The following is a 63,700-nucleotide window of genomic DNA, read 5'->3' as shown; positions in this document are numbered from 1 at the left end:
AAGAATAGATTGGACAGCCAATGAGATGGCATAAGGCTCCTGCCTTGAGCAGGGGGTTGGACTAGAAGACCTCTGAGGTCCCTCCCAAGTCTGTCATTCTATGATTTGTGATATTTCATGGTGGTGGGTGCTGTGTTGTAGCATTTTGGTGGCAGCTGGAAAGACAGTTGCAGGGACCCTGCAACGTGACTCACATTTTTGTGGAACTTGGTATGTGGAGACGTTTGGCAATTTTCAGGAGAAGGGAGGGTGCTTGGCTGGACAGAGGGAGACAAACTGACTATTTAAAAAAAAACTTGTGAGGAAAAACTAGGAAAAAACAAGGTAAGAAGCTTGTGGCTACCCTCGTTGTTCTCTCCACTCTGCTCCACTGGAGTCATGCCGAGCCGTTGAAGTTCCACATCCATCTTTTCACCTGGAAGGATGGTCTCTGCCACCTTTGGAGAATTGTGGCCATACTGTGAAGGAAACAATGCCAGCTGGCTGAAGGCAATTTAGCCCCTATGCGATGTGTCCTTTTCACCTGGGTAAAAATGGATTCCCTCTTGCTATCAGCCCCAAACAGGATTGATTCCACAAACAGTCACTAGTTTGCTGTTTACAGTTTGTGTTCTCTTGCACACTTTTCGCTGGTGGATCCTTTTTCAGGCAAAGTTGGGTTTAGGGTTCCTCTGTTGGCTGCTGCTGTTGCCTGTTGTGACTCTGACTCCCGAGCCTGTCCTCATGGAGGAAGAGGACTCAGAAGGTGAGGGGGAAGAACTGACAGGGCCTCCCTCTCCAGGACCCTCCTCTCTGGCAATGCCTCAGGTTCCATCCGAAGGCCAGGAGGAAGGCATTTCGGAGCACCCATTGATAGAGAGTGATAATAATGAATCCTGGCTTGATCCCAGGCAGCATTGGAGGGAGAAGCGTGCACAGCAAAGGAAGAGGCGTGGGAGGGCCAGGGATTGAGCTGAGTCACTGAGCCATGCCCCACAAGGGATAAAAGGGGGCGTGATTGCTCGGCAGGCTTTGTGACGGACAAAAGTTTAAACTCTAAAGAGTCACATCATGAATCCTGCACTTCGGCTCAGATATATTTTGGACTAAACTCTTGTGGATAATTTGTCACTCTGGAAACGGACTGCAGATAAGGCCTCTCCTGCTTTTTGGGAGTACTAATTGGACTGGGCAGGCATTTTACAGTTAGCTGCCAGAACTCTCGTCTGCCAGGAATTCTGGTCTGTTTATACAATAAATTATTGGCAGGCGTGTTTGATACTGCATTTGTCTGTGTGAGGAAGGGGGACAGAACAGTTGCTCTTCCAGGAGTCCTCAAATGGTAGCAGCAGGCAGGCCATGCAGAAGTCAGTAACAGTAACAGATTTGGAAGGGACCTTGGAGGTCATCTAGCCCAACTTCTCACGCAGGAGGTCTAAACTATTTCTGACAAATGTGGGTGCCCCATCACCGGAGGCTTTTAAAAAGAGATTGGACAACCATTTGTCAGAAATAGTATTTAAATTGCCTTCAACTTCTGAAGGCAATTTGTTCCACTGGTTGATTGTTCTCACTGTTAGGAAGTTTCTACTTAGTTTTAGGTTGCTTCTCTCCTTGATTAGTTTCCATCCATTGTTTCTTGTCCTGCCTTCAGGTGCCTTGGAAAATAAGTTAACCCCCCTCTTTCTTGTGGCAGCCCTTCAAATATTGGAAGACTACTATCATGTCATCTCTGGTCCTTCTTTTCACTAGACAAGGTATATCCAATTCCTTCAATTGTTCTTTGTTCTTTGCTTCTAGGCCCCTAATCATCTTTGTTGCTCTTCTCTGAACTCTTACCAAAATCTCGACATCTTCATTATATTTGGGTGACCAAAACTGGATGCCTGATGTTGGGCTGTCCTGAAGAAGATCACCCAAGAGCTTCTCCATTGCCAACTTCTACTCTGTCTGTTGCAATGGCAACACAGAACTGGCTCCTGTGGGCTGCTCCATGGGAATTTCAGAGCAAGCTAGCAAAGAAGGAAGGAAAGTGGGTGTCTAACCAATTCATGCATGGAGGTCTTGGGAACCTGGAGAGGACTGTGCTACAAAGAATGGTCATGAGTCCCTTTCCCTGATGCTGGAAATGGAGCATCATTCTCTTCTTCTGTGGAAAAAGTTCAGCCTCTCCTTTTCAAAAAGCTGAATCTAAGAGATCATCCGAGGGAGGGAGGGAGGGAGGGAGGGAGGGAGGGAAGTCTCTTAATTGTTGATGCTCCACACATATTGGCATGTGGTACCTGGTTGTCTTTGGAGACAGTAAAAGTCTCCACTGACTCTCCAGATTTCTCTTGGGCTGGCATCATCTTGTACTTGTACCAGAAGTCCAGTTCCGTTGTGCTGTCCATTCATCCCAAGATTCTTTGCATCATGGGTGTTGAAGTGTTGTAGGTTGCATAAACAGTCTTACAGAATACAAAATAGCAGAGTTGAAGTCTTCTAGTCTAACTCTCTGGTCAAGCAGGAGATCCTATAGCATTCTGGACAAATGGGTGTCCAGTCTCTTCTTAAAAACCTCCAGTGTTGGAGCATTCACAACTTCTGAAGGCAAGCTCTTCCACTGGTTAATTGTTCTCCTTAGTTCAGGACATTTCTCCTTAGTTTTGGTTGGATCTCTCTTTGTTAAGCTTCTATTCGTCCTGCCCTCAGGTGCTTTGGAGAATAGATCGACCTCCTCCTCTCTATTATAGCCCCTCAAATCTTGTTTCTAAAACATGTTTGTAAACTGTCCAGTAGCCTTGAAGCAATGGGCAGCAAATGAATATAATGAATAAAAAATAAATAAATATTGGAAGACTGCTATCATGCCACTCCTAGTCCTTCTCTTCATTAGACTAGACATACTTCAGCCCTATTGTGTTCATAGGAATAAAAATAATTTGGAATGAAAGCTACATAATATTAATGTATCCTAAAATTGCAGATGATTTGGACAGGAACATGTTGATATCATCAATGTTAATAAGCCCATTTGTGTAAATCTATGATGGAAACAGGAGGGATTCCACAAGGCTGCCAGGAAGTCATAGGAGAATTCTGGAGTGCCAGAATTAAACTATTATCCTGAATGCTCTATTTTCTTTTTAAATATTGGAGCTTGTGGAACTTAAAAGTCTTCCTTTGTTTTGCTCAGTTGGAATAAACTTTTGTTCTGCTTGAGCAGTGGGGAGCAGGAGAAACATTCTTGAATGCAGAGGATCAAATTTTCAAGAACGAGGCCTTGTGAGCTGGCTTAGGTTCACCTGTGTTCTTTCCAAATCTTCCGCTGGTGGTGGAGGCATCAGCTAGGCCATATTCAGAGCTCTCTCTCTCTGTGTGTGTTGAGAGCAGGAAAAGGCTCTCCTGAGACCACCAGGACTGAGTAAAGAGTTCTCCCATGCAACTTTCCCTTAACCCCAGAGCAGAACCCATCTATCCAATACACCAGTTTGAGCTGGGATGCACCCTCTGCTCTTGGGAAGGCAATCAACACCACAACCCTGGAGAGTGTTTCTCTTCTCTTCTCTTCTCTTCTCTTCTCTTCTCTTCTCTTCTCTTCTCTTCTCTTCTCTTCTCTTCTCTTCTCTCCTCTCCTCTCCTCTCCTCTCCTCTCCTCTCCTCTCCTCTCCTCTCCTCTTGTCACCGATGCCGATTCCATGAAAGAAGCTGTGGTGGGTCTTGGCTCTGCTAGACAAGGGAGAGGGCAAGAGGGTCTCTTTGGGACCCAGGAGGCTCTCTAGCACTCAAACCCTCTGAGATGTCCAGGCAGGGGGCATTTCTTTAATGTCTTGATGCTTCTATGAGAACCTGTCTTTTTTATCCCACTCTTCCCTGCCTGCTATGCCTGATGAAATTTCAGGCAATTCTCACATATTGCACATTAACAAATGGTAAAACCTGTAAACTCATCTTTTCTCAGCAGAAGTGTCGGAAATTGAGCAGAAAATGCGTGGAGTGACTTTGTGGTCTTCAAACTCCACATAGGTCTGTGGGTGGATGGGAGGGATGCAAACTCCGAGTAGGCCGTCCCACCTGACTTGGGTGAGAGCAGCCCCAGTTTTCTTCCCATGCAGCGTCTCTCTCTTGGACTGATAGGCCACCCTCCAATTCTCACACCAGCCGAGGGGCGTGTGGCACCAATGTACACCCCTCCCCAAGGAACTTTCATTTTCCTAGTTGTGAATTGGCTTCCCAGGGTGCCAGGCTGGACAAGAGGGCGAACAGGCAGTTGTGTATTTGAGAGATCTATGCTCCCAGAGTTTCAACTGCAGCTGTGCTTGTGCAGACAAGTCCGCTCTTTTCCACACTCCCAGTCTTGTTTGTTGTGTCATCCCTTGGTGCCACAGAGGGTCTTCTCGGAGAGGCTGCTCCCCTGGAAAGAGCCCTTGAGCCCTTGCCCTGCCCTTCTCCGACTGCCCCTCCGTGGGCCAAAGTTCAGAGTCCGAACTCATCGGCTGGCCTGCTGCGCCTCCTCCTTTACAGGCAAACAGCCAGCATTCCTTTCCCTCATGACACCCCATAAGGGCCGAGGGAGGGCTCGCAGCACCTCCTGAAGCTTCCCAGGGGTTAAGGGGAGGCTACTGTTTAGGCCTGTCAACTGTACTGAAAAAGCCCAGCAAAGAAACTCAGGCTGCATTTGTACATATGTCTTGGGATTGGTGTTGTGTTGGTAGGTCTTGGTGTTTTGTTTCTTCCATCTGGGCTGCCTGGTGGTTCTCCTCGAGAGAGTCTCCATTTTTTGATGTCCTTTACCAAATTGTGCTGTCTAAAATGGATACGTTGGTCTAGATATGACCTGACTAGTCCTGAACGTAGAGAAGGAATGACCCTGACACTGCTTTCCTCTTCATGCAGCCTAGGGAATCCTTTGTGTTTTTGACAGCTGAATCCCTCTGTTGGCAAATGTTCTGACTGTGATCCAATGAGACACCCAGATCCTTTCTGTATTTCAGTGCTGGTCCCATCGTTCTGTATTTGTGCCTTCGATTTTTTTCTACTCAAGTGCAGATTTTTGCATTTCTCTCTTCTCAACTTCATCTTGAGGGTTTCCGCCCATTGTTCCATCTTGCCAGGATTTTCTGAACTTTACTGTTCCCCCATCTTTGTGTCATCAGTTATGTTTTTAATCCTCTATGCAAATTATAAATAAATGAGAAACAAACTGGACAAGACAGCTAAGATCGGAATTCATCTCTGATTCTATGGTGTGTTGAGCAGCACCAGACATGATAGAGAAACTTTACAGGTCCAGCACTTCCTTCTAGACCAGTGTTTCTCAACCTTGGTAGCTTGAAGATGGGTGGACTTCAACTCCCAGAATCCCCCAGCCAGCAGTGCTGGCTGGGGGTTTCTGGAAGTTGAAGTCCACCCATCTTCAAGCTTCCAAGGTTGAGAAACACTGTTCTAGGCTGACATGGACTCATGTCTGTATATTAGGTAGACCAGTGGTTTTCAACCGGTGGTCTATAGATCCCTGGGGACCTGCAATGTCATCACAGGGGGCTTGAAGAAATGTTGCGATTTAAATCTTGAATTACATTTTGGGGGCCCGTGGCCACAAAAGGTATTTAAAGGGGGGTCCATGGTGAAGAAAGAACCACTATTTAGCTAGCTCCGTGTCCATCCAATAACAGCTTAGTCCAGCCCATTGTTTTGTGATTTTCTCTCCTAAAATGTCCTGATAAACTTTGTTGAATTCTTTGCTGAAATCCATTTCCATGATGCTCACTGCATTCCATGGACAACCAAAGTGATATGGAAAGTTTGGTTTGGCATGATAGACTCTTGACAGATCCATGCCAAACACATCATTCTTTCCTGAATGCTTTCAAACCAGCTGCTTAATTACCACTTGCAGAATTTTGTCCAGTATTGAGATCAAGCTGACTAGTGTGTAATTGTTTGAGTCACCTTTTTATTTCCTCTTTAACCCCCCCCCCCAAAAAAACCCAGAAGGCCCTTTGCCTTCTGTAAGCCTCTGAAATGATGCCTTCTTCTATGTCCTTCGAACATTACAGCAAATGGTTCCAAGACAGCATCTACCAGTTCTTTCCAAACTCTTGGATACAGTTGCCCTGTTTTGGAAGCTTCAACTCATTCGCAGCCTCCCATTTACATGAAGCGAGGGATTGCAAGAAGAAAAGGAAGGAGAAGGAGTTTTGCTTAAATGAGATAATGCAGCCCAGCCCAGCCCAGATGTGAAAAATGTTGGAAGAAAGCATTTCCAAGATGTAAATTTCCTGGACTTTAACTGGGGCTGGGAATGTCCACTTGTGGTTTTCAAGACTCTGTTTTTACCAAAACCAACATTCAAGAGACCTTCCTAACCCAGAGTCCTTCCTGCTTCCTTGGCTTTGCCAACCATGTGGGGCCTGACCTTGAGTTGCCCTCCTTTGTTCCTCCTTGGTCCATCCACTTGAAGAGCCCTCTCCTTTGGGTAAAGATACAAGGCGAGGAGGAGGTCAGGAGCTCTGCCTTTGCCCCATCCCCATGACTTCCCTGCCATCACTTCCTTGGTCTTCCTTTCACTACCTCGGGAACTTAAAAGGCCATTTTGTTCTCTGTCGAGCCTACGCTTAGGGCTTTCCCATCTTCTGATCTTCAACCTGATGGTGTGACTGTCCACACAGCCTTGTCTACTCCCATCTGCAACAGCAAGAAGGTGGCTCCAGGGTGGCTGGTCAGAGTCCAGAGAAGAAACTGAGGGACAAATGGGGATTGATTCTGGTCTGCAGACAATTGCCAGACAATTCCTTTGAAGCTTTTGACCAGGGTGCATTTTGGCAACGGAAGAACAGCCTAAAAACGGAGATACAAAGTTTTGTTTAAATTGGAATAATCCCCTACATCCCTATTATCTAAAAGTGTACCTATCTACAAGTTTTATTGGTCTCTTTCTATTTAGTCTAAGGCAAATTAATTGATTTAATTTATACTTATGCTGGGGTGTGATGCCACCCTAGTTCAATTCAATGGATCAACCAAGACTTTTTTGGACAATTGGCTTATCTATTACTCAAATATTTAAAAGCACTCAGAACAGAAGGATTCCTCCCCCCCCCTTTTATTATCTTTAACTTTGGAGAAGAGATTTTGCAGAACATACATAGCAATCGTATGGAATCTCTGCCACTCTCCAGTAGGGCTAAATGTCTTTATAGTCTTTATAGTACAGACTTCAAATAAAGCAGCAATTAAAGCTGTAATAGACTACAAACAGCTGTAAAATCAGCCCAAGAAACAGATTTTTTTTTTTTTTTTTACAAAAACTATAAAGGAATCTGACCCGCATACAAATCTGTTGAGGTTTATTTCCAAAGAACTGGCACTGGCCATGGTCTACGTGATTGTGTGCTGGTTCAGGCTTGGCTCAGTATGTGAACCCAGGAGCCACTAAGAGACTCTCACAACAATTGTGCTTCTGCCTTGTGCAATCGGAGTCATTCATTCAAGGTCCTTGCACATGGAGAGCTGGCTTCAGTTTCAGGCCTCCAAGACTTTGACATCTTCCCCAGGCTCAGCTCCATTAATGAACATAGAACACAGAATAATAGAGTTGGAGGTCTTCTACTCCCCCCTCTTGAGGAGACCCTATACCATTCGGGTCTCCTCAAGACAAATGGCTGCCCAGTCTCTTTTTTAAAGCCTCCAGTGATAGACAACCTACAACTTCTGAAGGCAGGCTGTTTCACTGGTTGATTGCTCTCACGGTTAAGAAATTTCTCTTAGTTCTAAGTTGGATCTCTCCTTGGTTAGTTTCCATCCATGACTAATGACTAATGCTGGTGTTATATTGTTATAATTGTTTATTATAAGGTATGCATTTTATTATTTAGTGATACATTTTATTATTTCAATATAGTGGTATTTATAAACTATTGAGTAGAGATTATAAGACAGTCCTCAATTACAAGGGAGCCTGCCCATTGCAGTTGCAAGTTGTGATGGTTGTTAGACTGTGTTAGGGAAGAGAGTGGACTGCTTTGTCCTTGGGCTGCACATCCCAAAAGTGACCACCATTTTGTCACAGCCACAAGAAAGTACGGCCATTCGGATAACGGTGGCCACTTCAGGGATGCAGCCATGTAGTCCAGGGATGCTGAGGGGTAGAGTGGCCTGGTCTCCTTCTCCAACATGAGGTCCAGAGCTCTAGAGATCTTCAAAAGGTAAGTGCATAATAGGTGATGAGGAGAGGAGAGTGTGGGACACAACAAGGCCTGTGGAGACGCAGTGGAGCAAGTTCAGATTACACTGGGCTGCCCTTGAAAAGCATCCAGAGGTTTAATTAGTTCAGAATGAGTGGCCCACATAGTTTTACACAGATTCAAATGTGCACATGTGTCACCTTTCCTGCGGGAGCTGCATTGGCTGCTGATTTGCTTCCAGGTACAATTCAAGGTTATGACTTTTAAAGCCCTTCATGCAGTGGTGGGTTGCCCCCGGTTTGGACCGGTTCGCAAGAACTGGTAGTAAAACCAGCAAGAGGCCCCGCCCTCCGCCCCAGATGTCATCATCGGTGATCTGTGCATGCAATCCCATTGCGAACTGGTAGTAAAGGTAAGTAGAACCCACCCCTGTCTTCATGGCTTGGGACCAGGTTAACTGAAGGACTCTCTTCTCTTGGTCACATCTACTGGACCTACCACAATATGGAGGCAGGGAGTGTCCCCTCCCCAAGGAGGTACGTCTGGCAGGACCCAGAAGAAGGGCCTTCTCTGTGGTGGTCCCCTCCCTTTGAAACATCATCCCTGCAGAGATTAGACTGGCCCCCACCTTGACATACTTTCACAAGGCCCTAGAGATTTGGTTTGCCAACGGGCTTGGGGAACCCAGAGTGGGATGGTGCCCATCAAAGGGGCTTGTTTGGTTGATTGTTGAAGGATAGGTGGTCATTGTTTTTACTGTTTGCATATTGGGTTTTTATTTTTTGTAAACTGCCCTGAGTCACCGAGAGCGAGTTTGAAAGTTTGAAAGTTTATTAGATTTCTATACCGCCCTTCTCCCAGGGGACTCAGGGCAGTGTACAGCCATATTAAAACACATACATTAATAAAATTTAAAACCAATTAAAATCAAATATGTAAAATTTGGCCCATTAAAACACACATACGCCCATTTAAAATTCATATTAGGCCAGTCTGGCTTGCTGAAACAAAAGAGTCTTAAGGGCATGGCGAAAGGTACGCGGGTCGGGGATCATACCAACCTCTAGGGGCAGCTCATTCCAGAGGGCAGGTGCCCCCACAGAGAAGGCTCTCCCCCTGGGTGTCACCAGTTGGCATTGTTTGGCCGACGGCACCCTGAGGAGCCCCTCTCTATGGGAGCGTATTGGCCGGTAGGAGGTTGTTGATGGCAGAAGTCGGTCTCATATATACCCCGGTCCTAAGCCATGGAGCGCTTTAAAGGTGGTGACCAACACCTTGTATCGCACCCGGAAGACCACTGGGAGCCAGTGCAGCTTGCACAGGAAGGGTGTTACGTGGGTGCGCCGAGTTGCACCCATAACCACCCATGCAGCCGCATTCTGGACCAGCTGGAGCCTCCGAGTGCTCTTCAAGGGGAGCCCCATGTAGAGAGCATTGCAGTAGTCCAGACGTGACGTGACGAGGGCATGAGTGACCATGCGCAGGGCATCCCAGTCCAGAAAGGGACGCAACTGGTGCATCAGGCGAATCTGATAGAAAGCTTCCCTGGCCAGGGCCATCACATGATCTTCTAGGGACAGCCGTGTATCCAGGAGGACACCTAAGTTGCGAGCCCTCTCTGAGGGGGCCAAGATCTCGCCCCCAATAGCCAGCGATGGAACCAGCTGACTATACCGGGACGCCGGGAGCCACAGCCACTCAGTCTTGGAGGGGTTGAGTTTGAGCCTGTTTCTCCCCATCCAGAGTGGGTGGCCATATAAATTCTCTAAATAATTAAGTAAATAAGTGAGCAGCATGGTGGCCTAGAGGTGAAGACTCTCACCTCCCACTCAAAAGGTTGAGAGTTCAATCCTAGGAAGCGGCAGATATTTCTCTATCAGAGCGCAAGGAGAAAATATCTGCCCCAAACTCCATGTAGGTGTCAGGAAGGGCATCCGGCCAGTGAATGCTCAGCTCCATTCAGTCATCTCGAATAAAAGGGTTGTAAAAAAAAAGAAAAAAAAGGAAATAAGTGAGTAAATGGACGGGAAGAGAAGCAGAGGGACTGCTGCAGCATCCAAGCAGTTGATCCTAAGGGTGAATGACCACAAGGACACTGCAGCAGCCTTAACTTCAAAATGAGGTCAGAGGTAGCTTGGGAGGGGGTCTGTCATAACTTCGAACAGTCTCTAAGTAACCGGTTGTAAGTTGGGGACTACTTATATTAACTCTCTAATTTTTGGATAGCTTTGAAGATAGAGAAAAAGAAGAAGTTTATATCAGTATTAACTTGGCCGTTCCAGTTTGTCTGAAGCCAGCTACGACCACCATGGAATGATGATCTTCTGATTCCTAGACAAAATATTCCTTTCAGCAGGCTGAGATCCAACTAGTCCAGCAACAGCCATTCCCTGGGTGTCCAAGGAAACGCTGCAGGAAACCCCTCGAAGGGGGCCGGATGAGGCTTACCTGGCATTTCCTGGATTCTCTTCCACAAGGTTCCAACTTTCTTTTGGGATCCAAATCTCCCCAGCTGTGGCTTCTTACTTTCTTTTGTTTAAACAGAACTCGAAGCCTTCCCAACTGACTTTGAACTGTGAAGAGAGGAAAGGTGGTTGCACACCCAAGGGCAGGATAGCAATCTGACGGCAGCCACTATGAAGTGAGACGCAATTCAACGCCAGCAGTTACACCAAAAGTTTATTTTTATAAATAACAAAACTTTGCTAAAGAAAAACAATTCTGGTTGCAGAAGCCTCCAAATGCAAGAAAGCCCCCAAGGCTATTCTGATGTAGACATGCTCAGACAACGGAATACCTTTAGGTGAATCATAAATGTATTAATGGTTTATTCTGGAACAACGTAGCAGGATGCTTAGGAAATGCAGCTGGGTCTCTTCTTAATGGTGCCAGTGAAATTGGGACTAGCCTGGTGAAACTGGAAAACAGTCCAATTTCCTAGGGGGAATATACATGTAATATGAGCCTTGGTAGTACAGTGGTCTAAGGCACCCTGTTATTAAGCTGGTTATTAAGACCAGCTGCCTGCAATTACTGCAGGTTTGAATCTCGCCAAGGCTCAAGGTTGACTCAGCCTTCCATCCTTTCTAAGGTAGGTAAATTGAGGACCCAGTTGTGGGGGCAATAAGCTGACTTTGTATAAATATACAAAAGGATGAAGGCTATTGCTTAACACATTGTAAGCCGCCCTGAGTCTCCGGAGAAGGGCGGCATATAAATCAAATTTAAAAAAAAATATGTATAAAATTAACGTAAACAATATAGTGGATGCTAAGGATCCTTTTGTGGTGCTTTAATTCTTTCTTGAAGCCCCTTTAGGTTTGTGTCTTCTGGCATCCAGCCGCTGTTGGAGAGGAAACAGAAAGAAGAAGAAGGTTTTCTCCTCTGATATTTTCCAAGGTAAAGTGCAGATGATCGTTTGGGAAAGCTAGTTTGGTGAATTAAATTCTGGCCAACTCAGGAGTGTGATGAACACTGATGGATTTTTTAGTAGCTGCGAAGTTATGAATGAACATCTGTTGGAAAGGGGCTCTAAGAGGAACCAAGACTTGGCTTGTTTCTGGGATTTGAATTGAGCGTTCCAGAGATCAGACTCACAGGCAGTAGCATCTTACAGGACTAGAACACAGAATGTGGAATAACAGGGTGGGAAAGGACCTTGGAGGTCTTCTAGCCCAACCCCCTGCCATGACCACACAGCATTGACATACAGCATTTCCTTTTCCTCCTGGTCTTAAAAATTAACCGGGGCTTGACTTTTCAAACCATAAGTTGAATTTTCCCACAGCATCTAGCAAGCTCTTTAGAATCAAGTTAACACAAGCAAGGAAAAATTCTTGAAAGTTATGTTTAAAACATAATTGTGTATGTGTCTTGTCTTTGTGTTTGTGCATGTGTCTTAAATCACAAATTAGTCTGAACGGTGAGTGGAGTGAGTGTATAAAAACACGCCTCCTGTGGAGCTAGCCTGCAGAATGCCATCCGGCCCCCTTTCTGGCCTGATGTGTTTTTGTAGGAAATGACCAGGCGGTGCCCGAGGGAGTGGTCAAGCACATCAGCAGTCTGTAGTCACTATGCACCCAAAAGAGACCCAAATCAGCCTCCCTTTGAAGTCCATTGACCAGGGGTGAAATTCAGCAGGTTCTGACAGGTTCTGGAGAACCGTTAGCGGAAATTTTGAGTAGTTCAGAGAACCAGCAAATACCACCTCTGGCTGGCCCCCGACTGGGGTGGGAATGGAGATTTTGCAGTATCTTTCCCCCAGGAGTGGGAAGGGAATGGGGATTTTGTAGTATCCTTCGCCTGGAGTGGGGTGGGAATGGAGATTTTGCAGTATCCTTCTCCTGCCACGCCCACCAAGCCACACCCACCAAGCCACACCACACCCACCAAGCCACGCCCACAGAACCAGTAGTAAAAAAATTTGGATTTCACCATTGCCATTGACTCTTACCTGGTGCCAGTTTGCCTTGACCATTACTTGATCAGATTCTCAGTTGCATGGGATAAACTCACAGTGCTTTTGACCTCTATCCTGGCTCCTGATTTCCTGCACCCGACAGTTTCTGCTGAGTCCCCGCCAAAGACGATCCGAGCCAAGCAGCCAGAGTCTTCAGAGTCAGGAAGAGGAAGATCATGTGGAAGCTTTCGGGACTTGGATCCTTCTTCATGCTTGACTGCCCCAACAACAGTTCTTGTGGCCAGAGTTCAGTTTGTCCTCACATCCTGAAGAGGCAGATTTCCCTGGTCATGGTGGCTTGACTGAACTCTCCACACCCTCACTGAGGACCCTGGGTAAACTCAAGGGGGTCAGCTGAGGCACTCTGCAGTTTGGAAGCATTGTGTTTTTTTCTTGTCAAGGTGAGGCAACAACTTTCTCCCTGTGAAAGAGACACCCCTGTGGCCCTTCCTTAGAAACAGGGAGCTTTTATTGCTTCATCAGGCAGCTTTGAAGGGGCTCTCCCCATGAAGCTTCACCAAAATGAAGAGCCCCTACCAAGTTTTGAATTTACATTTCTGCCTTTCCTTGAAATGTCTAAGCCACCAGTTTCCTTGAGGATTCCCCAAATTCACTTTGAATGCTGCTTTAGGCAAAATTTCTGAGTCAAAGAGTGTTTTGGCTAAACACCCATTTTCCCCTCTAGCATCCAGAGCAGGAGTCTCCAACCTTGGCAACTTTAAGCCTTGGTGGACTTCACCAAGCAAAGCTGGCTGGGGAATTCTGGGAGTTGAAGTCCTCCAAGGCTTAAAGTTGCCAAGGTTGGAGACCCCTGATCCAGAGCCAGGACCCCAGGCCAGGAAGGCCATGACAGCAGGAGAGAAGCAGATCTTTGGGGCAGAGGGTGCCCTTTTGCCAGAGGATGCTCATCCAGAGTCGAGGACAAAGCTTCCCTGCTGACTGAAAGGAAGCCTTGCTTTCACTTCTGGGAAAGTTGCCTTTCAGCAGCGTGTTGGTTAAATATTTGCACAGTTCGTAAAGTTCTTGTTCTTTCTTTCAGGAAGGAAATGAGGAGGCTGCAGAGAAGAGAAAAGAAAAGAGCCCCCCTCCACCCGCGTTTCTTGTGTAGTTGTGCTCCTCAAGAACCTGGGCTTGGACCTGCCTTTCTTCTCTCCTGACTTCACACTCCGAGGACCCCTGCTGGAAACTTCACAATGCTGTGATTGACAAGATGCAAAATTAGGCCCTCTCCTCCCACGCCAACCTCCTTGCTTGCATCTAGAGTTACTTGCCGCTCGGGGCTCAGTGTGAAATTCCCCTCGCCGGAGCTCATTAAATGGGTCAGTGGCCCTTCCAGCTTCACAAAGGGCTGGTTTTGGCCATCCCATCCGACTCAGTCCCAGGATGTTGTGGAGTAAATGCTTCCAGATGGCTCACCTCAGCATCTCCAGAAGAGAACAGAGGACTAATGGTTCGCAGATCCCACCAGTTCTCATTGTTCACTCGGTGTGTGTGTGTGTGTGTGTGTGTGTGTGTGTGTGTGTGTTCAGGCTGGGGGGATGTGGGGAGGCTGAGACTGCCTGCCTCTGAAACCAATGGAGACAGAGGGGCCCATGGCTGGCCAGATGCCAGCTTTCCTGCAGGCTGTGTCTGTGGGGCAGCAAAGTTGGTTTCCACTGAGAGGGGTCAAAAGCTGTGGCCTCCCCCAGTGGCCGGAGGAAGATGCCTCCTGGCTTTGCAGGCAATGGCTGCTCTCAAAGAGGGCTTTCCTTCTGACTCGGCTACTGCTGCGCTTCCTGCCGGCTCCCAGAAGCCCTGGGAAGGGAAGGCCTTCAGCAGGGACTGAAGTTGGAAACGGCTCCTCTTCCAACACAAGAGACAACTGCAGAGGCAGATCAGGAAAGTCCAGAGGTTACTTGGCCTTGCCAACTTTGTTGAGCCAGAGAGCCAAGGAGAGACGGAGCCCTTGGAAGCTCCACTTCGTGGCTAGAGGAGCCCAGTGCCCGTGAGAAGTCTCTTCTCTGTGTTTACAACACCTTCACATTATCCTTAATATTATTTGTTTGTGTGACACTTTCTCCCCCATAAAGCGTCTTCTCTGAACCCTGCAATATTTAAATACTGGGAGTCACACTTGGCTGGTGAGTAGCTTCAATCTGGGATCTCTGAATTAAATGCAACACATAATCCAGGGATTCCCAACCTTAGCAACTTTAAGATGGGTGGACTTTAATTCCTATGCTGGCTGGGGAATCTGGGAATTGAAGTCCACCCATCTTAGAGTTGCTAAGGTCGAGAAACACCTGTAGTCAATCTGAGGTCTCAGCTGGGGTCCTTTTTGGAGAAGAATGCTCTTGAGACAGTCCTTCATGCCTGCTATGAAACCACAGGCATCTTTGGGAGGAAAAAAAAATAAGGGTAACAAGAGGTGAAACAAAGGACTCAGTTTTCTGCCTCTCCAAGACCTCGGAAGTGAGCAACTGAATCTCCTTACAGGTTTGAGAGGAGGTCAGTCAGCAGCCATTGTATTGATATTTTCTTTTTTCCCCTCCGCAAAGGTGTTCTGTGATACTAAGAAGATGGTGTTGGGTCAGGGAGGGGCCTTGGCTTTGCCCACGCTTTGGTGGCAAGCACTGTGAGGACTATGACCTGGGGACAGGGCACAGGGAGTTTGTTGTGCCCACTGCCGGTCAGCTTTTCTGGGTGCCACTGCAGATGTAAAAAGGAGCCAGTAAGTCCTAGAAGGCTACGAGATTTCCTGGGCAAGAACTGAGCCGTGGCCACCGCCTTTTTCCTGGTCACACTTGAGGGTGAGGTTGGAATGATGCGAAGCAGCTCCCAACTGAACTCCAGATGAGCTGCTGGAGAGGCTGCTTTGGATTTGACCTTTGGGACCCCCTGCTAAGCTCCCAACCATCCCTTCTTCTGGAAAGCGAAATACCATCAGCTGGCCAGGACTTTGGCCACGGTGGAGGAATCAAAATAAATGAAATTACCTTTAATTGTGGCCATTAAGCTCCTGAGAATGTCAGCACGAAAAGCCACTTTTAAGCAGGCACCACAATGCTGCTTTATATTAGTTCTTGCTTCCTCCTCTCCTTTTCTTAGCCCTTAACCTCTTCCCTGCCCTGCTGCACACCTTTGTCGCTACAATGCTGTTCTCTTCCCCAAACGTGGGTAGGAAAGACATGATTTTTGTCATGAATTAAAATATAAATTTCCCCCCAAATGCTTTACTGTTAAATTTATAACTTACTAGGAGTTCATGGCAAGACAGGGCACTGCTTTTTATCATTTTCAACCCACGGAGAGGGCTCGCAACTTGGGTGTCCTCCTGGACGCACAGCTGTCTTTAGAAGAGCATATGACAGCTGTGGCCAGGAGGGCTTTTTATCAGGTTTGCCTGATACGCCAGTTGCGTCCCTTTCTGGATCGGGTCTCCTTACGCACGGTCACTCAAGCACTCGCCACTTCCCCCCTGGACTATTGCAATGCTCTCTACATGGGGCTCCCCTTGGGGTGCACCCGGAAGCTCCAACTGGTCCAGAATGCAGCCGTGCGGGGGATTATGGGAGCGACGGGGTGCTCCCATGTGACACCCCTCCTGCGTGAGCTGCACTGGCTTCTGGTGGTCTTCTGGGTGCGCTTCAAGGTGTTGGTGGCTACCTTTAAAGCGCTCCATGGCTTAGGGCCTGAGTATCTGCCACCAATAGCCACCTTCTGCCACCAATAGCCTCCCACCAGCCAGTATGCTCCCACAGAGAGGGACTCCTCAGGTTGCCGTCAACCAGACAAATGTCGGCTGGCGACCCCCAGGTGGAGAGCCTTCTCTGTGGCGGCACCCGCCCTTTGGAATGACCTACCCCCAGAGATACGTACGATTCCGGATCTCCAGAGTTTTCGTCAGGCCCTTAAAACTCACCTATTTCATCATTCTGTGCTGGCTTGATCCCATCTTTCGGTTTTAATTTGTATTTGGTTTTATTGGGGTGTTTTTAAATTGTGGGCCAAAACTATTTAATATCTTTTTAAATTGTTTTAAATTTTGTATACTATGTTTTTACCTTGGCTGTTCACCGCCCTGAGTCCTGCTGGAGAAGGGCTGTATAAAAATCAAATCAAATAACTAACTAACTAAATAAATAAATAAATAATTTTTCTCTACACAACCCCAAGAGGCAGGTTGAACCGATAGAGTCTGACTGGTCCATGTTTACCCCGTCAGCTTCTGTGGCTGTGAGATACGTGAACCTGGGTGTCTCCAGTGCTAGTCAACACCTTCACTTCTATTCCACACTGCTTCATGCTCAGAAGCCTCCTTACTTGTCAGAATGATCTTGGCAAACCACGGATTAAGCAGCAGCCAGCAATGTGCTGAATCTGCCAAAGCAGCCAGTGCAATCTTGGGTTGCATCATCGGGGATAAAAGATTGAGATCATTCTTTTTTGAAGCTATTATGTGAAATAACTGTACTAAAATACATACGTGCATGAGAAATGAATGGATAGCATACTGGTTAGTGCAACACCTTTGACTCGGGAGACTGAAGTTTGAACCCAGCAGGTATCTACCTTACCAGAAGGGCATCCTTGGACAAATAGCAATGGCGATAGCACTTAGACTTATATACCGCTTCATAGTGCTTTTACAGCCCACTCTAAGTGGTTTACAGAGTTAGGCTATTGCCCCCAACAATCTGGGTCCTCATTTTACAGAACTCGGAAGGATGGAAGGCTGAGTCAACCTTGATCGGTGAGATTTGAACTGCTGAACTGCAGCTAGCAGTCAGCTGAAGTAGCCTGCAGTACTGCACTCTAACAACTGTGTCACCTCGGCTCTAATGCCTCTAACTTTTCATCTCCCTAGCACAAATATGAGAGTGGCTCAAACCAGGAGAGTCATGATGGCTCGGACAATCTGATGATAAACAGGCTATGGATGAGACAAGGGAACCTGGAATTGATGAATGCAATTACAATAGCAGACCTAATGAGAGGAGATATACGAACCATATATGAGATTTAAAGCCATGGTCCTGGATGAAAGCTGGGGCATCCAGAGGACATCAGCAAGATGGCACCCAAAGATGAGCTGCTGAGAGAACGCCTGAGGCCGCAGCAGATGTGGGAGGAAGATCAGGCAGAAGGCATGCCATGGCAAGACGAGAACCTGCCTGGAATGTACCATCGACAGATGAGTGAGATGGCAGACGTTGGGAAATGCTACCGGCAGCTGCAAAGGGCTGGATTAAAAGAGAACTGAGGCCCTGATCATAGCAACACAAGAGCAGACACTAAGCACCTGATTCATGGAATCAGGGATCTACCACACTAGACTGGATCCCGGGTGCAGACTGTGCAGAGAGGCCTCAGAGACAGTCCAAGGTGCATACACTCTACTTACCCAACCAAGTAGCTGGCATTGGGTACAGGAACATCTGTGTAGAATATGGGCTAGACCCTCCTGAGTTTAAATGGGAGAACCCACAGAAGATCATGGAGAATAAGAAAGCTAAGATCCTGTGGGACTTCCAGATCCAGATCCAGGCAGGCAAGCAGGCACTGGCAATCAACCGGACATCATGGCAGTAGACAAGGCCCATAAGACAGTGGAGGTGATGGACAGAGCAATGCCAAGTCAGCAGCTGGCCCTGCCAGTCCCTTTGAAAGACCCAAGGGGTCTCAGGGGAACCTCTTTCCAAGAGCAGATGCCCTCCAGGGGTCCCGAGAGATGACATGGTCTAACGGAAGGAACCCGAAGCATGCCAACCGTGTCAGATTGGATCAGCAGGGCACTTTTGATGGAGACAGGCCGCCCTTCAGAAAACCAGGCGCTCAGGTAATTAGGCTCATCACCTGGAAGTGAGAGGAACACGGCCAATTTTGTGATGCCTTTAAAGGAGAAAAAAAGAGAAGGTCCACTTTATTGGTACAGTAGGCATGCCTTGGATCTAAAATGTGTATTGTCTAACAAAAATTAAACACTTTTTCTCATAGCCATTCAACGGCACTCTTATTTTTTTATTTTTATTTTTTTACAAAATTGATTTTTAAAAATGAGCTACTCTCAAGAAATGTTATGAATCCAATAACATTTCAGATGATCCTTAAATCCCAAGGCAGGACTTGTAGCTGAAAGGTGTCATGTTTACATTGCCAGGAGAAAATTGTTTCGGTGGGTTGGGGGCAAAGGAAATTCTTTCTCAGATGGCCTAAAGGCGTTGCCAGTCACTTAGGACAGCAAAGGTGCTCACATTTCGGAGTTTAGAATCTGTGGAGACAGGAATGTGGCAAGGAACGGCAGGAGCTGTAAAGCAGGGCTGAGCCCCAGGGGTGGGAGGATGGGGGGCCAAGGGCCCCCAGTCTGCACAGGATCTCTTTTGAGCAGAGAAATCCCCCCTCCATTTCTGAGGAAGGTGGGGAAGTAGGGGTGCCCACTGGCCAGATGGACCCTGGGCCAACATCTCTGGAGCCCTCCGAGGTCAGCCTGTGACACAGCTGGGCCTCTGGCGAAGGCTCTCTGACACGTCGGCTGTCAAATGGAACCTATTAAAAGGGATTAGAAGCTTTTTCATCACTACCCCTGTGACACCATGATGGGCTGAAATTGCTGTAAAAACATGATTATTAAAAATGGGGCTATTAGTTTTGGAATGGACAGAAGCTCTTTTCTCATTTTCATTTCCATTGCTCAGGAGAACAGGCTCCTTTGGAAATGCAGCTGAACCCCCCCCGCCCCCTCACCCCCCATGGAAAAACAGGGCTGGGGAGGGATGGAGGGTGAAGTTCTCAGAGAAAGTGGGGAAGGAACAGCTGCTTACTTGCGGTTACGGAAGCCAATGGATGGATTTAGAATCCGTTATGTATTTGTTTGCTCTGTACTCCAAATATCCCTTGCTTTTTGTCAGTTCTATGCCAGGATCCCAACTTGTGGGGCACAGCCGGTGTTGGCCAGTTTTCTTTTCCACGATTTGAGACCTACCCAAAGGCTGGGAATCCTCGAGGCACCGTCTCTATAAGAAGCCCCCCCCCCAAATGTTGCTGTTTGTGACTGGGTGTCATAAGTGGTTCCAAATTCAGGCGAAGCAATGTAAGTGTTGAATGAAAACTAATCCCTTCTTCCTCCACCGTTACTTTAGTTTCAGTAAGGATGTTTTAAGAAATGAAGTAGGAAAATAACCCTTGAAATGGGCTCTTTTGTTACCTGTATCTACGTCTCCACTACTGTTTGCCTGATACTTCTGCCAATAACTGGCAAGTCACAAAAGGGCCTCTGATGCTTCTTCAAATGTCATGAGGACAAAAGTAGAAAAGACCAGTTTGTTAGTAAACGCTGATTGTACGCAGGTTAAGGATTAAACCTATGACCGTATAATGACTGTATGTGCTAAAATTGCACAAACCGGTTACTGGAAAAAAGGGTGCGATTAAGTTGGGAATATGTAATTCTTCATTTATTATTATTATTATTTATTCAATTTATATACCGCCCTTCTCCTGGTGGACTCAGGGCGGTGCACAGCCAAAACTAAAATACATAACAATACAAAATTTAAAATTAATTAAAAGAATTATATACTTTGGCCCGAATTAAAACAGTGCGAATTAAAACCCATTAACAAATTAAAACTAAACAATTAATACCAACAATTAATTTATGTGAAAGGCACGTATCCAGAGGCAATAAAAACTACTGAAACATTAATTCAAAGAAAACCTGAGCAAAGATTTTTCTGGATTTTGAAATTCATGTTAGTAGTCCTCGATTTACAACACTTCATTTAGTGACCATTTAAAAGTTAGAATGGCACTGAAAAAAGTGACTTATGACCATTTTCCACAGTTATGACTATTACAGTATCCCCATGATCATGTGATCAAAATTCGGGCGCTTGGCAACTGGTTCATATTTATGACGGTTGCAGAGTCCCGGGGTCACGTGATCCCTTTTTGCGACCTTCTGACAAGCAAAGTCAATGGGGAAGCCAGATTCGCTTAACAACCGGGTTACTAACTTTTCAACTGTAGTGATTCACTTAACAACTGTGGCAAGAAAGGTTGTAAAATGGGGCAAAACTCACTTAACAAATGTCTCACTTAACAAGAGAAGTTTTGGGCTCAATTGTGGTCATAAGTCAAGGACTACCTGTATCTGGAGCCCCTCAGAGGATTTGATTTCTCTTCAATTCTTCGTTATCCCATTGCATAGATTTCTTTGATGCTCTCAGGATTGGTTCCTGCCAGGATCCTGGAATAAAATTGCCACAATTCTTTTTTTTTTTTGAATATTTTTTTAAACAAAACATAAAACAACCCTCATCCATTACAATTACAGAAAGTGTATCGATCGGTTACAAATCTTTTGTGCTTAATCCCATATCCAAAATTCTCTTATTTGACAATTTATTATATCCCTTTGTATTATTATTCTCATTTACCAATTATTTAACAGTGGCTTATCTCCCGTAAAAAACCGCTTCATATATTTTATTATTACATTTATTTCATGTTTCATATTTCATATTTCATTTCTATGCTTTATTATCTAGCCATTGATAAAATAAATCCCATATCAAGTAATATTATTTGTCTTCCTGTTCTCTAATTTCAAATGTCAATTTGCTCATTTCAGCACATTCCAAAATTTTCTTAATAACTTCATCATCAGTAGGTATCTTCTCTCCTTTCCAATTTTTAGCAAATACAATTCTAGCTGCTGTTAAAACATTCACAATTAAGTATCTCAGTTCTCTATTATATGTTTGTGGTAAAATCCCTAATAAAAATATCTCTGGTTTAAAGTCAATGTGTTTCTTTGTCATTGCCACAATTCTGACCGCTTTCGAAGGGGCTGCAGGAATAAACTCAATCCTTCCGAAGTTCCAGTTGCTGGTCACGTGCTAAAGATCCATCTACAGGGTTCCTCCTGGGGGTTTATTTTTAATAAACACTTTGAATTGGCTTATTTCCCTTAATTGAGATGATTTGAGCAATTTAAACCCAGCCATTTCAGACCATTGTTTCTATTTTCCCAGATGCTCTTTTTTGACACACTAGTAATTAGGAAATTCCTCATATAATTCTCCCTGGCCTGGTCACCTCCCTGAAAGTTTCTCCAAAAGTAGTTTGCAGTCCATAAAGTCCTTTTGGTACAGAGACTCCTGGAAACCTGCCTTTGAGTGATCAGAGAAGGAAAATTCTATTGCTTGCTTGACTAATATCTGAAAATAATACATAAATGCTCTTGAGAAACAAAACGTGTTGACAGTTCAATAAACCTGATTTCTAGATAAGCATTGATAGGATTACAACATTATATTATCCTTCTTTTTTCAAACAAACAAAATACAGGTAACACTATTATTTTGTAGTCCAAACGTTTTCTAAAGTTTAAGGAATGGAAGGATTTTTCTGCAAGTGAAACAAAGCAAAACAAAACATCTGGAGCCCTGTTTTAGGCAAAATGGAAAGAGCTTAGTAACTGGAAAGAATCAGGAGATCTGAGGAAATGGCAAAGCAACCAAATATTTATTCATCTAAAATAAAGAAAATCAAGTGTCGACAGCGTTCAAGTTTTGTTTTCAAACTGAATAAATCTCTCTGCTCTGGGTAGCCTCTCCCTGGAAAGGTGGAGTTTTCTCTGGAATAGAGGCTAGGCTAGAAGATGCCCAGGTCCTGGCCAATGGAGAAGATACCAAAATGCTCTCATCTCTTCAAAAATGAAAGCTGCCTGGGAAAGCTTAAAGAGGATGGGACACTTTAAAGAAAATCAGAACACCATGGCCTGTGCAGAAATGAGCACATTCATATATAAATTTGTGCCGTGTACACTGCAAACACTCTCAATAATCTCACAGGGATGAGGTTTTGTCCTACGGCTAGTCTTAAATTAGGTGTTTCTGAGTCTTGATATGGAACATCAGAAATTGCTTGGGGTGTCTAATGGGAACTCTTGGAGAACACCAGCTACGAGGGAGTCACCCTTGCCTGAAGGGTCCCATAGGAGTGATGGAGGCCGCAATTCAGACGTTCCCTAAAGCAGAGGCTCAGCTGAATCTGGGATGGCCTTTCCTGAAAAGACCATTTCTGTGCCAGCTGTGAAACCCTCTACCTGCAGAAGTTCCCCACAAGGATGGATGATTGGACTTTAAAAGCTGTCATATAGAAGATGAGACAGAGTTGTTCCACAAGAGAGGAGAAGAAAGTGGGTTTACATTTAAAGAAAGTAAAGTTTGATTAGATTTTAGAAAGAATTTCCTGTAGCTAAGGGCAATAGCCCTTAGACTTATATACCGCTTCACAGTGCTTTACAGCCCTCTCTAAGCGGTTTACAGAGTCAGCCTCTTGCCCCCAATAATCTGGCTCCTCCTTTTACCCACGTCAGAAAGATCATGGAAGGCTGAGTCAACCTCTTCTTATTAGGTCCTTTGCTTAATGACCCTAATTGGAGCTCAATTTTTTATTGCTAAGTGATGTGGTCACTGGGTGAAATTTTACCTGAAGTTGCACTCATTGTCCCAGGACTTCATGCTTTTTCATCCCCACCACACTCATTTCTCTCTGAACTGCTGCCATTTGCCTCCCTCCCTCCCTCCCTCCCCTCTCTGCCCATTGAAGACTCATGGTCCGAGGGTGGCTCTCTACTCAGCATTGGGAGGGCCAGATTTGGAGTAGTGGGTTCAGCTCTTGGCACCCTATTTCTAGAAGGAGGCCAGTGAAGATGCCAGAGAGTCTTGAGGCTGAGCCCCATGGGGTTGAGGCTGAAGAAAAAAGCACAATCACTTTTAATTCTTTGCAAAGCATTAATAGCTCTTTTAAAAGAAAGAAAAAGAAAGAGAAAAGCATGAACTTGTTTAAGTAACATCCTTTATGGGAGCGGCTACAGCTTAATTTGTTTCTACATCTAATATAAACATTTTTTTTAAAAAAAATCTTACTCTTCATAACAACTTCGGGGTCTTTTATTTATATTATTTCCAAGTTCCACAAAAAAAAAGAGGAATATTTATCCAGGGCATTAAAATATCTTCCTGCGCTGATGTCTTTGGCAGAGGAACGAATGGTATGTTTGCTTTTCTGTGGGATAAATGCCCTTTTTGGCCCTTCACTCTTAGCGCAAATTAAACTATTGTTTAATTTTCAGTTCATCTTTTGAAAGCTAAATGTTCCGAGCACTGTTAATACTGGATTAATTTTTAAACTCACAAATCAATCTAGTTCTTTATATAAATATTTTACCAACCACATTATAAATATTGTGGCTGCTCAAAAAAGGGGAACCCTTCAATGGGCAGATCTTGAGAAGATTTGAGGGTCGTTCGGAAGAGAAAACCCATGTGGAAAAATGCTTCCTAACCAAATAATGCTGAACAAAAACCACAAATGGACGTTACACAGATAGAGTAGAGAGAGGGAATGTCATCCTTTGACACACTAACGTGCAACGAGAGATGCTTTTGGAGAATACAAGATGGTTGGGCACTTTTGAACCTCATCTGCTCAACCAATGGGTCCTTGGGGACTCCGTTTGTGGCTCCCCACTGTTATAAAGCAAGGAAGAAAGCACCTGCTTTGAAATAGCCCCCCTCCCCCCCAATGATCAGTTACAATACAGGTGGACGTCTGTAAGCTATTAGTTTGGAAAACCTTTCTGTACTGGAAGGGGTGTCAGATAGATCGTTGTACTTTAAATACTTGGTTGGTTCATATGATGGATGTATATTATTAATGAATTAAATTCGTACATTGCCCGACTCCCAGCAGCCCCATGTGATTCACTTATAGATATCTGGTAAACTGTTATGAATCATTTTTACTGCAGCAGCTGTAAATTAAAAAAAAAATGAATCAATCAATCCCAGATTCTTAGGCCTCCCTGTCTCCAATTTCCAGTTAAAACTCAGAGAAGTAAATCAGATTCTTTTGGGAGCATTTGGCTGCCTGCTGTATTGCTTCTAAACTTGCAACTTGGGAATAGCAAATCAGGTTTCTGCCGATGTCTCAGCATAGGTTGTGCATGTGCCAAAGGAATCCTTAATGTCATTTTCTGAAAGGAGCAGACACAATCACAATGGTTCTTCAGTTTGGGTGCTTCTTCAACAGGGACCTTGGAGGTCTTTCTCACACACCGTCACTTTCACAAAGCAGAAGTTAAACAGAAAGTCTTAAGCAAAGGCAACTCCCTGGAAAATAGATGGTTGCAGGGAGGACCACCAAGTCACTCCATCAAAACTAGAGATAGAACTAAGGCATGTAAAGCCAGAGGGATCTGGGAGGCTCGATAATCTTTCACTCTACAAACTCACGAAAGATACATCCATGGGTTGATTTATGCAAAGAATAAGAAACTGTACTACATTGAGCAAGTGAACAACCAATAGTCAAGAGAAACTCCACTGTGAACGTTTGGGAAGAACCTAAGAAAATGACAGAGAAGAAAACAGAGTGAGAGAAGCAATGATTTTATGGCTTCCAACCGTAAGAAAGTCCACTCAATGATCCTTTCACCTTTAGGAGGTTTAGTTTTTTGAGGATTGCCGACAATTTCTAAGCCTAGATGCACTGAAATAGGCTATTGAAATAGAAGGCTAAATCATATTTCGTCATTCTTCTCAGGCCAACAGGACATGGTACTGCTGACTAATCCCTCCATTTAGATATTAACATATAGAGCCTTATTGTTCTCCCTTTCAGAGAAAGCATAGTAATTCCCTCAGCATGTGGTGGGAGCCTGTCGCATAATCAGGTCAGCCCTTCAGCTTCTGAAAGTCAGCTGCAGAGGGAAAGTTGCTTCTCCGGTCTTTCAGATTCTAGGGTTCTGGAACAGCAGGTACAATTGAGTGATGCACAAAGAGCCCAAGTCTTCTAGCATCACCTAAAATCTTGTGGGATGAGAGTTGAACATCACTGACCAGAAAAAGGACCTTGGCGTCAAGTTGGGGAATCATAGACTCCTAGGGCCTGTAGGGTCCTCAGAGGTCTTCCTTGCCTGCCCAAGGCAAGAGTTCTTATACCATCCCGGACAAATGCTTGTCCAGTCTTTTCTTGAAAACCTCCAAAGAAGGTGACAAGAAGGACAAGAGTCAGCTGATGGTCAAGTGGCAAATTTATGCTGGGAGTCATTGAACAAAGAATTGGAATTTAAAAGTTCTGATTAAAATAATGGTTGTGACCACACCAAAAATTCTTAGGATAATTGTGGCCACTATCTCTTAGACTCTTTATTACAACTAGAAAATAAGAGCAAGGCTTTTTGAGCAAATCCAAGGTTTATGGCAGCTCTTGGCCTTGTCCTCCCCAAAGGCTGCTCCCTCCAGCTCCCTCCTGCAATGCCAAGAGTTTCAGGGTGAGGACGCTCCTGCTCAGTGTCCACATTACAGTATCCCAAGGTAGCTGTTGTCCAGCCTCCACTTGAACACAAGGAAGAGGAACAACGGGCTCTCTTGCTTTATTGTTATCTGGACTCATATCCGAAGCAGAACTGTGAAGGTTCTAGGACAGGGAAGCTCTTTTGCTTCTTTCCATCATGCATCACTGCTAATTGTCCAAACTGGCTGCACAGGTTATGTTGATGGGCTCACATAGTCATGTATGAATATTTCATCAGACGACTGGGAAACTCAGTACTTCCCTTCAGAGTTTCAATTGGAATCCAAGCGGTGGATTTTGAAATGAAATTGCATAATTTACTCAGCTCTCAGTTTTCCCTCTATCATTTTTTTTAATGCTTTTTACCCTGGAGATAGTTCATGCATCTGATGGCTTGCAATCCATCTATGTTTCTGCCATCCCACACAGAATTAGGGAAGGTTAGGTTGCAAAGGATCTGGGAGATCATTTTGCCCAATCTACCTCCCCAACAGTTGGCCATCTGGCTTCTCTTTATATATCTCAGGGAAGGAGAAACTGCCAATGTTCCAGGAAGCCTGTTCTATTGTTGAATGGCCCTAACCATTAGGAGATTATTTCCTTGTAATTTAAACACTTCATTTCTTGTCCTGACTCTGGAAATGACTCCAAACCATTTTGCGGATGTTTACATGACAGCCTTCAGACACAAGAAGGCAACGGGGATATCTGCCAGGATATTCCTGCCAAGATTTCTAGCTAGTTTTCCACCTTGCAGGCTCTGAATCATCTTGGTTGCTTCCTCAATGCCATTTCCTAAATGGGATACTCCATAGTGGACACAGAGATGGTTTGAAATTGCAAAGTCATAAGATGTTTTCTGCATCTTAATGCTTTATTTCTATTGAGGAAGTTTAGGATTGCCTTGATTTTATTACTTTTCGCAACTGCAGTGTTAGCTTATTAAAAAATTAATGAATGTAAATAATTTTACAACTGCCCAACCTGTATTTGCCACTCTAGGCAAGTAACATACCCTTGAATAACAGACTAAAACTAAAACAATTATGCAATACAAGGCAGTACAAACTAGTCCAAAATTACATCATGTTCAGAATCCCCGACCATTTTCCAGATGGGTCAGACAACATCCTAACCTCAAGGGTCTGCTTGCCTGAGACTCTTGCCTCGTTCTATGCCATGGTCATACAGGGACCACACTTAACAACCTGAGTCCTGAGGTTACAATGGCAACTGGGACTGCTGGGAGTTCCATCACTTAACGAAGTAGACACATGACTTCATACTTGACGAGCACATCACTTAGTGACTCCTGGCTCCAATTGCTTTCATAATCTGAGAACTTCTGTCCTCTCTGGCACTAAATCAGACAGGCAGAAGAAACACAAATGGTGGGAACCTCTTGATAGTCAAACCAGAGCTTAGTTAAGTCAGGGAAACGAGCCATTTGGTAGGACTTCCTGGAAAGCAATTTTAGAGGGGAAGAAGATCCAAAGAGGCTATGAACATATGAAGAACAGTTAGAGGAACTAGGTTTAACTAGTCTAGTGAAAAAAAGGAGTGACATAATAGCAGAGTTCCAATATTTGAAGGCTTGCCCCAAAGAAGAGTGGGTCAACCTATTCTCCAAAGTATATATGAAGGCAAGACAAGAAGCAATGGATGGAAACTAATCAACCTAGAATTAAGAAGAAATTTCCTGACCATTAGAATAATTAACCAATGGAACAGCTGGCCTTCAGAAGTTGTGGGTACTCCATCAATGGAGGTTTTTAAGAAGACACACTTGTCTGAAATATTATAGGGCAGTGCTGAAATCTAAAATTTGTTACTACTGGTTCTGTGGGCATGGCTTGACGGTGATGGTGGGGGTAATGTGAATGGGTGGGCGTGGCCATTTTTTTTTTTTTTACTTTTAAAACCAGTTTTTCTGCAACCTCTTCGGTGAAGAAGTTGTAAAAAATGCTTTCAAAAGCCTCTGACGATCCCAGCTGAGCCGCGTGATCGTCAGAGGCTTTTTTTTTAACTTTTAAAAGCATTTTTTGGGCTGAAGAGGTTGTAGAAAAAATGCTTTTAAAAGTAAAAAAAAAAAGCCTCTGATGATTGTGTGGCTCAGCTGGGCATTGGTGGTGGTGGGGGCAGGGATTTTTGCTACTGGTTCTCCGAACCACCCGCCTCCATCGTTACTGGATCAGGCAATCCGGTCCGAACTGGGAGTATTTCACCCCTGGTATAGGCTCTCCTCCTTGAGCAGGGGGTTGGACTAGAAGACCTCCAAGTTCCCTTCCAATTCTGTTATTCTGAACAGTGCTGCAAGGCCTGGAGCAGTTAAATTCTTATGTTTTTCCACAAGCACATGTAGTTTGTGAACCCTCTTTGAGGCATTCTCCAGAGTAATCCCTTCCTTCTCTTGATCCCCCATTTCTTAGTCAAATAAACATCTCCCTCCTGCCTGGGTGACCTCTCTCTCTCCTCCCTTCACACAGCCCCTGCCTTGGGTCTCCAGGGCAGCTGACAGTTGACCTTCCCTGCTGAAGGATTTTGGGGCTTTGCTGAGAGGTGAGGACATTTTGCTCAGGACACTGAAATTAAGCAGCTGCTCCTGGCTGAGCTCTTGGACTCCAACCACACAGCCCGGATGGGTAAGAGAGCCTTTCCATTAACATTTATAGCTCTGTGATCATTAATGTTGGCGGAAGGTATGTCTGAATGGGGCATCTTCAATGATAATTGGAAAGTAATCCTTCCAGGTCAGAAAGTCAGTATGGTGCAGGGGTTAAAGCACCAGGCTACAAACCAGCAGGCCATGAGTTCTAGTCCCTCTTTATACACAGAGACAGCTGGGCCAGTCACTTAACAAAATGACAGGCTGGAAGGGACCTTGGAGGCTTTCTAGTCCAACTCTCTGCTCAAGTAGGAAACCCTATACCATTTCAGACAAATGGCTGTCCAATCTCTTTTTAAAAATCTCCAATGATGGAGTGGCCACAACTTCTGAAGGCCAGCTGAAGGCCACCGGCTGATTGTTCTGTCAGGAAATTTCTCCTTAGTTCTAGGTTGATTGGTTTCCACCCATTGCTTCTTGTCTTCCAGGAAGGCCCCTGGAACCAAGAAATCCAAAATATCCATGCCTTGCAAATGTGGGTGAGGAGCAATGGGGCTACTCTGTCCACTTCATCTCCTCCTTCCTGCTTGTTGAGCATGAACATCTAGAGGCATGGATGTGCCATCTTATTAGTGTTTCCCGTTATGCAGCAGATTCTGCTACCCAAGCACACAGAAATAACCTTAAGAAAGGATTTATGCAGGATCACTTGTAATTTGGGGCGGAGAAGCTTCTTTAACCAAAGAGACAATTTTTTAATGCTCAGTATTTGTCCACCAGACTGATACTCCACCAGAGTTGCCGCAGAACTTCCCTTCCACTTCTAGAGTTTTATGGCAGGCTTTTTTTTTTTTTAAATTTGATTTATATGCCGCCTTTCTCCGGAGACTCAGGGCAGCTTACAATGCGTTAAGCAATAGCCTTCATCCTTTTGTATATTTATACAAAGTCAGCTTATTGCCCCCAAACTGGGTCCTCAATTTACCTACCTTAGAAAGGATGGAAGGCTGAGTCAACCTTGAGCCTGGCGAGATTCGAACCTGCAGTAATTGCAGGCAGCTGGTCCAGCTTTAAACCTGGATCTCCACTCCTAATGAGCCCTGGTGGTGCAGTGGTTAGAATGCAGTATTGCAGGCTAATTCAGCTCACTGCCAGGAGTTGAGTCCTCACCGTCTCAAGGTTGACCCAGCCTTCCAACCTCCCAAGGTCAGTAAAATTAGGACCCAGATTGTTGGGATCAATACGCTGATTCTGTAAACTGCTCAGAGAGAGCTATAAAGCACTATAAAGCAGTATATAAGTCTAAGTACTACTGCTATTGCTATTGTGAGGTCTTCTCCAATACTGCAATCGTTTTGATTCCTTTTTAAAAATTGATTTTACACTTTTTAACACTAGCAACCCCTAGTAGTTCTCAATAGTTGTAAGAAGCCTCCTGGAAACCTTTCCTTCTGCTGTGGTGTCCTGGGCAAAGGATTGTGGAAGAGGGGAGCTGGCTAAAAGCTGGAGGCTACACCGGATTCTCTGATCAGCCAGTCTCTGTTGTAACATCTCTCAGGCCAACAAGAGAAACAGTTCCTTGCTTTTTCTGGCTGTGGCTCTGTTGATCTGGGCCTCTTTTCTTTCTCTTTGGGGCCTCCTCCTCCTCCACCTCTTCCTTCCAGTAACCTCCATGAGAAGGAACAGAAAGAAACGTCTACAGATTGCAATCTTTCTGCCAACGTAGGTAAGAATGTTCATAAGCAATTGTTACTGGGTGGGAGGAAGGCAGAATTATATTTCACACCCAAATATGCACTCATGTAATTTAGAGTGGGGGGAGGAATCCTTGAAATGGGCAAATTACCACCGAGGAGGATGGAAGGGCCATTAGAAATGTGAGATTTCTTTGACAGTTTTTTTTAACCAGCTAAAGTGATCTAAGGCGTTTAACTTTGATTTATGACTAAATAAATATGGTTAAATAAAGGCAGTTTTCTCACTATTAAACTCAATTGTCACCTTTCACAGAAATGATAATGATGATTGCATTTCATGGCAAGGTTTGTGATGTTTCCAGATGATCTCAGCCATAAGTCAGTCCCCATAATTTTGAGGTTTCGGGACTCAAGATAGCCTGGTTCTTGGTAGACTTGGGCAGAGGTGCCAGACTAAGTAACAGAATAATAGAATAACAGATTTGGAAGGGATCTTGGAGATCTTCTAATCCAACCTCTTGCTCAAGCAGGAAACCCTATACCATTTCAGACAAATGAGCCTTGGTAGTACAGTGGTTTAAAGCACCCTGTTATTAACACAGCTGCCTGCAATTACTGCAGGTTCGAATCTTACCAGGCTCAAGGTTGACTCAGCCTTCCATCCTTTCTAAGGTAGGTAAATTGAGGACCCAGTTGTGGGGGCAATAAGCTGACTTTGTATAAATATACAAAAGTATGAAGGCTATTGCTTAACGCATTGTAAGCCGCCCTGAGTCTCCGGAGAAGGGCGGCATATAAATCAAATTAAAAAAAAAAAAAAAAGGCTGTCCAATCTCTTCTTAAAAACCTCCAGTAATGGAGCATTCACCTACTTTTGGAGGCAAATCATTCCACTGATTAATTGTTCTCATTGTCAGGAATTTTCTCCTTAGTTTTAGGTTGCTTCTCTCCTTGATTAGTTACCATTAATTGTTTCTTGTCCTATTCTCTGGTGCTTTGGAAAATAGGTTGTCTCCCAAGTTCTAAAGACAGCTGCTTAGATATTGGAACTCTATCCTGTCACCCCTAGTCCTTCTTTTCTCTAGACTAGACATACCAAATTCCTGCAACCATTCTTCATAAGTTTTAGCCTTCCAGGCTGGATCCTCAGTGTTGGAAACTGCTTGAATGGCCTTGACCCAGCTTAGCTGTGCTTGTTCAAACTCATTCCTGAATCTACAGCACATTTTAGGAAGCTTGAGTACCCTCCCTAGGATGGGGAGGGGAACCTCCAGGGATAATTTTTGGGGTCAGTGTAAGTGTAACACTGTCTATGGTGAATAACAGGCAGGCAAGCACAGGCTTCAGTAGACCTTGGGGGGTGGAGGCAAGGAAGGCTGGAGCCCAGATAACAGGCCATTCCTAAGTAGAGATTAAGGAGCACAACTGGAAACGACCTCAATGGGGAAAAACATGGAGCAGGAAAAACATCTCAGCAGGAGATGTCAACATGGCTACTGCATGAAAAGAGGCATCCAGGAAATTCTTCAAGGTTGAACTTCCACCCTTTGCTCCTTGTCTTGTCCTCAGGTGATTTGGAGAATAGGTTGACTCCCTCTTCTTTCTGACAGCTCCTCAAGTATTGGAAGACTGCTTCCAATACTTTCCTGAGCCTTCTCTTTATTAGGCTAAACATACTGTAACTAGTCCCCTTAGCTGCTCACCATACGATTTAGCCTCCAGGCCCCCAATCTTCTTTCTTGCTCTTCTCTACAGTCTTTCCAGCGGGGCCCTGTTGATGTAGCCTAGGACTGCACTGACTTTTTTGGCAACTGCAGTGCATCCAGTTTTGGACACCACATTACAAAAAAGATGTTGAGGCTTTGGAAAAAATGCAAAGAAGAGCAACTAAGATGATTAAGGGTCCGAAGACAAAAATATATGAAAAATGGTTGCTGGAATTGGGTCTGGCCAGTCTAGAGAAAAGAAGGACTGATAGTGGTGACTTGACAGCAGTGTCCCAGTATTTGAGAGGCTGCCACAAAGAAGAGGGGGTCAACCTATTCTACAAAGCACCTGAAGACAGAACAAGAAACAATGGATGGAAACGAATCAAGGAGAGGCGTAACCTGGAATTGCAGAGAAACTTCCTAACAGTGAGGACAATTAACCAGTGGAACAGCTGGCCTCCAGAAATCGTGGGCGCTCCATCACTGGAGGTTTTTAAGAAAAAACTGGACATCCACCTATCTGAAATATTATAGGGATGTCTAACCTTTTCTGAACCGAGTGCCCAAAGCACGCGTGCATGTGTACAAATGTGCATGCATGCCCCCGAACCCCCAAATTGTAAGGCGTGCAGCCCCTGTGTATGTGCCCCACCCCCTGCAAAAGTATGCCCCCACCACACATGCCCCACCCCCAGCGCATGTGGGCCGAGACGTGAAGACCAGGTGGCTGGCAGGAGGTGTGCATGCATGCACAGCAGAGCTGAACTGGGGCGACAGCTCATGTGCCATCCGAGAGGCATACCATAGGGTTGCCATCACGGTTATGGGGTCTCCTGCTTGAGCAGGGGATTCGACTAGAAGACTTCCAAGGTCTTTTCAGCTCTACTCTGATTGATTGATTGACTATTGGCTGATACTTAAGTGGTTGTCCACCAGGACTCATAAATCCTTCCCACAGTTACTACTGTTGATCCAGGTACCTATGCATTTTGTGCAGGACTTTACATTTTTCACCACTGAACTGCATTTTGTTAGATGGGGTCCAATTCTCAAGTCTGTCAAATTCCTTCTGAATCTTGAGTCTATCTTACAAAGCGTTGGCAGTTTCCCTTAGCTTGGTGTCATCCGCAAATTTGATGAGTTCCCCTTCTATCCGCTCATCTAATAATTTATGAAAATGTTGAACAGCGCCAGGCCCAAAACAGACCTTGGGATATCCCACTGCATGCTTCCTTCCTTGTAGATGCAGTTCCATTGAGGACAATCTGCTAAGTGTGGTTGGGCAGCCAACTGCAAACCCATCTGGTGCAGATGCTGCCTATCCCATATTGTTCTAGCTTTTCAGAGGTGGGTTTCAGCAGGTTTTGACCAGTTCTGGAGAACCGGTAGCGGAAATTTTGAGTAGTTTGGAGAACCGGTAATAAAAATTCTGATTAGCCCCTCCCCCATCTATTCTCTGCCTCCCAAGTCCCAGCTGATCGGGAGGAAATGGGGATTTTGCAGTAACCTTCCCCTGGATTGGGGAGGGAATGGAGATTTTACAGTATCCTTCCCCTGCCACGCCCACCAAGCCACGCCCACCAAGCTATGTCACGCCCACCAAGCCCACAGAACCGGTAGTAAAAATTTTTGAAACCCACCACTGTAGCTTACCAAGAAGTAGGTTGAGATCTATTTTGTCAAATGTCTTAATGAAGTCCAAGTATACAATGTCCACAGCGTTTCCTGGATCCACTAATTTCATCACTTTATCAAAGAAGGATATAAGATCATGTCTGGCATGATTTGTTTTGAACAAACCCAGTAATCACCTTGTTTGTTTGTAAATGCTCACAAATCAGTTGCTTATCTTTTCCAGGATTTTCCTAGGTATTTATGTTGAGCTGATTGGCCTATAATTTCCTGGATCCATTCTCCCCACTTTTTGAAATTGGAAGCACACCAGTGCTTCCTGGGAAGTGTCCTCTTGCCATGCAGCCTTCTTCACCCTCAGGCACAATTCAAAGTTGCCATAAAAATGATGTCTTCCTTCTCCTGGGACCGTGGAATTGGGTACACCTGCATACGTCTCTATTTGCAGGGTTTTTTTTCAACAATAAGATCTTTCTTCTTTTCCCAAAAAATTATTTCCTTTTTGGAAGCCAGGATGGTTACTGGGGTGGGAAACCAACCCACCACGATTTCTTCCATTCCTGAAGTGCTGCCAAACATGAGTTTTTCTCCTGTACAGGATATTTGGGAAGAAGTAGGATAGGGTGCAGGGTAGTGGGACAGCTGAGAAATGGACTCTCCTCTTGGGGGAGGGTTGTCAGCGGTTTTCACATCAGGTCAGATAAAGAATGAGGACGGGGTGATGTTTAGCCAATATTCTTTCAATTGACCGAAAACAGCTAGGCAGGGAAGAAGCTCTGGGAGACAAACGACCCCACTTTCCACTTTAACCTCTTCCCTAAATTCCCCTGAATTAGCGCTAGCAAAATCCAGCAAAATCTTCGATGTATTGTACAAACTCAGAAAATGGGATGATTCAGCCACTGAGTCATTGTCCAAAACATTCTTACTTTACAAAAGTAGTTTGAAAGCAAAGTTGTCATTACATCACCTTTGAACCAGGCTAGAAAAGGAAAGGGAAAGGTAGCAACGGGCCCAGGTGTGTGAGATGCGGTCAGAGGTTGCTTCTCTTCTGTGCAAAGAAAAGCCTTGAGTAAAGCTGAGGTATGCTCACCTGGCACATTCACCTGCAGTTGCCATAGCAACTTGGGACAAAGGCACAGAACAAAGTGACAGACTGGGGAAGAGAGGAAGCAAAGTCAGCCAAATGTGTGCAATTCTGGTTCTCCCCAAGATAGGTTGTAGGTTTCTTTCCCTCTCGGGAGGATAATGCAGGACAGGGATCAGGCCATTTTCAGTGGGGAAGGTGCACAGAGTTTAGAAACCTGGATTTTAAAAGGCCACTGAGAGGGTGGGGTGATGTGATGATATAGCAGAATAAGAGAGCTGGAAGGGACCTTGGAGGTCTTCTAGTCCAACCCCCTGCTTAGGCAGGAAACCCTACACCACTTCAAACAAATGGTTATCCAACATCTTCTTAAAAACCTCCAGTGTTGGAGCAGCCACAACTTCTGGAGGAAATTGTTGCACTGATTAATTCTTCTAACTGTCAAGAAATTTCTCCGTAGTTCTAGGTTGCTTCTCTCCTTGGTTAGTTTCCATCCGTTGCTTCTTGCCTTGCCTTCTGGTGCTTTGGAAAATAGATTGACCCCCTCTTCTTTGTGGTAGCCCCTGAGATATTGGAATACTACTATCGTGTCACCAGAGGTGGGTTTCAGCAGGTTCTGACCAATTCTGGAGAACCAGTAGTGGAAATTTTGAGTAGTTCGGAGAACCGGTAAATACCACCTCTGGCTGGCCTGACACCCATTTATTCTCTGCCTCCTGAGTCCCAGCTGATTGGGAGGAAATGAGGATTTTGCAGTATCCTTCCCCTGGAGTGGGGTGGGAATGGAGATTTTACAGTGTCCTTCCCCTGCCATGCCCACCAAGCCACACACACAGAACCGGTAGTAACATTTTTTGAAACCCACCACTGCATGTCACCCCTTCTTTTCACTAGACTAGACTTCTATATATCATCAGAGGAAACAGACCTAAGTTTTCCCCACCTAAAATTAACTTAATTAAGCCTGCTTAAAAGCTGAGTTGGCCGTGTGTCTCCCAGGCAAGGTGGTTGGTCGAAGGCCGGTTCCCAGCCCTTGTCTTCCATCCACCCAGGATGGTGGATTCTCCAAGATGCCCAGGGAATTGGGCTTCCCAGGACTATTACTGGAAGGCAGCCCAAGTTTGCTGTAGCTGCGGGAGAACCTGAGTTTGGCTTGCAAGCAATGCAAGTCCTGGGAAGCAGAACTCGAAGGTCTCGTGGATAACAGGTAAGATGTAGTCAGGCAGGAAGGATAATCTTTTCACATTTTAAGTAGCAAGTTTCTTAGATGTGGTTTAGATCAGGGTCTCCAACCTTGGCAACTTTAAGCGTGGAAGGACTTCAACTCCCAGAATTCCCCAGTCAGCAAAGCTTAAAGTTGCCAAAGTTGGAGACTCCTGGTGTAGATGATATAACAATTATGGCTCAATCATTGGCTCAAAATTTGTCCTCAGTTAGTACCTATCCATGGGGACAGAAATCACAAGTGGATGTCACAAGGTTCAATCATGGATCTGGGCCTGCCACTCTTTTTTTTAAATATAACTTTATTAAATTTCAAAAACTGCTAAAAAGCAAGGAAAGAAAGCAAGAAAAGGGAATTAAAAGTATAACAAGAAAAGAAAAAACATGAACAAAGATATTGAAAAAGAGTAAATTCTAATGTTCTTCAGGATAGATGCAGTGGTGGGATTCAGCCAGTTCATACCACTTCGGGAGAACCGGTTGTTAACTTTCTAAGCAGTTTGGTGAACTGGTTGGTGGAAGAAATCATTAGGACAGAGAACCGGTTGTTAAATTATTTGAATCCCACCACTGGATAGATGCATATAAAGAAGACTCGTATTAAATGAAATTATTAAACCAAAATAAAAATGTTACATATAAAACATGCACAGAAAATGAAAGCAATACATTTCTATAATTCAAACAGAGCTAGTCATTAAATCCCCAATCAGAGTTTCATTTCTATTTTTCCCAAGCAAGAAGTCCAAAAGTGATTTCCAGAGGGAAGCAAAATAGACACATTTTTGTTTTTCATCAAAGTGGTCAATTTTGCCATCTCGGCCAGCTCCATTCATTCCCCAATCCATTCCTCCATTATCGAGGTTTGCAAACATTTCCACTCCTGGGCATGTGGAAGCCTTGCTATTATTTTCATGTATGAAAACAAAGTCCCATGTTTCCTCTCCATCTCTCACCCTGTCATATCTAAAAGAAAAACCTCTGGTTTTAGTTGCACATCGATTTTTGACACCTTCTAAATCAAAGTACATATTTGGTCCCAATATTTCTTAGTACTCTTACACGTCCACCAAAGGTGATAAGAGATTCTTTCACAATGCTTAAATTTCCAGCACTGATATGACATTCCCTCGTATATCTTTGACAATTTATCAGGTGTTAAATACCAATGATATGTCATTTTATAAAAAATACCCTCAAATTATAACTCAGTGTAAACATCAATCTTTTAGTCTACATGTTTTCTCATTGATCAAGCGTAATATTATATCCCAAGTGATTTGTGCATTTAATCATACAATCCTTAACATATTTGTCCTCCTGATTAAGTTTTGATCGCAATTGATATAACTTAGCAATGTTCATGATTAGAACATTAGTCCCTTTCAAAATTTATTTATTTATTTATTTATTTATTTATTTATTTATTTATTTATTTATTTATTTATTTATTTATGAAATTTCTATACCGACCTACTCCCGGAGGACTCAGGGCGGTGAACAGCCAAGATAAAATACAGATCATACAAATATTAAAAATCCATTAAAATTATTAAATATTTTGGCCAAAAACAAATTTGAAACACCCAATTTGTAAAACAGATTAAATGATTTAAAAATTTAAAAGGGAGAGTTAGGCCAGGCCAGCCTGCTGAAATAAAAATGTTTTGAGAGCACGACGAAACGTGCGCAGATCCAGGATCCTCTGTATCTCCGGGGGGAGCTCGTTCCAGATGGTAGGTGCCCCCACAGAGAAGGCTCTCCCCCTGGGGGCCGCCAGTCGACACTGTTTGGCCGACGGCACCCTGAGAAGCCCCTCTCTATGGGAGCGTACTGGTCGGTGAGAGGCTATTGGTAGCAGAAGTTTCGAAAGCAAAGCTATATTTTTCTAATCACTTGGATGAGAAGGTGGAGGAAATGCTAATTATATTTTCAGGGGATCCAAAAATAAAAACCGAAACAATGCCAGTCAGTGAAATGGGGTTGCTTGTTTGGTCTGGTGTGATCCACAACCTACAGCTATTTCTCCTCAATTTACCAGATTCCCTTTGATCTCCCTCTTCTCCCAAGAGGATATAACCTGTCAGGCATCAGGTACAAAAGGAACATCTTACAAAAACAGTCCATTTGATGATGAGTGCAATGGGACAGAAAGTTTATTCTGATCTCTGTTGGAAAAGAAAAGACACTCACAAGAGAAACAAGGGGAAACAGGGACATAAAAAGTTTTTTTTTCATTACGTCAAAGCACGATGGTACATTTTTAAAAAAACAACACTTCAGTCAACAAGGAAAGGTGGAGGGGGTGCTCAGAGTCTCTCTCTGCAGGTCTTCTAGCATTGGGCACGCCTCAAAAGAGGAGCCACATTGCTTAATACAGGTCTATCTTGGTAGATTTGTGTCACTCAATAAATAATACAACTGAAATCCTAGTAAAAACCACAGAGTAACACAGCCGCAGGGCTAAGGCTGAACAGACGTTTGTTTTCCAAATAGAGTCAGACAAGCAGCCTCCCCCTTGGCTCTTCAGAAAGGAGGGAACAGGTGTAAGAAACCCACAAGGGCCAGTTTCAGCCCCAGAGCAAAGATGGGGCAGGCCCAGAGGCTTTGAGTAGCCCCCTGGCTTTGTCTATTACAAATGGACACTAATCAGATGTTGTGGAAGATGGCAACTTTTAAAGAACTCTGTGTGGTGAAGGAACAGTCAATATCAAAATAGCAATAGCACTTAGATTTATATACCGCTTTGTGGTGCTTTACAGCTCACTCTAAGCAGTTTGCAGAGTCAGCCTATGGCCCCCAACAATCTGGGTCCTCATTTTACTCACCTCGGAAGGATGGAAGGCTGAGTCAACCTTGAGCCTGGTGAGGATCAAACTCCTGGAGTGAGCAGTGAGTTAGCCTGCAATCCTGCATTCTAACCATTGCACCATCATGGCTTTTCTCGAACAAACCTGGACTTCGCTGTAAAAGAGCTGAGCTGGAGTTCATTGAGGGGGTTTGCTGACAACTCCCCCTTGAACCATTAGCCTTCCAGTTGCCTTTTCATTTGGTCTAGCTTGTTTTCTCAGCTCACCTGGTTTAATGGGGAAGGATTTCTATGCCCATTTTTTAGCAAGAGGAGATATGGGAAGAATTCAGCCCAGGAAAAACCTAACAGATGCCTTTGCCTCCCAAAAGAGCCTTGGTGGCGCAGCAGACTAAAGCACTGTTAAGTAACACCAGCTGCCTGCAATTACTGCAAGTTCAAATCTCACCAGGCTCAAGGTTGACTCAGCCTTCCATCCTTTCGAGGTAGGTAAAATGAGGACCCAGTTTGTGGGGGCAATAAGCTGACTTTGTATAAAAAAGAATACCGCTTTGGGGGGGGGGGCAAAAAGCCCTACTAAGCAGGTATATACAAAAGTATGAAGGCTATTGCTTAACACATTGTAAGCCACCCTGAGTCTCCGGAAAAGGGCGGCATATAAATTGAATCAATAAATAAATAACTAAAAGGTAGACCACTAGAAGGTCAGCCATATTGAATTTACAGAGATGTAATGAGAGAAGGGGTAGAAGTTGCCGGAACTTTGGGGAAGAGTAATCATGTGATATAGGAATTCAACCTAATGCAGGCACAAGCCAAAGTCAAACAAGGGTCTTTGGGCTTTAAGAGAGCTGATTTCAACCAATTTAGAGCTTGGGAAGAATTCCATGGATGAAAATCTTGAAGGGGAAAACAACTCAAGAAGCTTAGGAAATTCTGAAAAATGAGAGTATAAAGCCCAGTCTAGCACAATACCATGAAAAAAAGAAAATAAGAGATCCAAGAAGAAACCAGCATGGTTGCATAAAGAACTCTGATAAATTGAAAAGCAAAAAAGAGAAGTATAAAAACTGGAAAGGGGGACACATAGCTAAGGCAGAATACTAGTATATGAACCTGCAAAACTGAAGTCAAGAAAGCTAAGGCTCAGAAGGAACTAAGACTTCCAACAATTACAATTTTTAAAAATTACATATTATATTAAACATTATATATTATGTTTAATAATAAGCATTATAATAATAAACATTATATTATAGACAGAGGTATGTCTGATTTGTTTATTAACAAGTATTTTCCTGGTTCTTTTTCTCAGCAACTTTCAAGTATACCCCTGGTGGAATGTCCCACTTCTGAATCTGGCAATTCCCAGATAAGTTTTGCTTATTTATTGGATTCAATTTGATTTGTATAGCCCTGCATTTCACATGTATGACTGACTGAAGATTCCCCTTCACTCTATAAGCAGGAAGGATGTCAAGGCTAAAATTCTTGCTCCACTGTGCCTTGTCTTTTGCTGAAGTGAAATAAGCTCTCCAGGTTGAGAGCTCTCGGAAAGCAAAATTCTCCAGCTACATTCTAGATTTGTCAGGATGGCTTATTTATCGGTGAGCATACATGTACTGTATATTTATTTGGCAAATCCTGGTTCCTGACCTATCAGTATGAAGAGCTGTTTAATTTGAGGAGAGGGTGGAAAAGGCAAATCATGGAGTGTTGGGTTTTATTCTTCTGTTCAGGCAAAGCAACGAGTGGAGATGACAATCCTCCAAGGAGGTTTTGGTTGCCTGCCCACAGTCAACCCTCTGGCAGAGCTGGAAGGAAACTGAGGCACCTGAGGAACTCTTTGCTGAACAAAAAGAAGGAGGATCAATCAAACTGTGGGGGCACCTGCCCTCTGGAATGAGCTGCCCTTGAAGGTTCGCATGATCCCCGACCTACGTACCTTTCGCCGTGCCCTTAAGACTCTTTTGTTCCAAGAGGCTGGCCTGGCTTAGAAAATGAATTTTAAATTGGGTGTTTGTAGCTTTTAATATAAGGGCCAAATTTATATATTTATTTTAAATTGTTTTTAAATTTTGTGAGTATTAAAACGGCTGTACACCGCCCTGAGTCCTTCGGGAGAAGGGCGGTATAGAAGTTTAATAAATGAAATGAAATGAAATGAAACAAACACGTCTGTAGTATGAAAACTAATTTGGAGTCCTCAGGACCCCACCAGCCCATAAATTACCCCATGCATGTGTGGGACACTTTGGGGTTCAGAAGAGATACATTAAAGGAGAGGCATTCAGAGCAGATCAAGGCACACGGACTAGGACATGATGAGGGAGGTGTTGAGATGTGACTTCTTATCATGGATAAGAATGTTAATGATAAGAAAAATGGGGGGGGGAATAAAAATGACTGAAGCCAAGGCTTGTGATTAACTAGCTGTCTAATCCTCAGGTGAACCTCAACAGAAACTCCCAGCCACACCTTGTGATCAGGAATTCTTATCGCTTTTCTCCAGGTAATCATGCTGCCCTCCATCTGGGCAAACGGAGTCTTGGAAACCTTATCACCTTGCTGGCTTTGCCCTCTGCACCCCACTGAAGCTGCCTTTGTGCAAATGATGGATGAGCCCAAAGGTTTTCCTTAGTGTGTGAACTGTGGCTGCACAGATGTCAATTAATAAGCTATTACCTTGTAACCAGCAGGGCCCACCTAAGGACTCCCTTTAGAAAGGGGTCCTGTTATTTGACTCTCCTGGGCAAAGGCCTCTTGCTGAAGACCAACAAAAGTCCTGCCAAGGCCAGCATTCACCGTGCCTAAGTGCAGTAAATCTTTGGCTCCTAGAAGCCCGGGGGGTCCAATCTGTAGGCGTCTTCCCCCGTGAGGCTTGCTTTCGCTGTCCATTGAGTCTTGTGGGCTGCCTGTGAGATTCAATGCTTTTAGCTGTTTTTATGTTTTTCCTAGTTTTGCACGCCACCCAAAGTCCATGTTGAGACTCCAAGGTTCCATCCAGCAGTATGATTCTATGCAAAAATCCAAATAAACTCTCTCAGCTAACTCATGCCAGGCTGGGAAACAGCTGGGAGCAGGGGACTATTTAGATCAGGGGTCTCCAACCTTGGCAACTTTAAGCCTGGCGGATTTCAATGGAGTTGAAGTCCGCCAGACTTAAAGTTGCCAAGGTTGGAGACCCCTGATTTAGATCTTCATGGATCACAAGGAACGTGGCAAATCTGGAGTTAGCAAAGGGGAAAGTCTTAAATGCCCAGGAGGTCATAGAAACCTAGGACTGGAAGAGATCTTGGGGAGTTCTAGTCCAACCTCCTGCTCAAGGCAGCAGTCCTTACACCATTCAAACGCTTGTCCAATCTTTTCTTGAAAATCTCCAGGGATGGAGCAGCTACAATTCCAAGAGGTTTTAACGACTCTCAGAAAGAGTGCTAATGACCAGATGATTGCAAAGAATAGAAATCCTTCCGTTCTCCTCCATTCAGTCAGAATTGAAGAAGCTTCTTGGATGATGAAATGTCTTCAAGGAAAAACAAAGTAGTCCATTTGTCTTTTGAAAACAGTACCTTTGGGACATCCGGGGGGCAAGTTGTTGGAGTCTCTTTTTTTTATTGCGATGACCAAAACTGGGCACAGTATTCCAAGTGTGGCCTCACTAGTGCAGTACACACTGGTACTATCACTTCATGTGAATTTGATACTATCCTTTTGTTGATGCAGCCCAGAACTGCATTGGCTTTCTTGGCAGTTGCAACACATTGCTGGCTCATACTTACCGTATTTCTCAGAGTATAAGACGGACCTTTCCCCCCCAAAAGAGGCTGAAAATTTGGGTGCATCTTATACTCTGAATGTAGCTTTTTCAAAGCTTTTTTTCAGCCCTAATGAGGCCCTAATGAGGCACTAGCGAGCGATCTTCCCAGCTTTGCCTGCTCCCTCGACTCTGTGCTTTAATGAGGCGCTAAAGAGTGAAGCAATCACCCTGCTTTGCTCTGACTCTCAACTGTTCTTTAGAAGCTTTTTTTCAGCCCTAACTAGGCGCTAGCCGAGTGAAGTGATCTCTTTCCCCCCCCCGCCCCCATTTGCCTGCTTTTCTCATTGCTGCTTCCTCTCAGCTGTGCCTTAGAAGCTGTTTTTTATTCCCAAGCAGAGGTTAAAAAACCAGCAAACTAATGTGCTGAAGCTGAGCAGACTAAGGACGCTAGCCAGATGAACACCTGGTATGCAGATTCCCCCCCCCATTTTCCTCCCCAAAAACTAAGCTGCGTCTTAATACTCCGGTGCGTCTTATACTCTGAAAAATACGGTAAGTGGTGGTTCATTAGGACCAGTGATGGGTTACTACCACTTTGCCCCGGATCGGGTGAACCAGTAGTGGCAGTGGTGGCTGGCTCTGTCCTCCCGCCTGGACGTCTCTGCGCATGCGCAGAAGCATTGCACGCATGTATGAACGCGTGCATGCCCACAAGCGAACCGGTAGCAACGGGATTTGAATCCCGCTACTGATTAGGACGTCACTCTTACAGCATGATATAGGAAGAAGGATCATGGGAGGCTGAAGCTGATGGCAGTTTTTTGTGGCCTCTCCTGAATTGTCGCTGCCCACCTAGTCTAAGCATCAGATGAAGGCCTGTTGCAGCCCTCCCTCCTTACAAGGCTCATCAGACCACCTGCAGACATCATGGCTAATATAACCAAAACCTTCCACTTTATACCACTCCTTTACCTCACATTGAATTCTGCTATGTGCTGATCTTTTCCTTATTGCTCCTCATATACAGGTAAAACCTTGGAAAAAGTAGGGCTACAACCTATCCTGCTAAGTTCCTGTCCCAAGCTCCGGAAATCATTCTGCACAGAAAGAACATCTTTTTCAGACTGGCCATTGGTGCCAAGATGGACAACTTCTTCAACATCACAGTCCTTACTAGCTTTCTTGAGTATCTGAACAATGCACCTCTTTTCTCTGCCGGCAGTAGCACCTGGCAGACAGCTCACCTCTTTCAAAACCTCCACCTCCTTTCCTAATTTGACATCTCTTACAATTGAATCACCAAGCAGAAAGTGGCTTCTCTTTTTAGATATCTTGCTCTTCTCACATGACGGTTGTGTAATACCTGATCCACATCTTTCCCTGTCCAAAACAACTTCTTAGTCTCAGAGACGATTCTCCTTTGAGTTATCACCGTCATCACAAACAGCTTGACCTGCCATCTTAGTATCCCCATGAAGGTCAACAAGGACACTGTATCTGCCTGGCAGGGACAGAGTGAAACGTTTGTGTTTAGGATTCACAGCTCTCACCCTGCCAGATCTCACAGTTGTCCATAGTGCCTTTCTCCTGCAGGATCTTTGTGGCAGAGGGGGCTGATAGCGGGGTAGTTCAATAGAACAGGACCCCTGAGCTGGACACCAGGGGTGGGTTCTAAATTTTTTACTACCGGTTCTGTGGGCGTGGCTTATTTTGTGGGCATGGCTTGGGGGTAATGTGACTGGGTAGGTATGGCTAACTTTTTTTTTTTAACTTTTAAAAGCATTATTTCTACAACTTTAAGAGGTTGCAGGAAAACATGCTTTTAGAAGCTTCTGACGATCAGGCAAATCTGCTGGGATCGCCAGAGGCTTTTAAAGGGATTTTTTCCCCCTACAACCTCTTTGGCTGAAGAGCAGAAGAGGTTGCAGAAAAAATGTTTTCAGAAGCCTCTGAAGATCCCAGCTGAGCCGTGCGATCATCAGAGGATTTTTTTTTAACTTTTAAAAGCATTTTTTCAGCCGAAGAGGTTGTAAAAAAAATGCTTTTAAAAGTTAAAAAAAAAAAAGCCTCTGATGAGGTGGGCAGGGTAAGCGAGTGGTGACTGGGCGGTGACCGGTTCAGGGGCGTGGCCAGCCAATGTTATTACCGGTTCTCCAAACTACTAAATTTTTTTACTACCGGTTCTTGTGAACCGGTGTGAACCGGGAGCATCCCACCACTGCTGGACACCCAATTTATGCCCAGGGGGTACAGATACTCTAGATCAGGACCCCAACCTCTGTTTCCAATCAGGTCATGGAAATAGTGGCCAAGCATGCAAGCATGCATGCACATCCCCATACAGAGCAAGGGGCAAGCATGTACACGTGTGCTCCACTTGTGTGAGTGGGAGGTGCATGTGCACGCTGCTTGCATAAATGGAGCTGTGGACGTGTGCGCGCTTGCTAGCCGCTCATGCAGAACCATCCCACTCACCATGGCCAGCTTGCCATGGCCAACTCACTGTGGGCCAACTCACCCTTGGACAACTCAACCCTTGAGTAGCAAGGGTGTGCACATGAAAGCGATTGAGAGTAGTTATGAAATAACACAGCAACACACAGATACACTGAGTTGTGTTTACTTTCAGGAAAATAGTAAGGCACAGTCCAATAAACAGTCCAGGTCATACATGTATAAAGCAGTAGATAGTTAAACAATATGCCAAGGATAATCCAATAACAAAGTCTTCTTACCAGTCGTTGTAGTCATACACAATAACAGTTGCAAACAGTAGCAAACACAGCAAAGAGCAGTAACGATCAGCAAAGAGAGAAACAAATCAGATTTCTAGCTCCCTCTTAAGGACATTGGCTACAAAGCTAACCAATCAGGACACAGTATGATGCAATACAGCAGTCTTAACACTATATTGATGGTTTATATATTGCCAGCCCAACAAGTTAGGTAATCATCATTTCCTTACATTAACAATTTAATTTAATTATTTAAAATAATTTAAAAATAATTTTAATTTTTGTCATTCACATTTCATTCTATCCCTCCTTTTGCATCCTTTCTTTAATGATAATATTCGATCCATTTCTTTGATATTAGTTTAACTCTTGTCTCGTAGCGAGCTGGCATGGCAATTTGTCCTGCAGTGAGTTGGCCACGGTGACTTGGCTGTGGTGAGTTCAGCCGTCCTTCGAGAGCCAGCAGGAGTTATGAGGAGCACTTTTAAAACTATGATTGAGGCTTGCAAACTATGAGTTTAGTCAAGGCAAGCTAGCGGGGAAATCCCCTTTTGTCTGGGGAAAAGAAAGAGCTTCAGTCAAAGCTTGCCAACCTGGTTCCTTTGATATTAAGCACATTAATTTGCTGCCTGGCCCTTGAATATATGGGAGGCGTCTGCTAATTGTTTTAAAACTTTGCCTCTGATCTTGTGTCATGAGCTGGATTGTTGGATCTGGTCCATTTGGCTCTTGGATCTGTGCCCATCTTTCTCTAGTAGGTCCTAGACCTGGCCAGGATGTTGATGGGGCTGGCCTGGTGGTACAGCTTTTTTTTTTTTAAAAAAATATAAAATGTATTTTTTTATAATGGTGTTGTCTTTTTCTTCTTTCTTTTGATAATTGAGTGACTGTATCAATTTACACAATAAATGAATGAAACAAGTCTGATGTTTGAAATGCTAGTTCTGACCTTATTGGCAATGCCTTATTTCATCCAGTTGTAATTGCTTGGGCATGTACCTAAAGTTGAAAGGAAGTTTACTTTTTTCTTACTTTTAATAAAATTAAATTTTATATTTCAAGCTTTTTTCATAGCTCGAGAAGGAGACTGAGCAACATTTCTGTAGTTCTACACCAGGTCATGCCACCAGGATGGAACTGGGCCACAGTGTCTCTACGTCGGCAAAGGCCACGGATCAGCCACGGGCGGATTGCCTGGGGCCTGGCAAAGCTCTTCATCTCTTGTGCAGTGAACACAACAATAGCACTTTGAACCTTGAGATAATCCTAAATCATGGTATTCTCTTGAAAGGTTTGCTCTTCCTCTGTTTTGTGTTGTTTGCAAAGTTGACAACTATGTTTTCTAAACGCCTTTGCAGGTCATTTATAAATATTGAATGGTTTCACAGTCCTCTCCACACTTTGCTATAAATTCATGAGAGATTTAATTGAATGCTTTGCTGAAAAGATTCACTATGTCTGTTGCATGTCCATGGTCAGTAACTGATCTCCTGTACCTCCCTCCCTCTCCTTCTCCCTCTCATCTCTCTCCTTGTCCCTCTCATTCTCCTTGAATATCTCTCTCCTTTCCTTCCTCTTTTTCTCTTTCTTTTTCTCTCTTTCTCTCTTTCTCATCTCTCTCCTTCTCCCTCCCTCCCTCTCTCTTTCTCCTTCACCCTTTCATCTCTCTCCTTCTCCCTCCCTCCCTTCCTCTCTCTTTCTCCTTCTCCATCTCATCTCTCTCCTTCTCCCTCTCCTTCTCCTTCTCCCTCTCTCCCTCCCTTCCTCTCTCTTTCTCCTTCTCCCTGTCATCTCTCTCCTTCTCCCTATCATCTCTCTCCTTCTCCCTCTCATTCTCTTTGTCCCTCTCTCTCTCCTTCCCTTTCTCTCTTTCTTTCTCTTTCTCTTTTTCTCATCTCTCTCCTTCTCCCTCCCTCCCTCCCTCTCTCTTTCTCCTTCACCCTCTCATCTCTCTCCTTCTCCCTCCCTCTCTCCCTCCCTTCCTCTCTCTCTCTCTCCTTCTCCCTCCCTCCTCCCTCCCTCCCTCTTTCTTTCTCCTTCTCCCTGTCATCTCTTGCTCACACCTCTGTCCCCCTCCCTCCCATCCCCCCTCTCTCCATCTCAGATTGATTTGGTTGACTTGCTCCTGCTAACTCCCAACTGGCACCTACCAAACAGTCCCTGTTTCTTTCTAAATGCTTGGAACATAACTGCTTAATAAACTCCTCCCGTTTGGGCAGTTGACTGGTCTGTTGTTCTCCAGGTTGACACTTTCCCTCTCTTTGAAGAGAAAAACAACATTTGCACTTCTCCAGACTTCTGGCATTGCATCCCCCTCCCCCCCAAATGTCTCAACGATCACAGAAAAAAAGATGAAAGCTGGAAACTATCACTTCTGTGTCAACATATTGCTCCTACTGCTGACAATTTTTCCCTGGACTCCGAATGCAGTTTCAAAAATGCTTGAACCACAGAATACAGTTATTCACCACTGACACCATTTGCCTACCTCACTCCAAAATGCTACCTTGGTATCCCTTCTGGATTCATTTGTTTGCTTGCATATTACATTTATATGATACCCATCTCACTCATAAGGCTGCCCACAAACAATAAAAAGATAAAAACAATTGGAATTAAAGAAATTGAATAAAAATTAGAACCCAGAAGGCAGGTGGCACAAGGGAGAGGGAAAGTTGTCCTATTCCGCCACAGAAGATGCCTTTAAATCATCGACATTTGGCAGATGGTTCTATTGCAGAATTCCAATGTTATTCCGAAATAACTCTATTCTACTTTTATTCCAGAAGAGTGCTTGATATCAGGTGATAACTGGTTCCTCTTGAATGCCCCACTGCAAAATGCTTTGCCAAAGGAGAACAACATTTGTCAGATGGCTGAGCCATCTGTCAAAGCTCATCTCCTCCCAGCTGACACTGAAGAAGAGAATTGGTGGGTGCTTATCAGGCTGTGGCTGGTGGCAGTTGACGGGAGGTGAAAGGAAGCCAGGGACAGCTCCCCTCTCTGTCCTTCACTTATACAGAATGCAGGTAGTCCTCGACTTACAACAGTCCGTTTAGTGACCGTTCGAAGTTATCGCAGCACCGAATAAAATAACTTACAATCGTTTTTCACACTTATGACCATTGCAGCATCCCCACTGCAATGAATACGAATAAAATTGGGATGCTTGGTAACTGACTCATATTTATGACGGTTGCAGTGTCTTGGGGTCACGTGATCCCCTTTTGTGACCTTCTGACAGGCAAAGTCAATGAGGAAATCAGATTCACTTAACAACCGGGTTACTCATTTAAAAATTGCAGGGATTCACTTAACAAATGCGGCAAGACAACTTGTAAAATGGGGCAAAACTCACTTAACATATTTCTTAACAACATCAATCTTGGGCTCAATTGTGGTTGTAATGGACTACCTATACATACAGAGTTGGAAGGGACCTTGGAAGTCATCCAGTCCAACCTGCTGGCACCAAGGGTGAAATCCAGCAGGTTCTGTCAGGTTCTGGAGAACCAGTAGCAGAAATTTTGAGCAGTTCGGAGAGCCGGCAAATACCACCTCTGGCTGGCCCCAGAGTGGGGTGGGAATGGCGATTTTACAGTATCCTTCCCCTGCCATGCCCACCAAGCCACGCCCACAGAACCGGTAGTATAAAAAATTGAATTTCACCACTGCTCTGCACTGCTGGTTCTACCTTAAAACTGTGCAGGCAGCCCCTTCCCCTGGCTTCATGGCAGAACGGAGCTGGGTAGCTGATGCCGGCACCCTTGAGACATGTAACTCTTTCTCAGGAGATTTGCTCTTTGGGCCTAACAGAGAAATGCTTCCCTTGGCATTCCAATGCTCCGCAGCCAGTGGGCCTTTCAGGAGCCCGAAATGGGAGGGTTTGCTACAACTAGATAGCTGGTGTTAGTGGCTGACATTGACTGAAGGTGGTTTAAGGGCCTCCTGATGGTCTGTAATCAAAGGCAGGATGCAAATGTGCTGAATTCAGGGAGAAGGGCAGAGGTGGGATTCAGCCGGTTTGGACCGATTCAGGCAGTTGTGACCTCTGGGTGGGCAGCCCACCTGCCCCGGCGCTATGCTGTCCTATTTAGCCATGTTTTTTAAGCCACGTGCATGCATGCAAGCTGTGGGAGCGCTCACATATTCGATTCTGGGCGAACCAGTTGTTAAATTATGTGAAGCCCACTTCTGGAGAAGGGTGTCTGAAATGTGTGTCTTACTGACTGCACATAAATCACTCTACATTGTTGGATTGTTAATGGGACAGGAACAAATCAACGCATCTTGTGAACATCTGACAAAATTCATCTACATTTCCTGCCAGTAGAAATGTCAAAGACTTTTTCAGAACAGGCAAGCCAACTTGTGATGCGTTCTGAAACTTTATCCCCTGGCTTGTGCCGAGAAATGTTTCCATGCTCAGCAGAACAGTAAAAGGGGTGGGATTCCCTCTTCTTCATTATTTTGTTCAATCAATCAGAATAGTGCTGGAAGGAACCTTGGAGATCTTCTAGTCCAACCCTCGGGTCAAGCAGGAGGGCCTATACCACTTCAGACAGCTGTCTTGTCTCTTCTTAAAAACCTCCAGTGATGAAGCACCCACAATTTCTGGAGACAAGCTGCTCCACTGGTTAATTTTCCTCACTGTTAGGAAGTTTTTCCTTAGTTTTATGTTGCTTCTCTCCTTGATCAGTTTCCATCCATTGTTTCTCGTCTTGCCTTCTGGTGCTTTGGAAAATAAGTTTACCCCTCCTACTTTGTGGCAGCCCCTCAAATATTGGAATAATGCCATTTGCTATTTGGGGACTTGCCATTTGCTTGATGCTTTGAAACCTCACTGTTGTGACTGAACTGATGGCAAGAGTATTTGGTTCACACGGGTGGCCACAGCAGGATAAGGCTCTGCAAAGTGGAGCCCCCACCTTTTTTGGGGGGGATGCTGGAAGCGATTTATGCCATTCTCCTCTGCGTGTCACCCCTCTGCCTCACAAGGCCCACTCCAGCCCTCCTTCTCCATCATGCAAAACAGCTGTTTGGAAGGAATAACATTCTTGTTTGCAGAAAAAGCAGAAATACTCCCTGGAAAGAATCTCAAGGGCCTCTTTTCCCTTCATCATAAAGGAAGGGAGGAACAAGGTTGATGTTGTTGAACAAGTCTTAGAAAACACTGTCTTGTTTTCAAACAGGAAGAAGATGGATTAGCAACAAGCTGGAGAAACACCCTCGGCTGCTGTGGGAGCATCTGGGTTCTGGCCAGGACAGAGAGCGATGCTCTTCCGGCTAGGAACACTTCCCAGGGCTTCCTTTTATGATCAGATGTTTCCATTGAAACCAAGGTACCTATTTAGTGGTTTTCCTCTAATAAAACATTTCCTGCCACAAAATAAATTACTGGGCAATCCGAGGCTTCGCTTGCCCTCACTTGTCCCTTATGTTTTGTCTATGCCGAAATGGCTCTACAAGTTCAAAAAGATCGAATCGGACCTATATTTTGCTGGAATTACCAGTTCACCCCCGGGCTGCCTAATTTGTGATCTTTGAGTTTGTTCCAGGAGGGTCTGAATTCCAGAGAGAGCCAATTTCTACCCAAAACAAGAAAGGGAAGACTGTTACAAGGAGGAATATTTTGGTGGAAGAAAGAAAAGCCAGAGTTTGATCTGGAGAAGCCCACCTTAATGCACAAATTGTACAAAATGGAGCAATCTAGAACATTTCAGGAAGCCCCCTCTGGAAATCATGGGGAAAAAATTCACGAGGAACCTTTTCTCATGGCTCCAATATATGGTTCATCCCTGCAGACCATTAAGAACAAAGTTAAAGTCAGGCTCTTCTCTCAGGCTTCAAGGTCCAAATGAGAACCTTTGATGGTTTTATTTGTATTTTAGAGGTTGTTGGTTATTTTGGGACCTTTTGATGTAAAGGTAGTGCTAGATAGAACATAAAACATAGAATAAGAGGCTGGAAGGACCTTGGAGGTCTTCTAATTTGACCCCCTACTCAAGCAGGAGAGCCTACACCATTTCAGACAACTGGCTGTCCAGTCTTTTCTGAAAAGCCTCCAGTGATGGAGCAACCACAACTTCTGGAGGCAACTTTTATTTCACTGGTTGATTGCTCTCACTGTCAGAAAATTTCTCCTTAATTCCAGGTTGCTTCTCTCCTTGATTAGTTTCCAGCCTTTGTTTCTTGTCTCGCCTTCTGGTGCTCTGGAGAATAGGTTGACCCCCCTTTGACAGCCCCTCAAATACTGGAAGACTGCTATCCTGTCACTGCTAGTCCTTCTCTTCATTAGACTAGACATATTAGACATCAGTGTTGGCAGATCCGTTGCTTGATTATTTTTTCCAGGATTGATGTTCAGCTGATAGGTCTGTAATTCCTGGATCCATTTTTTCCCCTCATTGAATATTGAAGAAGATATATTTTGAAGTTATATAATTGTTGCTAACTTTTGATTGCGGTTTCTCTCTCCCTGCTTTTGCATTCTCCTTATTCTGATTTTGCCAGCTAAATATATTTCATATTTGCTGATGCTGAAAGAATAATCAACCCTCAATCCTGGTTTTTGCCAGCTGAACTGGGATCCTGTGTGCTTGCTCTGATCTTGACCTGGGTGACAACATGACCACAATTTAACCAGGGGAATTTCTTGACCAGCCTTTGGGACAAGGCATTTGATGTTGGCAGATGTTTCTGTCTATCTCCTAGTCTGGAGGAGGAGTGTGTCTGTGTGCATGCAGCTGGGAGAAAGAAGGGCCTCCTTTGCCTTGCTCCGGGCTCTGCAGAGGCCAACTGACCCTGACCATCCTTGGTGGTGGAGGCTGTGGTGGGAGACTGACAGAGCCACCCCACTCCCTTCCTCGGCTTGCTCCAAGGGTCTGAAGGCTTTCCCCTTGACCCCAAGGCCAAGGGAGCCATGTACTCCACAAATCTAGCAGGAGAAGGAGGAGGCAGCGAGAAACACAAATGCAATTTTGGAAAATGAGGCGAGGGGGAAGGGCAGGCTGGGGGGTGGGGGGGGAAGGAGAGGAGAGATACCCAGGGACAGAATAATTGGGGCAAGTTCAGTCTGCCTGCATTTCTTTGGGTCAGCATCAGGAAGCTTGCCTGGCAGCTGCAGAAATGATTTATTATACACTCACAACAGATGCCCTGTAGGAAAGTAAATAAATAAAATGTACACACTGTCCCACTTATTCAAACAATTCAGGGATATGACCTAATTTCTGCCTACCTGCAATTTTTTGCTCTTCCCCAGACGTTCATGGGAAGAGCCATGCTTCTCAGTTCCTCATCCCAAAAGGTGCCAAACGGTTCCTTGGCACACGCCCTCACTGGTGCCCACTGCAGCATGCAAACAGTTTCATGCCCCCGTGATGAGTCCCACCATTGCCCTACATCATTCTGTCCACAGATGACCATGTTTTCAGACAGCAGAACACACCTTGCCTGGTTTCCAGGCTATGGCCAAGCCCACCACTGCAGCTCTGTCTGCCCCCCCTTTACCCGGCACCCCCCTCCCACCATTTACGGGAGTGACCACCAGAGGGTTTTCCCTCCTTTCCCTGCCATGTGGGAAATAGTTAGGATGCAGCAGGGAGCAGCCTTGTGAGTAAAGGCTGACTTGAGACCGGCTGTGTGGACCAGTGATAGCATTCACTTACCTTTGCTATCAGTTCACAAATCTGAGCGTGCTCTCTTCGCTCGTGCATGACACCTCTGTGCATGTGCAGAGTGTCAAAAATAGGACGTGATGACATCCGGGCAGGTGGGCAGAGCTGGTTCACCCGAACTGGATAGAACCGGCTGAATACCACCCCTGGTATGGACAGAGCAAGGAGGCTGCCAGGCTGTGTGTCACCTCATGGGTGGAGGAGAGCACCTCAAATGGACCCTGAGCATGAGACCCTGCATGGGGAACAAACCTCTGGAGAAACATGCAGAAAAATCCACTGATCAATTCTCACTAAAATATTTCTTTCCCCGAACTGTCTTGTCTAAACCTCCACAAAGAAAGACACTAATGAGTGCATGCTGATTGACAGATGCATGTTTAGAAATAATCTGTAGAGTTTAAAATAATTTTCTATTCCAAACAGCATAAAGACTTCAAATAACTCCAAAGCATCTGAAGGCCAGACAAGGAATAATGGATGGAAACTGATCAAGGAGAGATTCAACCTGGAAATAAGGAGAAATTTTCTGACAGTGAGAACCATCAACCAATGGAACAGAAGTTGCCTCCAGAGGTTGTGGGAGCTTCATCCCTGGAAGCTTTCAAGAAGAGATTGGACTGTCTCATCTATCAGAAATGGTGTAGGGTCTCCTGCTTGGGCCTACAAGTTCCCTTCCAACTCTATTATTCTGTTATTAACCTGTCCTCCCCATTTTTTTCACTTTGGTTGCCTACAATTTACGTTTCTGTCCCCCAGTTCTGGTTCCAACATAAACCCACGGTCAAACACTTGCGTCTCCATCCTGAAACACTAAAGCAAGAGTGAAGAATCCCTTTGACCAAGAGGGAGGTTGGTGGATGTTCTCCTCGGGCTCTCTTGTCTGGGAGTAGAGAAGATCCAAGGGGGTGTCTAAGGTATATGCATGCAATTCCCACCCCCAGCCCCAAGCAGACCTACATCTCAGTAGCGAAATCTAAATTTCTTTCCTACCGGTTTGGTGGGCATGGCTTGGTGGTCGTGGCTTGGGGGGGGGGGGTTCATGTGACTGGGTGGGTGTGGCTATGTAACCATGTGACTGGGGGATCAAAAGGCAGAAACTCACTAACAACGTCCTGTTGGAGCAGGGTTTGACTAGATGACCTCCAGGTCCCTTCCAGCCCTGGATTATCTTCTGAAGTTGCGTCTAATGCCAGGTTTGTAATCCTTCCTTCCTCTCCTTTTCCTCCCTCCCTCCCTCCCTCTTTCTTTTTCTTTCTTTCTTTCTTTCTTTCTTTCTTTCTTTCTTTCTTTCTTTCTTTCTTTCTCTCTCTCTCTCTCTCTCTCTCTCTCTCTCTCTCTCTCTCTCTCTCTCTCTCTCTCTCTCTCTCTGTCTCTGTCTGTCTCTCTCTTTCTCTTTCAAAAATGGACCCTCCCATTCCCCTCCCATTTTTGGCCTAGCAGACTTCAGGGATGCCTGCTGGGAGCAAAAATGGACCCCACCCACCCCACCCCCATAAAAAAAAAGATGTGACAATCAGAGCCTTTTTTTACCTTTTAAAAGCATTTATTTACTACCAGCTCAGGCAAATAGGTAATAAAAAAATGCTTTAAAAAAGTTAAAAAAAGGCTCCGACGATCACAGCTGAGGCGCGCGATCATTGGAATCTTTTTTTACCTTTTAAATGCATTTTTTTACTACTGGCTCGAGTGAATAGGTAGTAAAAAAATGCCTTAAAAAAGTAAAAAAAAGGCTCTGATGATCGCGCGGCACAGCTGTGATCGTCAGAGCCTTTTTAAATACTTTTTTAAAGCATTTTTTGCTACTGATTTGCCCGAGCTGGTAGTAAAAAAATGTCTAAAAACTAAAAAAAAAAAAAGTTCTGACAATTGTGAGTTGTTCAGCTGATCGTTGAAACTTTTTTAAAAACACTTTTTACTACCGGTTCGGCGAACCAGTAGCATTTTTTGCTACCGGTTCAGGCAAGCCGGACCAAACCAGTAGCATTTCACCCCTGCTACATATGCCTTTCATCCTGGGGTGAACCTCCTCTGGCTCCATGGCTGGCAGATGGACGGATGGTCCAACCTGCTTCACTTGAAAGCGGGAAGGGCCCTTGCCCTCTGCTCCCCCAATATCACCCCTTGCCAAAGGCCTGACTGTGAAGCCAGCAGTGGTGCCACCTTCCCAGGAAAGGCTAGCTATGCTCTGCTATGCCCAGAATTAACTGAAGGTGCCCCCAGAAGGTAGCGTTGCGGGTATTTTCTGATAGAACACGAGAAGGTGGATGACACGTCCCACATTAGACATGACACTAGACATCTCTCTTCTCAGAGGCCCCTTGGATTCCAGGGGCTGCAGACAATGCGATGCCAATCCTAACAGCACCCTGTCCTCAGCCTTTCTTGAGATAGAAATGGTGGCAAGCCAGGGCAGCCTTTGTGGTCTTCAAGAAATGGGTTGCTGAGGCCTGACTCTCAAGGGCCCAGGACACGAGAATGGAGGCATTAATATTGGGGCTGGGCAATGTTTGGATTTTGAGGGAAAAGGCAGCTGTGGATGTGGCACATCTTGGCAACTTCTTAAACTAACGAAGACTTGGTGCAGTTCCGGGAAGAGACATAATGCTTTAGGTCAAGGATCCCCCCCTTCATGCTCAGAAGCATCTTTTTCTCTCTGAATCTGAAGCGCACAGCAGCAGCTGCTCTTCCCGTCATGCCTTTTCATCCTTGCTTGGCATCCCTCTCCTAACCACAACTCCGCATCCCATCCTCTGGCCAACTGCTGTGTCAGGGCCATTCTCCTAATCCTTTCGTCTCCTGCATTGCGGTGAGACTTGCTTGAGGGAATCTCTGGGATTTTCCTCTGCAGCAATCAATCAGAATAGAGCTGGAAGAGACTTGCTCAAGCAGAGGACCATATACCATTTCAGAGAAGTGGCTGTCAAGTCCTTTTTTAAAAACCTCCACAACTTCTGGTGGCAACTTCTGTTCCACTGGCTAATAGTTTCCACTGTTAGGAAATTTCTCCTTAATTCCAGGTTGCTTCTCTTCTTGATTAATTTCCATCCATTGTTTCTCATCTTGCTTTCTGATGCTTTGGAGAATAAGTTGACCTTCTCTTCTTTGTGGTAGCCCTTCAACTACTGGAACATTGCTGCCATGTTACTCCTAGTCCTTCTTTTCTCTAGACTGGCCAAACCCAATTCCTGCAACTGTTCTTCATATGTTTTAGTCTCCAGGCCTTTAATCATCTTAGTTGCTCTTCTCTGAACTTTTTCCAAAGTCTCAACCTCTTTTTTTGTAACGTGGTGACCAAAACTGCATGCAGTATTCATCCATAAGCCCCTGTTCCTGCAGCTCTGAAACCAGTGGGAGGAAGTTGGGGCAGTGTCTGATGTGGTTCCTCTGCAGCCCATCCCATCCAAATGTTTCTGAGTTGCATTCCAGTCCCTCTCCCTTCCTCCCATGGCACAACTGATATTGGCAGGCCTTTTGGGGGGATCTCTTGAAAGGAGAGAGAGAGGGAGAGAAGGAGGGAGGGAGAGAGAGAGAGGGAGAGGGGGATGATGGTATCTTGTACCGTATCTCGTATGACTTACGAGATCGCCTTCTGCTACCGATATCCTCCCACCGGCCAGTACGTTCCCACAGAGAGGGACTCCTCAGGGTACTGTCAGTCAAACAATGTCGACTGGCGACCCTCAGGGGGAGAGCCTTCTCTGTGGGGGCACCCGCTGTCTGGAATAAATTGCCCCCGGTGATATGGATGATCCCTGACCTACGAACCTTTCGCCGTGCCCTCAAGACGTTATTGTTCCAACAAGCTGGGCTGGCCTAAACATTAATTTTAATGGGTTGCTTTTGTTTTTTAATGATGTCGGGGTCAAATTATTTAATATGTTTTTAAATTGCTTTTAAATTTTATATATGTATTTGTTTTATTTTTGTGCACCATCCTGAGTCCTTCGGGAGAAGGGCAGTATAAAAATTAGATTAAATAAATAAATAAATAAATAGTTTTTGCCAGAGGCCTCCCATTTCCCTTGAGGCCATTTAGCTTTGTTGGACCTACTCTGGGTGGAAATGACCTTGGTTAGTAAAATCAGCATCTTCTCCAAAGTCTTCCCTACAGCAACTTCAGGGGCTAATAGATGCTGGTGGATCCCAATTCCTGGATACATCCACAACCGTTCTGGGCAGGAGGAGCCCTGGATCATGTCTGTGGCCAAAAGCATTTGTGGAAAGGGGAAAAGCACTCTTGGAGACTGGAGCTACTCAATCTTTGAATCATCTTAGCTACGGGGGTGGGTGAGAGACAGGCCACATTGTGAGGATAGGGGATATAAAGGACCACCTGCAGGCACCTCTGGGCTAGGCCCACCTGAGGGGAACCAGCCCTTCGAGAAAGGCATAGCAGCATGGTTGCCTACCTTTTCTTTTCTTTTCTTTATTGTTTGTCAAACATGTACAAGATAACAAGTATAGGTATGAACATAAACATGAACTACGGAAGTAAATAAATGGGGACAGTAAGATAGGGACGGTAGGTATGCTGGTGCACTTATGCATGCCCCCTTTACGGACCTCTTAGGAATGGGGTGAGGCCCGTGGTGGACAGTTTGAGGTTGAAGCTGTGAGGGTTTGAGGCTGTAACAACGGAGTCAGGTAGAGCATTTAAGGCATTGACCACTCTGTTGCTGAAGTCGTTATTTCCTGCAATCGAGTTTGGAGCGGTTTACCTTGAGTTTGTATCGATTGTTTGCCCATGTATTATTGTGGCTGAAGCTGAAGAAGTTGTTGACAGGTAAGACATTGTAGCAGACAATTTTGTGCACTATGCTTAGATTGGACTGTAGGCGGTGCAGTTCCAGATTGTCCAAACCCAGAATTTCAAGCCTGGTGGCATAAAGGATTCTATCGTGAGTAGAGGAGTGGAGGACTCTCCTCGTGAAATACCTCTGAACCCGTTCAATCATGTTAATGTCCAAAATACAGTGTGGGTTCCAGGCGGACGAGCTGTATTCAAGAATTGGTCTGGCAAAGGTTTTGTATGCCCTAGATAGCAACACAATGTTACCGGAGAAGAAGCTTCGCAAGATTAGATTAACAACTCTTAATGCCTTTTTGGCAATGCTGTTACAGTGAGCTCTGGGGCTTAGATTGCCATTAAAGATTCCCCCATGGGCTCAGGGGTGGGTGTGGGTGGATGGGTTTGGCATGGAAGGAGGGAGCTATGCAGATGAGCCCTCTGGGTCCATTCGGGCCAGTCCTCTGGACCTTGGCCAGAGAGAGAAGGAGAGGAAACCCTGGAAACCTGCCTCTGACTGGTCATGGGTGGCTTTTGTCTGAGGTGGAGGTGGAGGTGGAGGCAGAGAAGGACCAGGAAGTGGTGGAGGTGGGGGCAGAGGAGGAGGAGGAGGTAGAGGAGGAGGAAGAGGTGGAGGAGAAGGAGGAGAAGGAGGAGGGGGAGGAGGGGGAACAAGCTCCAGAGGCCCATGAAAGCAGAAACTCTCCAACAGAGTGGGGTATGGGAGACACACTACAGAGCAATACAGGCTGAAGCAACAGTGGCCTGAAGGGATAAATGCAGAGATTTCTCACCATGGAGCAGGTGGAAGGGGCCATCACAGTCCTGAAAGAAGGGGAGAGGGCTTTCCAAGCAGGATAGGACCCTGTCCCAATTTCATGTTAGTGGCTGCTCTTCCCTCTTCCGAAGGGCCTTCTTGCCCAGAACGGAGAGAGGGAGGCTGGCCAGACACGAAAGCATTTGTTGCTGGATTTCTACTTGCTGAGATGGAGAGGCTCCTGGCGATTGACCAGATACCCATCCCGTGTGTGTGCAAAAACGCCGGCAGTAAAATAAGAAAAGATAAATGCAACCCAGTGCACTAAATCATCCATGGTAGCAACTCAGCAAGACTATAAACAGAATCCCAACCATCTTCATGTCAACAGAAATAAAACAAAACCAATAAATCAACCGTGGAGTTCATCACTCAAAGGCTCTCAGGAATAGCTCTTGTAATGACTTCTGGAAAGCCGACAAAGCGGGAGTTGACTGGATTTCCAGGAAGAAGCTGCTTCAAAACCCAGGCGCAGAGAGAGCAAAGCAAGGCCCGTCAGCTGCCACCTTTTCCCTTGGCAAAAACGGCACCTGCCAGACGCTCCTGCCAGCATGGACGTGTCGGGACAGTTGAAACCAGTTCATGAAGACGGCCCTCAGCGTCCCTTGGAGGGAAGGCCTGGAGGCCTCGAGAGTCCTAGAGCAGCTCAAGTGGCCCCACTTAAAGGAGCAAACAGTTAAAGGAATTAAATAGTTTATTAAACTTGCATGCTGACTCCCAGGGTCTCTCGGTGGCTCACAATGAAATACAATACAATCAATAAAAGATGGCAAGACTGAGAGAGGAGATGGAATGAAATGAGGGCCGCCCTCCTCCTTGCCAAGGAGGCCTGGTGAGGAGCCAGGACTTGATAGGGCCATCTAGGTCTTGGAGGAGCCTCATTGCAACTGGCTGCGTTCAACCAACTTCTCAAGAGGAAGAGGCCAAGGGGAGACGGGATGACCATCATGAAGGGACATTACCGGGTATTGGTATTGGTACCTTGCAATCAAGTCTGCAAAGCCGGCCTTCATGGGCTACCATGTCCCCAGGTGCCTGCAGGAAATATGGCCGGAAAAAACGTTCCTGCAGAGGTTCCCGATCTCTTTCTGATACACGGGACCTTCCGCTGAATTTCAAACACATCAGAATATTGGATAGGTGAGCAGAAAGAAGAGTTTCTGGCTAAGAAAACATAGCCTCCTGAATTTCACTGCTTAGAAATTAAGGATTTCCAAACCCACAACAGGAATTTGCCAAGTAGAAAAAAAAAATAAAAAATAAAAAATGAAGGGACGTTACCGGGATTGATCCTCCATGGCTCCTGAGGTCAAGACTTGTACCAAACATGGAAGCTTTGCAGAGGGACAGCCAAACTTAAAATAAGGAGGCATTTCGTGACAAAGAAAGCTGTGAAGCTGAATTTCCTATCAATTATTTATTTGTTTTTATTCATTTATTTATTTTTACACTTATACTCCACCCATCTTTCCATCAAGAGTGATGATTTATATCCTGCCTTTTTATTTTTTTTATAAATAGCTCAGGGCAATGAACATGCCTAATACTCCTTCCCAGTGGTGAAATCTAAAATTTGTTACTACCGGTTCTATGGGCATGGCTTGGGGGGCGGGGGGAAATGTGACTGGGTGGGCGTGGCCAATTTTTAAAAACTTTTAAAAGCATTTTTTCTGCAACCTCTTCGGCGAAGAGATTGTAAAAAAAATGCTTTCAAAAGGCTCTGACGATCCCAGCTGAGTCGCCTGATCAGCAGAGGCTTTTTTTATTTTAAATGCCTCTGACGATCAGGCAACTCAGCTTGGATCGTCAGAGGCATTTGAAAGAAAAAAAAGGGTTTTTTTCTTTTAAAAGCCTTTGAGGATCCCAGCTGAGCCGCGCGATCATCAGAGGCTTTTTTTAATTATTTTTAAAAGCATTTTTTCGGCCGAAGAGGTTGTAGAAAAAATGCTTTTAAAAGTAAAAAAAAAAAGCCTCTGATGATTGTGCGGCTCAGCTGGGAATGAGGGGGGGCCCCAGGGATTTTTGCTACCGGTTCTCCAAACTACCTGCCACCATCGCTACCGGATCGGCTATCCGGTCCGAACCGGGAGCATTTCACCCCTGCTCCTTCCCCACAACAACCCTGTGAGGAGAGAGAGAGAGAGAGAAATATGCAAGGAAGCCAAAAGGAAAAGCTACTACGGCTTATGCAGAAGCTGTCTGATGTTCATATGAAGGCTTTGGATCAGGGGTGAAATCCAGCAGGTTCTGACAGGTTCTGGAGAACTGGCAGCGGAAATTTTAAGTAGTTCAAAGAACCGGCGAATACCACCTCTGGCTGGCCCCAGAGTGAGGTGGAAATGGAGATTTTGCAGTATCCTTCCCCTGCTACGCCCACCAAGCCACGCCCACAGAACCAGTAGTAAAAAAATTTGGATTTCACCCCTGCTTTGGATGGTAAATAAACTTTGAGTTCCTCGCTCCCTTCTAATCCAACGATTCTAAATTTTACCTAGACTGAGTCGGTTGGCCTTTGTTTTAAATCTATTCTCACAGCGACCCTCCCAGTGACACAGCTACCTCGGTTGTGGAAGTGGGGTCTCTGTGAAGCCTCCAGAGAAAAGCCTAAGGGAAGAGGCATCCAGATGTTTGGTCATATATACCAGGAAAGCATGAAAGCCAGGCGGGCAGCTCACAAAGCAGCTTCCTTTCTGGTTCCAAGAATCATTTCTGAAGGGAATGCAGAAGAACCGGCAGGACCAGCTGGGCAGAAAACATGACAATAGAGCCTTTATTACAGATTGTCCTAGCTTACATCTGTTCGTTTAGTGACTGCTTGAAGTTACAACAGCATTGAAAAGAGCCGAGGTGGAGCAGTGGTTAGAGAGCAGTACTGCAGCTACTTTAGCTGACTGCTAGTTCAGCAGATCAGCGGATCAAATCTCACCAGGCTCAAGGTTGACTCAGCCTTCCGTCCTTCCGAGGTGGGTAAAATGAGGACCCAGATTGTTAGGGGGCAATACGCTATTTAGTATACTGTCGATAGTTGTAAGCCGCCCAGAGTCCTCAGAGAGTGGACGGCATAGAAATATGAATAATTTAAAAAAAAAAAGTGACATGGCCATTTTTCACACTTATGACCATTGCGGCAACCCACCCATGGTCACGTGATCAAAATTCAGACTCTTGGCAACTGACTCATATTTATGATGGTTGCAGTGTCCCAGGGTCATGTGATCGATTTGCGACCTTCTGATAAGCCAAGTCAATGGGGGAAGCCAGATTCACTTAATAACCGTGTTACTAGCTTAACAATGGGAGTGATTCACTGTGGTAATAAAGATCATAAAATGGGGCAAAATTGACTTAACAACTGTCTCACTTAGCAACAGAAATTTTGGACCCAATTGTGGTCGTAGGTTGAAGACTACCTGTGTTGGTCATCATAAGTCTCTAACCACTCTACTACACTGCCTTTATGGAAATACACAGGTTTATTTATCCAGAAGATGTTAATATATCTTTCCCCAAACCACAGGATGAGGATCCACCAACTCCTTTCTCCAAAAAACATTTAAGAATCCCGTTGCACAAATATTTTTATGGAAGTCAATAGTCATTAAATTATTATGGAGTTGATTAGATTTTAATTATGCATTAGTGCTCTTTTGAGAGTTTTGCAAGGTTAAATATCTGCTTAATCTTAGAGGTAGACGCTAACTTGTTTAAAATAAATTTTAAAAATTTACATCCACTTGACTGGGATTTGGCAGGCTCGATTCCCTCAGAAGAAGCAAAGGGCAGAGATCCAGCATCTGGTTGCTTGGAATTTTGGCAGGCTTGGTCCATTCAGAAATTCCTGAGAATTTCATCTCAGTTTGGAAAAGACTCTCTAGCCATTTGTTCAGTTCTATGGAGACTGAAGAAGCCTTGGCTTTTCCAGGTACAGCTTTAATGTACAAAGGCAAGTGAGGAATGTGGAAGGAGGATGAGCCGAGCCACGTCCAAAAGATTGAAGCCAAGAACGATGGGTCAAAGCCAAACCTGCTCCCCAGTGCAGTGCTTAAAACGATTTTGTGTCCTGAGTGCTTAGTGCAGATTCTGTCTTTTGTCTTGGAAAACCTTTGCCAGGTACCTGTTGACTAAACTTGCAGAATCCAAATAAAACGTGCACTTCTAAGACAACAGACAAAGGATCTCTGCTCCTTTAAAAGCAGAGGAGAAAGTCACCAATCTGAGTGACAAAAAGCTTTGCTCTGGTGCAAATCAGCACCTGGGGTCTGCTGGGTGCTGAATAAATGAAGAAAATAGAGTGGGAAGGGACCCTGGAGGTCTTCCAGTCCAACCCCCTGCTCATGGCCAGAGATCCTATACCATTCCAGAGAAATGGCTGTCCAGTCTCTTCTTGAAAATCTCCAGTGATGGAACATCTACAACTTCTGATTAATTCTTCTGTCAGGAAATTTCTCCTTAGTTCTAGACTGGATCTGTCCCTGCTAAGTTTTCCATACTTTCCTTCTTGTCTTGCCCTCAAGTGTTTTGGAGAATAAGTTGATCCCCCTTGTGTGACAGCCCCACAAGAACTGCTATTGTATCATCCTAGACTTCCTCTTCATTATTTATTTATTTATTTATTTATTTATTTATTTATTTATTTATTTATTTATTTATTATTCGAATTTCTATACCGCCCTTCTCCTTTCGGACTCAGGGCGGTGAACAGCCAAAATAAAAACATTTATACATAAATACGATTAAAAATAGATTTAAAATAATTAAATTTGGCCCATAGTTTAAAATTTATCAATTTAAAATCCATATCAAAATTTAAAACCAACCATAAAATCATTAGACTAGACATTCCCAGTTCCTGCAATGGTCCATCATATTTTAGCCACTAATCCCTTAATTATCTTTGGTGTTCTTTTCTGCACTTTCTAGAGTTTCAACATCTTTTTTTTTATTATGGTGACCAAAACTCCTCCTCCTCCTCCTCCTCCTCCTCCTCTCTCTGATCCAACTTTATCTTTTCCAACCAGCAGATCAGATACTTCTTTCAAGACCTCTGATTAGAAGTGGCTTCTTTTACAACTATCTAGAACTGTCAAGAGTCCACATCTGTCTTTGTCCCTCTTGGTTGTCTTTCATAAGAAGTGCCAGCATTTAAATCAAAGCCTCTTTCCCAATTTTGCCTCAATCTCTGGATGTTTTCCAGACACCGCCTGACTGCT

General features: G+C 44.8%; 2 long non-coding RNA genes across 3 annotated transcripts; one reads left to right on the top strand and one right to left on the bottom strand.

Moving 5' to 3' along the window:
* Positions 1 to 3,510: 3,510 nt before the first annotated feature.
* On the bottom strand, positions 3,511 to 10,826 carry LOC148112205 (uncharacterized). The gene is made up of 2 exons (XR_015729657.1): positions 10,593 to 10,826; positions 3,511 to 6,798 (listed from the first exon to the last, which is right to left on the bottom strand). It is a non-coding gene; the product is annotated as an uncharacterized LOC148112205 (long non-coding RNA).
* Positions 10,827 to 28,503: 17,677 nt separating this feature from the next.
* On the top strand, positions 28,504 to 44,217 carry LOC117675904 (uncharacterized). Of its 2 annotated transcripts, XR_009622631.2 has the most exons (6): positions 28,504 to 28,592; positions 40,029 to 40,320; positions 40,453 to 40,632; positions 41,162 to 41,225; positions 42,097 to 42,253; positions 43,498 to 44,217. It is a non-coding gene; the product is annotated as an uncharacterized LOC117675904 (long non-coding RNA). The 2 variants fall into 2 exon arrangements; XR_004594298.3 differs by lacking the exon at positions 43,498 to 44,217 and having other exon boundaries at positions 42,097 to 42,778.
* Positions 44,218 to 63,700: the final 19,483 nt, after the last annotated feature.

Source organism: Pantherophis guttatus, chromosome 12 (assembly GCF_059756535.1).
Source record: "Pantherophis guttatus breed Tessera chromosome 12, ASM5975653v1, whole genome shotgun sequence".
Taxonomy (NCBI): domain Eukaryota; kingdom Metazoa; phylum Chordata; class Lepidosauria; order Squamata; family Colubridae; genus Pantherophis; species Pantherophis guttatus.
This window is presented reverse-complemented; position numbering and strand designations above follow the sequence as displayed.